General features: G+C 54.1%; 5 protein-coding genes across 5 annotated transcripts in view; 3 read left to right on the forward strand and 2 right to left on the reverse strand.

Moving 5' to 3' along the window:
* Positions 1–3,750: 3,750 nt before the first annotated feature.
* Ccdc194 (coiled-coil domain containing 194) lies at positions 3,751–6,773 on the forward strand. Its single transcript, XM_028784767.1, has 4 exons — positions 3,751–4,077; positions 5,463–5,559; positions 6,046–6,178; positions 6,626–6,773. The coding sequence occupies exons 1-4, from the start codon at positions 3,751–3,753 to the stop codon at positions 6,771–6,773; spliced, it is 705 nt and encodes a 234-aa protein (XP_028640600.1).
* A 9,657-nt stretch (positions 6,774–16,430) lies between these two features.
* On the forward strand, positions 16,431–29,822 carry Plvap (plasmalemma vesicle associated protein). The gene is made up of 6 exons (XM_028784769.1): positions 16,431–16,876; positions 20,131–20,227; positions 20,348–21,054; positions 21,595–21,652; positions 21,755–21,836; positions 29,174–29,822. The coding sequence occupies exons 1-6, from the start codon at positions 16,511–16,513 to the stop codon at positions 29,178–29,180; spliced, it is 1,317 nt and encodes a 438-aa protein (XP_028640602.1). The 5' UTR covers positions 16,431–16,510; the 3' UTR covers positions 29,181–29,822.
* Positions 29,823–33,634: 3,812 nt separating this feature from the next.
* On the reverse strand, positions 33,635–39,420 carry Gtpbp3 (GTP binding protein 3, mitochondrial). The gene is made up of 9 exons (XM_028784770.1): positions 38,448–39,420; positions 37,970–38,217; positions 37,750–37,836; positions 36,340–36,542; positions 35,944–36,016; positions 35,699–35,842; positions 35,356–35,521; positions 34,526–34,804; positions 33,635–34,355 (listed from the first exon to the last, which is right to left on the reverse strand). Exons 1-9 carry the CDS (start codon positions 38,498–38,500, stop codon positions 34,130–34,132), a joined length of 1,479 nt encoding a protein of 492 aa, XP_028640603.1. The 5' UTR covers positions 38,501–39,420; the 3' UTR covers positions 33,635–34,129.
* A 1,894-nt stretch (positions 39,421–41,314) lies between these two features.
* Positions 41,315–50,555, forward strand: Ano8 (anoctamin 8). Its single transcript, XM_028784799.1, has 17 exons — positions 41,315–41,420; positions 42,065–42,175; positions 42,297–42,429; positions 42,606–42,744; positions 42,815–42,911; positions 43,619–43,735; positions 43,816–43,943; positions 44,042–44,203; positions 44,503–44,655; positions 44,753–44,879; positions 44,975–45,030; positions 45,136–45,210; positions 45,899–46,696; positions 47,787–47,978; positions 48,071–48,202; positions 48,298–48,408; positions 50,019–50,555. The coding sequence occupies exons 1-17, from the start codon at positions 41,315–41,317 to the stop codon at positions 50,553–50,555; spliced, it is 3,174 nt and encodes a 1,057-aa protein (XP_028640632.1).
* A 282-nt stretch (positions 50,556–50,837) lies between these two features.
* Positions 50,838–55,058, reverse strand: part of Dda1 (DET1 and DDB1 associated 1) — a 7,546-nt gene continuing 3,325 nt past the window's right edge. The window contains exons 2-5 of the mRNA XM_028784795.1: positions 54,828–54,908; positions 54,699–54,750; positions 53,032–53,093; positions 50,838–52,361 (exon numbers count right to left, since the gene is read on the reverse strand). Of these exons, the coding sequence (XP_028640628.1) occupies positions 52,251–52,361; positions 53,032–53,093; positions 54,699–54,750; positions 54,828–54,908 (306 nt within the window). The 3' untranslated portion in view covers positions 50,838–52,250. The remainder of the gene's footprint in view (positions 52,362–53,031; positions 53,094–54,698; positions 54,751–54,827; positions 54,909–55,058) is intronic.

A 55,058-nucleotide genomic window follows, 5' to 3' on the forward strand; every position in this document is an offset into this window, starting at 1 on the left:
AGAGAGAGAGAGAGAGAGAGAGAGAGAGAGAGAGAGAGAAACACACACACACACACATATTTATATGTTATTGTAGGATATTTGATCACTCTGTGAACACCAAGATAGTGTTATTTACTGCAATTTACTGACAATACCTGTGGTGTGACTCAGCCCTTCGTACACACCTTTTATCCCAAACAATGAAGGTAATGATTTAATTAAGAAAAATCCCACGCAGGTGTGAACAATCATTTGGATTTTAATCAGTTCCAAATGTAGCCAAGGCGGCTCCCAAGAACAGACATCGCATGATTTAACCAGTTTGCACCCAGTTAAGTCTTCCTGAGGCCTTTCTCCCACTCTCGGCTCCAGGCCTCCCCTCAATCCATGCCTGGCTTTGATCCTGACAGGACAACATAAACCCCATGTGTCTCCATTTGAGGACCAGGCCTGATTTCAAGAAAGGCTGCGAGGCACCAGCTTCAGGAATAGACCATAAGTCCCAGAAACCAAGTCATAGGACACCAGCCCTAAGAAAAGGCCATGAAATCCAGAATATGATCATAAAACCCTCTCCCAAAGAACAGCCTGGAGATGACCACAAAACTGGAGAAAAATATTATCTCAGAACGGGCCATCTGCACTGGGCAGCCCTATCATTTTATGGCTAAACATTCCTGACATAGGACAGCTGACCACTGACCACCTGTGACCCCCTAGCACCCACCAATGAAAGTTTAGATTTCCCAGTCCTTCTAGAGAGTTCCCCCAGTTCCCTATAAGAAGGCCTGAGTGCTTTATCTAGGGTCTCCATTTTAGAGAATGGTTGATTCCACATGCTGGTTGTTTCTGCAGAATAAACTCTCTTTGTTTTTACAGACTATCAGACTCTGGGGTCTTCCTTCAGCGGATTCGGAGCCTTCCAATGGATATCTCTCTCCACAGTCAGCCCTCCCACATTACATTCACCCCACGCCTGGGCCTCTCACAAGCCTGGGTGCACTCCTGTTAGCTTCCTTCCTCAACATCCTCCCGAGAGCCAGCTATTGTCCTTGCCACTTCCTGCCTGTGGTGCTGAAGTTCTCTGTCCTGTGTTCCCTCCACTCCACAGTGCCCACTGGAGACAGTGCTTTATGAGGGACTTCAAATGCCCCTTCACAGGTACCCTTAGATCTTTTTGTGCCCTGATTCTTGTACACGACTGCTGACCAGGCTCTTTCCAGCCTCACACACGTTGTGCAGGCTCTTTTAGATTCCTGGTGCTTGAGCTCTCTCAGGGTCTGAGGCTCAGTCCTGTTTTGTGTGTGTGTTCTGGGGACTGTCCGCAAGCACTAACCAGTAGGGGAGGCCATAGCCCTCTCCTCCTTCCGACCATTCACCCATTGCTCTGTAAGTTAGCCTAATAAACGTGTAGATCTCTTGTAGTGAACTTTGGTACAGTAGGGAGCAGGCCTTGTAGAGTGACAATTCAGGTGGGGGCCGGGCCGTCCTCCCTTGCAGATGTTTGGCAGATTTCCCGTTTTCTAAGTAACACAACTTCACAGCCTGCTCCTCCCTCCCTAGGTGTTATCTGGGGAAATTTCCTTCCAAGGGGCTTCTTGACTTAAGATAGGGGAGGGCAGGACTTTTTTGCTTTATTTGGGTCACTCTGTCTCCTTCATACTGGGGACCCTGACTAGGAACTGGACTAGGGAACCAACTGCACAGCGGATCTCTCTCTGTCTCTCTCCGTCTCTCTGTCTCTGTCACACACAACCACACACACACACACTGATCTGAGGAAGCTGACCATGACCAGGCTGAGAGGCTGAGAGGCCTCCCCTGGTTCTTGGGTGTTGAACAAACTGTGACTTTTGCTATCTTGGGTTCCTGGGAAATCCTCATGTGTCGCTTCCGCTCCCCCTCCCCCCAATCTCAACACTGAAGTGGCTGATGATGGCTCTATTCTGGAGGGAAAACTCCCTTTTTCCCCCCACTTTTACCCTGGGCCTGAACCTCAAAGTTGTGCTCCACTTGGTGGTTGAAGGCTGGAGGTGGGGACTCTAACTTGTGGCACAAGCTCTCTGGTCCTGATGTCTCATTTTATTTCTTGCCTTCCTTTTCCATCCTTCAGGGTTTTTTTGTCACCCCTCCCCCATTGTTTATCTTCTCCTCCTCTCTTTGAATCTCACTGTTTTTGTTGTTGTTGTGAGGGCAAGGCTGTGACTCTCTTACTGATGACTCACCAAAAGAGGCCACCAAGAAGCAGCCAGGGCTGTGTGCATTTTTGAGCTGTAGAGGGACGTCCCTGGCGGTCCTGTAGAGGTGAGAGCATGGTCACAGTCGCAGATCTACAGGTTCCACCCCTGGGGACTCAGTCAAGTCAAGACCCTCCCCCGCTCTAAACCAGCCTAGTGTGTGTCAGAGACGCCAGTGACCAGGACCATTCTCCCAGTGTTTTTTCAAACAATGGCTCCTTCTGACATGAGGGAGGCCCGAAGGAGCAGGTGGCCCAGGAAGTGATGCCCCCTTCAGCTGCGGGGTCTAAGGTGTAACCCAAGTTCATGAAGGCTGCCTGTCCTATCGTGATTTGAGTTAGATCTGGAGCAATCTTCCAGCCTAATTCCATATTTCTATGTAACTTAATATTTTTTATTTTGTTTTTGTTTTTGCTATTTTTCAGACTAAGCGAGCCTTACACTCACAAAGATGCTCCTGCCTCTGCCTCGAGTGCTGGGATGAGTGCTGGGATCAGGGGCATCCACCTGGCCTAAGGCCTTTGAGGGTATTGACTGTAAACACATTCTATTTATATTCTAAACACCTTCAGCAGCTGGTCTCCTGTAGCCCAGACTGGCCTCTAACTGCATCCTTCCCCACTTCCCACAGGTGTGTGCTACCACATACAACTTCCATTTCATTAACTGAATGAGGGCGCACAGCAAGTCGTCCTATACTGTGTGCTGGGCCTGTGTAGCCAGAGTACAGGAGGAAACAAAATGTGAGGCTTTGCTTTTTAGGGGCTCAGTTGGAATGTGGGGGCAGCCAGGGAAGAAGACTCCAGTAAAATGAAGGTGGGCTCCCAGTGCCCCAGGACTCTCAAGTTGAAAAGAGAGATAAGTTGCACTCTGACCTAGAGAGGACCCCCTTTCCCCTCATTCCTCCTGGGCACACACAAAATAAGTTCAATGCAATTTTAAAAACCCAACTTGGGCTGGAGAGATGGCTCAGCAGTTAAGAGCACCGACTGCTCTTCCAGAGGTCCTGAGTTCAATTCCCACCAACCACATGGTGGCTCACAACCATCTGTAATGAGATCTGATGCCCTCTTCTGGTGTGTCTGAAGAGAGCAATGGTGTACTCATATACATAAAATAAGTAAATATTCAAAAACCCAACTTTTTAAAAGAACCTTGTGATCCCACTTACATGGAATGAATGCCCACTAAGACCAAGAACAGTCAGTGTAGAGACCTCAGCTTCCTCATCAACAGAATGGGCTCACCTGCCACCCCTATCTTCCTAACTCGATTTGGTTTTTGGAGTTCTTTCCTATGGGATCCTGACTCTCTCACTAGTCAGGGGAACCTGAGGCTCGGAGGGGTCTGGTGAAAGGCACCCCAGTCCATTCCTAGAGTGCTCACATCTGACTGAAGATCGAGATTCCTGCGCACCCCTCCCCATGCCTCGAGAAGCCGCCGACGGACGGGGCGGAACCTTGGGTGTCCCTGGAACCCCAAGGTGCCAATTAAGTGCTAGTGGCCCTTCTGGGGTCAGAGGTACGGCGGGATGGCAGAGCCAGGCCCGGAGCCGGGGCGCGCATGGCGACTGTTGGCCCTGTGCGGGGCTGCGGTGTTCCTGGCGGCGGCCGCGGCTGGAGGGGCGCTGGTGGCCTGGAATCTGGCAGCCTCGACGGCCCGGGGGCCCCGTTGTCCTGAACCTGAGCAGATGAACGCCACAGTGCGGCCCCCAGACTCGGGACCCGAGGTCGAAGAACTGCGGCGGCGGCTGGCGGAGGCTGCGCAAGCTCAAGAGAACCTGATCTGGCGGCTGCAGCACGCAGAGGGGGACAGGAGGGAGTTGGAAGCTGCGCTCAAGGCCTGCAAAGATAGCCAGGTAGGGGCAGGGGAAAGCCAGAAGTTCCACAGAGAGAGCCTGCTTGTCCATCTCTAGGGCTTCAGCGCCCCCAGCTCTCCAACGGCTGGAGAGGAAGTACAGGACCATCTCGGTTTCTCCTATCTTCTATAATGTCAGTTCTTCTTGGAGTCTAACTTCTGATCCACAATGCTACTTGTCCCTGCTATTGAACACAAGGAAAAGCCCTTGAGCTTGGTGAAATCCTATGCCGGGTTTCTCTGTGCTGCCTCACTCGACGCCAGGTTCCGTCAGTCCTATTTTGAGAGAGAGACACTATGTCACCTGTAATTAGGAAACTAAAGTTGGCCTCTTGGGGTGGTACCAGCGGGACCTCCCTTTTCCTGGATCACCCACTCAGACTCTTAACCCTCTTGATCCCACGGCCTCACAACACGGAGTGCTCAAAACCTAGTCATTTGCAGCGTGATGTCCCACTGCTGTCCTCGTAGCACGAAGGAAGCAGAGGCAGCAGGATCAAGAGTTCAAACTCTTCCTCTGCAGCAGAGGTGGAGGCCAGCCTGGGCTGCAGAAGGTCCTGTCACAAAATGAAACAAGTCAAAACATAGCGATTTTACAGTTATTAAATGATGGCTGTGTCCCTTTCTGTGTCTGACTCAGCACAGTTGGTACATCTAATTTCTTTCATGGGCACTGTTCTGTGAGGGAAACACTTACAGAACATTGTATCCTAGAGCCACCACCCCCCCCCCCAGCCCCTCACTGGGGGATTCCAGGGAGAGGCTCCACCCCCGAGCCACGAGCCCAGCCCTCTTTTTTACTTTTTGCTTTAATTTTGAGATGAGATCTGACTAAGGTGCCCAGTATGACATAGAACTCAGGCTGTGGCCATGCCTGGCTAGAAATCCTGATCCTTCTGCCTCCACCTCCCAAGTGCTGGGATGACTGGAGTATCCTGTCATGTCCAGATGGCATCTGTATTTTAAATCTCAAAATGTCCGGGCAAGCTGAGGCAGAAGAACCACAGCTCTGAGTACAGCTTGGGGTACAAAAAAACATCAGGGCTCTAAACCCAATACAGGAACATCAGAATGCCCTCCATCTGCTCTCAGCCTGCCCAGGAGAAAGGCCTGAGGCAGCGGAGGTCACACCTGCCTACCCCAGGGTGTGTGTTCTGACTGCCCTCCTTGCTGGAAGTTGCTTCAAGGAAGCCAGGTCTCTTTTAAAGGAGAAACCAGTGTGAGCCTCGGGACACCAGACATTGTCACCAATCAAATCTGTCTGAGCTGGTGGCAAGTCTTAGATAAAGTCCACAGAACTAAGCCTTCTCTGTTCTGCAGAGTCTAGGCAGAACTCGGTGAGCTTCCTCTCTGTCCCTTCCTTTCTCCCCTCTCTCTTGTCTGCAGAGTCGGCTTCAAACCCAACTGAAGGCCCTGAAGATTGAGATGGACCAAGCCAAAGTCCAAGGCACGCAGATGGGGCTGGAGAACGGAATGCTGACAGGTGGGCTAGGGTGGCAGGGGATGGGTCTGAGGGAGGGAGAGGTCGCAAATGATTCTCGCAGTAAATGGGCCTGCAAGCACCATGCAAACAATCTAAAAAAGACATTTATAAGAACCCAAGTACAACCTGCAAGGGCAAGAAAATAGAAATAGGCCTGCAAAAGACTTGAAAATAACACACCAGGCTGTGGCTGTGGTTCAGCAGGTAGAGAGTTTGCCTAGCATGCTTGGAGCCCTAGGTTCAGAGCAGCATGCATAAACCAGGCCTGGTGGTGTGCACCTGTCACACCAGGATCCTGGAGGCTGAAACAGGAAGATATCTGTGAGTTGAGGTCAGCCTGGGCTACATGAGACTTTGTCTCCAAAAAGCAATAATAATTCTAAAAACGATGATGATACCAGCGACGATGATGAAGATATAAAGTCATGTATATTTTAAGTTAAGCATGCACATGGTACACAGACTCAGTCACTCTCTCCCCTGCAGAAGCCTTGGTGCGCTGGGAGGCGACAGCCACTGAGACCAAGCAACAGCTGGAAGAGGCACTGAAGCGCGCAGGAGCGGCAGAGGCAGACAGCGAGGCTTGTGTCAGCCGCGAGGTGGCGCTGAGGGAACACATGTGAGTTAAAGGGAGAGATGTACAGGGCCGCTGGCCAATGACTATGTAGAATGTAGTTCTTTCGGCCAATCCATATTTAGGGGCGTGGTTTAAGTATGGGCTTTTGTAGGTGGGGAGGGGAAGAACGCAACGTGGGCGGGGCTTGGGATGGTGAGGGCGTAGGTTGTCTGGAGGTGAGGGTCCCTAGGTTGAAGGTGTCACTTGGGGACTAGATGTGGGGCTCCAGGGAGGGAGGAGCGGGGAGAAAATACAAGTTTGCAAGGAAAAGGAGTGTGGAAGAGAATGTCAGTGGTTTGGCGAGGATCTTCCATGGGAGAGACCCGGGTCCCTGGGGAGGCGTCTCTAGGATGGCAGAGTTTGGAAGGGAATGGGGAGCCCTGAAGGTGGAATTCCCCAGACGGACACAGTGGCGAGGTATCAGGAGCTCATAGTACCTCCTTTCTGCAGTTACGCCCTGGAAGCTGAGCTCAGCACCCTGCGGAAAGGGTCGCGCCCCCGACCCCGCTCCGGATCTAGGACCAAGCCCAGCATACGCTACCGCCCGAGGTCTGGGTCCACTAAGGGCTGCAGGAGGCCACCCCGAGATCTCCAGTAGGATGGGAGCCTTGGGCCAGGACAGTCAGAGTGCGTGAGAGGCGTGGCTCACAGAGTCAGTAAGCAACTTAACACCCGAAACTTACCTAGGCGGCAGCACACAGATTCAATCGACCTCCCCAGGAGCAACCAGTGCTAGATCGCCACATAGGGAAACTGAGGCTCATTTGCTTAGTCCCCGATGTCCCTGGTAATCGCGACACAACATTTATCTCATAGTCAAAGCTGGGCTCACCCAGTAGGAGCACACAGAACTCCAGGTGGGATTTTAACAGAGACCCAAGATACGCAAAAATGAAGATTACAAATTCTAAGAAGCCTTGAGAATCAGGGGCTAGATGAAGACGCCTATGGCCTAGAAAGCCACCTATTCTGGAGGAGATGGCCACAGGACAAGAAAAGACAACACAGGAAAGGGACCTGACTGAGTCACACGGGGGGAAAGGGCTCTCTCTGGGGACTCGAAAGAATCATTGAAAGGTAAACAACTCCATCCCCCTCGGCTCTACTCCCTTCCTTTCTCTCCTGTTCCCTTTCAACTGGTCTCTCTCTGACCTCACACTAGCTCTCCAGCCTCGGCTGCCCTTGAAGTCCTGCAGCCCCGTGTCCCACTCAACAATCTCATGTTTGCTTAATTTCACAGTTTGTGAGTCTTACATGTTTAACATGGTTTTTCTGAGACATCTTCCTATGGAGCTCCAGTTGGCCTGACAAACACTTTCTGCCTCTGCAGACTTTAGGGGCACTTTACCAAGCTTGGCTCAGTTTCCCCTTTGAAACCATTTATGCACATTTAATGTGGCTAATACAGAGTTTCTGGATATTTTCCATCAAGAGTTTAAATGTACTCTTCATTTGTTTCCTTTTGTTCCATGGCACTGGAGATCACCGAGTGCAGCACATACCAGGCAGGCACAGTACCACAAACACCTCCAGTCTCTGAACCATGAGTACTGAGGCTTGGGGGGAGGGGGGCTGGAGAAGAGGCTCAGCAACTAAGAAAACCTATGGTTCTTGCAGACACCCTGGGTCACTTTCTCAGCACCCACATCACAAACATGGGGAACTCTGGTCTCAGGGGATCCAGCACCCTCCTCTGAGCTACTTTCATACGAAATGCAGAGGTGTGCATATACATGCAAGAAACGAGTATATACAAATAAATAAAACTTTGAAACAGTTATTTATGTATTTATTTATTTGAGACAAGATCTCTCTATATAAAGCCCTCACTGTCCTGGAACTCACTCTGTAGACCAGGCTGGCCTTAAACTCACATAGATCCACCTGCCTCTGCCTCCAGAGTGCTGAGGTTAAGGGCATGTGCCACCAGCGATGTATTTATAAAAAGAGAAAGAAAAAGAGAATATGTTCTGTGGGTGTGGGGTGAGGTATGGGGTAAGGGGATGTCTTAGTGGGCCCAAGCCAAGGCATCCCTTCCCCCTGAGGAGCCACACAATGGTATAGTACAGAATAGAGTTTATTCAGGGCATGGGGAGGGAGGGGAGTTAAGAGGGTAGTAATGGCAGAGGGGGGGGAGTAGAGGTAGAGAAGTAGAGGCCGGCCATGAGCACATGGAGAGAGGGGAAAGGGAAGGGGGGAGGGGCAAGGGGACAAAGAGATTAATAGAGAACAAGAGAGCAAGAGAGTAAGAGGGCAAGAGAAGAGAGGAGGCAAGCAGCCCCTTTTATGGTGGGCAGGCCTACCTGGCTGTTGCCAGGCAACTGTGGGGAGAAGCATACCTGACTGTTGCCAGGTAATGGTGGGGGTGGAGTTTAGACAGAATGCTAACAACCAGGCCTGGCCAAAATACAACACAAAACAAAACCTTTCTTTTATACACCCACAAACACAAAATGGAGAGGCTCTTGTCATCTCAGGGCTGGGAAACAAGGAGACTGAGATCCGAACCCACTTGAGCCGTCAGGTGAAACTGGTTATCAACAAAAGTAAAACAAAGTCCAGACTGTTTGTAAACACATTATGTTGGCTCCACTGTACAGATGCACACCCTTCGGAGATTTGAAGAGATGGCACAGAGGTAAAGAGCTCTGGCTGTTTTTGCAGAGGACCCAAGGTCCCCTAGAACCCCCTCGCAAGCGCCTGTAACTCCAGCTTCAAGGAAGACTTCTCCTTGTGGCCTCTGTTGCTACTGCACCCAGTTGCTCATAATCACACACAGATACATAAAGTAAAATAAATATATATTCTTTTAGAAATATGATCCCGGAAGACTGGAGTTGTAGCTCATTGGAGAAGTGTTGGGTATGGAGCTCTAGATACAGTATTTTTTAAAAGAATTTTAAAAAGAAAAATGATTGACACTTTTGTCTTTTGTAAATGAGACATCAGAGCGTAGGAGTTTCTAGCTGCCATTCCGCTTTCCGCCATCAGGGGTCGCCGCAGCCTGCAGAGTGGCAAGGGTGAGCCAAATTCCGGAGCCCAGCTCTAAGATCTTTTAAAATTGGGGCGAGAATCCTTCAGGATGAAGTTCAAGGCCAGCCTTGCCTTCATAAGAAGTTTGAGACTAGCTTGAGCTACACGAGACTGCCACAAACAAATAAATAACATGCGAAACAGTTGCTCCCACCTGTAATCTCAGTACTCTGGAGATTGCGGCAGGAGAGTTATTGGCCTGGTTTACAGTGAGACTCTGCTGCTAGACAATCTATCAAAAAAGTTAGTGTCTGGTTGGTGGAAGCAATAGAGAGCCGTGGGAGGCTGAGAGGGATGATCCAAGGAACCACAGGCAGTCAGGGTGGTTTGGAGTGAGGATGCACTGAGACTCCCGGAGCCACAGAACGAGGTCATGTGACCGGCCTGCCCTTCTTCAGGCAGCACCAGGCCTGCTCTTTTCTGCCTGTTTTGAGACAGGGCCTCATGTAGCCCAGGCTGCCCTCCAATCTGCTATGTGGCTGAAGATGACCCACACTCCGATCCCCCTGCTTCAGGCCGGTACAGGGGGCAGAGGCCAGGGCACACATGCTGGACAAGCTGCACCAGCTAGCTACAGCACTTGAGGCATTTTTGTTTGTTTACAGTGCTGAGGATGGAACGCCTGGCAGAGCCGAGGACACACGTGTGGTCACTCCACTCACTGAAAACAAAATTGCCACCTTTATTATTGCATGTGTGCAGATTCGAAGGCGCTCATTCAGAGACCGGAAGAGAACTTGCAGGAGTGGGTTCTCTTCTTCCACCACGTGGGTTCTGGGGATCGAAAGAGGGTCCTCAGACTTGGTAGCAATTGCCTTTAGCCTCTGAGCCATCTCCCCTACCCTCTCTCTCTTACCTGTGTGTCTACCACTGTCCCCAACACATACCTAAGAACAACGGTTCTTCCTGTATGCTCTTTGCTCACCTGAGGCCCCTCCTGTGTACTGAAGCTGGGGTGGGGGTGGGGGGCAACAGAAGCCCCAGGATGGTGACAACAGACATCCCTGGAGAGCCTCACCTCAGAGTCCTCCCCAAGGAACCCAGAGTCCTCAGGAGTATCAGCTGCCACCAGCCCCCAGTCTCAACCTGTTCTGCTTCACTGTCCCCTGAAAGCAGGAAACATTTACGGAAAACTTAGGAGGGTGTGTCCAACAGGCAGGAAAGCTATTCCCTCCACCAGACTTGGTGGCACACACATATACACCTTCAATCCCAGAATTTAGTGTGCAGGCAGGAGGAACTCTGTAAAACAGAGTCCAGTCAGGTCTACATTAAGAGTTGCAAGTTAGCCAGGGCTGTTTTGAAAAATTAAAAAAAAAAAGCCATTTCTTCCTCTATAATCTTCCTAGTGGTACACTTTTGTCAGCCAGCATTCCAGAAGCTGAGACAGGAGGATTCCTGTGAGTTCAAGTGTTATGCCCTAGTCACAGGGACCACAGTGACCACCAAGGAGCCAATTCCAATGTAAACACATAAGGGTCTTTATTATGAGCGCTTGAGCAGGGACTGTCACTGTCACCATGGCGGCAGTGGCAGGTCAGCGTGAGTGTCCTTCGTCTAGGGGTGTAGGGTATTTATTGCAGTTAGAGCAAGCTTGGGGAGTTTCCATACCAGTCCTCGAGTTAATATTTTTAAAACTGCATTTCTGGTGTAATCTGCAGGAACCAAACATAGGACAAAACCACCTGGCACACAGGATGGCTAGGTTATCTGATTCTCTGCAGGATGTCTTAAGTTATCTGTATGTACCATGACTCTGTTGACGTAGCCTAACTGGCTATTGCTGGGAGAGGGCGAGTTGCCATAGGATGTTTACTCAAGTGGACTTTGTGTACTCTCAAAAAACGGAGTTGGTTGGCCTTTACACAAGGCCAGCCTTCAAGTGGCCTCCCTGTATTTGGGCTACATAATGACACCCTGCCTCAAAACAATAAAACAAAAAAACAAACTTGAATTTTTGTTTCTCTAACCACTGACATGACATTTTTTTTTTAACCTCCAGTCTCCGTGAACATTGCTGTTCAGCTGTTGCGGAGTGCCGACTTCCTTCAAAAGGTTTCCACCTAAACAAACAAGTCAGGCCGAATTGATTGTTTTCCATTTAGAGAGAAAGAAGGGCGGGGGAGCATCGTGAGGATCCTGGGCTGAGCGTCCGAGGCGACGAGGATGCAGCCATGGGCAAAGTTTCCTGTGACCATGACAAATTGTTTTCAGGAAAATCACATAGGAGTCCCATCAGGGAATGAGCCTGACCTGCAAACATTTTCCCTCCTTCCCTCCTTCCCTCATTCCCTCCCTCCTTTTCTCCCTCCCTCCCTCCCTCCCTCCCTCCCTCCCTCCCTCCCTCCCTCCCTCCCTCCCTAAGGGATGACCTGGCAAGGGGTGCAGGCAGAGGGCTTCAGAACATCTATGTTTAGAGACTTTGTTTTTTGTTTTTTGTTTTTGTTTTTTTCGAGACAGGGTTTCTCTGTGTAGCCCTGGCTGTCCTGGAACTCACTCTGTAGACCAGGCTAGCCTCGAACTCTCGAACTCAGAAATCCGCCTGCCTCTGCCTCCCAAGGTTTAGAGACTTTATACTCTGAGACAGGCTTGGCCAGGGCAATAACCTTTCTGAAGGACTCTGGTGACCACTGTTTCCAAGGTGCTGCTGAGACAGGAGCTTTGATTTGCACAAACTGATTGATATGCAGATTGATTGCTGATCTTTTCCCTCATTGAAAACAAACAGTGAAGGTGCTGTCAGTGAGGCACGCATGGCTGATACAGGGCTGGGAAGCCACAGAGAAAGGCAAAATGCACCATGGACCTCAGAGGCTCCAGGCAGAGCACCTGAGGTTTCCATCCCAGTGCCCAGGAGATGGTTCTTCAGGAGGCTCTGGCCTCTGAGCCGCCCAGGACCTGAGTCCAGTCCTAGGGACGCACATGGTGGAAGCAGAGAATTGACTCCTAGAAGTTGTTCTCTGACCTCCACACTCACAGACAAAATAAGTAAATGTAATTTTTAAAGTTTTAAAACAGACAAGAAAGGAAAAAAATCTTGAAGACAATGCTAAGCAAAAAACAAAATTTGTTTATTTTTTCTACTTAAAAAATAAATCTGGCCGGGTGGTGGTGGCGCACGCCTTTAATCCCAGCACTTGGGAGGCAGAGGCAGGCGGATTTCTGAGTTCGAGGCCAGCCTGGTCTACAGAGTGAGTTCCAGGACAGCCAGAGCTACACAGAGAAACCCTGTCTCGAAAAACCAATAAATAAATAAATAGATAAATAAATAAATAAATAAATAAATAAATAAATAAATAAATATAAAAAAATAAATCTGGGGGAAGGGGTGGAGATACAGCTCAGCAGTTAGGAGAACTGCCTCCTCCTACAGACGACCTGGGGTTCAATCCTCAGCACCCACATGGTGCTCACAACTTACTGAAACTCCAGAACCATAGGATTAGATGCCATCTTTTGGCCTTCGAGGGTACTGTACACATGAACATACACACACACACACATACACACACACACACACACATAGAGACACACACACACACTCAGAGCTGGCTGTACTATCTCCTGTTATTCTAGTACTCCCTAGGACAGCCGGGCTACATGAAACCTTGTTTCAAAAAATGAATCAAAATTGCCAACATGCCAACACATGACCACCACTGGATTTATGGTAGTCTTTTGATTTTCTGAGAGTTTACAATTGCCTTCCTTTTTCCTTACTTGACTATATTTATTCATTTATTATTTTATATGGATGGATGTTTTGACTATGTCTAAGTCTCTGTATCACAGTGTGCAGTGTCTGTGTAAGCCAGAAGAGAGCATTGGATCCCCTGGAACTGGAGTTACAGAAGCTTTTTGAGGCAACATATGGGTGTTGGGAATGGACCCAACGTCTTCCACAAGAGCAGTCAGTGCTCTTAACTGCTGAGCCATCTCCCCAGCCCACAGCTCTGTTTTTAGTACATTTTGTGTATTTATTTGTATATGGTGGGCACTCATATCACAGGACACATATGAAAGTTAGCAGACAATCTGTGGAGTTCTAGTCTTTCCTTCCATCATGAGGTCCTGGCTTACTGTCAGGCTTGGCAGAATGAACACACACCCCTTACCCACTGAATCATCTCACCCGGCCCTCAACTGGTTCATGTTTGTAAGCACACACACACACAGACGCATGTACACATTCACATACACTCACACAAATACACACACACATACTCACACACACTCACACACACTCACATACTTACACACTCACATTCACATGCTCACATGCTCACACCCACACACCCACACACTCTCCCACACACCCACACACATTTACACACTCACACACTTACACACTCACACACATTCACATGGTCACACACTCACACCCACACACTCTCCCACACACTCACACACCCACACACTCTCACACACATTCACACACTCACACACTCACACACACTCACACACACATTCACACACTCACACACACATTCACACACAGACTCACACACACATTCACACACTCACACACACTCACACACACAGCACCTGCCACTCATTATAAAACACTGATCCTGACTGTCCCCTGCCTGAGGTCCTCTACAGAGCCCTTGTCATCCACATCACACATGTCATTGTCCTGTCCACCAGCAGCTAAGGGTAGTGCCCCTTCTCAGCCTGCCAGCATATGGCAGCCATAGGGCTTCTGAGTGAGACCTTCACTTTCCTGTGCCTACAGAAGATCCACAACTTATTTATTTTAATTTTGTTGTTCTTTGAGACAGTGTCTCTCTTTGTAACCCTGGCAATCCTGGAACTCACTCTGTAGACCAGGCTGGGCCTTGAACTCACAGAGATTCAGTGCCTCTGTCTCCCGAGTGCTAAGACTGAAGGTGTGGCCACTATGCCTGGCCCTTACATTTTACATTGTATTATATTTTCCACATGTCTGGATGTTTGCCTACACGTATAACTGTGTACCATGTGTATGTATACATGGTGCTTCAGAGGCCGGAAGTAGGCATCAGATCTCTGGGGACTGAAGTTTCAGACGGTTGTAAGTCACTGTGTACGTGCTGGGACCAAATGCAAGTGTTCTGGAGAGCCAGCTCACACTGCTGAGCGAGCCCCAGCCCATCTCACCGTGTCTGGCTGAGTGTGCATCAGGCACTGTGGAACTGCCTTCAAAACTATATGAAGCTCAGTCCCAGAGTCAGTGCCCAGAACCCAGAACCCACATGAAGGCCAGAGAAGAGAACTGACACCCTAAAGCTGTCCTGACCGCAGACACACAACAACAATGCAAGTTACAGATACTAGTTGTGTGAGAAGGACTCTGTAGTGTGTTTACCCGGCATGAGAGATGCCCTGGGTTCCACCCCAGGACCCTGTAAGTCAGGGTGCAGTCATCCCGGTGCTTGTGGGGACAGAAGGGTCAGGAGTCTAAGGCTATACATGACCACTTAGAGGGCAGCCTGGGCTGCATGAGACACATGCCCTTTAAAGGGGGCAAAAAGCTGCCCACTGTAAACAGGATAAAACCAGATTGCAAGGCTGATGAAATGGCTCAGCAGTTAAGAGCACCGGCTGCCCTTCTAGAGGTCCTGAGTTCAATTCCCAGCACCCACATGTTGGCTCAGGACCATCTGTAACTGCTCTGATGCCCTCTTCTGGCATTCAGGTGTGCATGCAGATAGAGCGCTCCTACATTACAAAAATAAATAAATAAATAAATAAATAAATAAATAAATAAATAAATAAATAAGACAGACTGCAGGGCAGGCAGAAAGTTACTTTCCTAGGGTCACAGGCCAAAACCAACTCGAGGCCAAACTGTTGCCCCCACCTGCCTGGTCAACGTGGAGTCACGGCCCGTTGGTCCCCAGGGGCAGCTGCCCCTACCCCACCGCTGGCCAGGAAGGGTTTAGAGTCAAGAATCACTGGGCGACTGTAAAAGCCAAAGGTCACACAGGGTTTCCTGCCCGCCCTTGGGAACTTCCTCCCTTCCAACCCCACACCCGCCTGCTCAGCGCCACCTCTGTCTCATCCCTTCCGAGCTCTCAGCTCTCCGGCCCAGGCAGCCTTCCCCCCTGCTGGACTCCTCTAGTGGGAGGGGGGACAGCTGTCACCTAACCAGCTCCTTGTCCCCTCCCCCAAACATGTTAGGGCTGCCTATGAGGCAGGGATAGCAAGTAGTGGAGTAAGCAGGTAAAGGGTAAAGACTTCCAGAAGATTCTCCTAGTGCTTTGGGGCCTGGGGCACCCCCCAATATCCTTTTATCTGTTACTCTGAAATCGGTACACCTCTGTCTGGGAATTGTCCCACAGAGACCCTAGAACCTCCACATTGGACCCCACCTACCAACAAAGCTCACTGCCACTTCCTGGAACCCTGAAATCACCGTAGGCCAGGAACATGAGCACACTTTTGTTATAGAGGGGGAAACTGAGGCAGATTGTGGCAGCTCTTGCCAGAGTTTGGAGGCCTCTCTGCTGTATCCCAACTCCAAGACCCTGCTTTCCTACTGCATACAGTACGGATTTTTTTGTAGTTTGGGGGGCGTCTAGGCAGGGGCTCTATTGCTAAGCCACAGCGTAATCTCAGAGTGCAGGGGGTGGTGGTGGGGATAACTTTGTGTGCTGGTAGAATAATTGAGGGAGGTTTGCAGTCTCGATAGTCCTTACGTGCACTGTTTGTCCATCCTGGAAAACTCCCTGGAGCTCCTGGGTCGTGAACTCACACCCACAATCCTTTGCCTTGGACCCCCAACTCCACAGCTGGTGGGAGCTGTCCCACGGTGACTGGTGTGTTCTGTGGGACATTATCAGTGGTTCCCCACTGACCTGGGGACGTTGGAACTCAGCCTGCCACAGAGTAACAGCCTGGGCCACAAGGCCAGTCTTGTCACACTTGTCACACAACGTGCCTAGCCACCGGACTATGTGATCACACGTCCCAGGTGCAGAGGGGACTCTCCTGACCAACCTAAAGCGGAGTGTGTGGGGTTGGATTGGGATGGTGGCGGTGGTGGAAACTGAGGCCGGACCAGACTGGGTAAACCAGTTCAGTCACTCCGCAAGTGCCCCACCCTCCACCTATCACGGCTGCCCAGACCGCTAGTCAGTTCCTCAACAGCCCGGGTGGGAGTGTTGTGATAACCCACAGCCCCCATTTCCTACTGGCCAGGAAGGAGCCGGGCAGAGGAAGCATTAAGAGAAGTAATATAAACACTCCCCCCTGCCTGGCGCGGCCCAGATCTGGCCAGGCAGACAAGGCCGGACAGCGCGCCCTGCGGACACTGCGCAAATGGGGCTCTCCATGGACCGCAGCCCATACTCCCGCACCGGGAACAGGGAGCGCGGCTGCTGGTACTACCTGCGTTATTTCTTCCTTTTCGTGTCGCTCATCCAGTTCCTCATCATCCTGGGCCTGGTCCTCTTCATGATCTATGGCAATGTTCACGCTACCACCGAGTCCAGCCTGCGGGCCACGGAGATCCGCGCCGACAACCTATACAGTCAGGTGATGGGACTCTCGGCCACAAAGGCTAACCTAAGCAAACAGCTGAACATCAGCACGCTCGCCAAGGAAACGGTCATGCAGCAGCTGCTAACCACGCGGCGCGAGGTGGAGCGCATCAACGCCAGCTTCCGCCAGTGCCAAGGTGACCTGGTAAGAGTCGGCCTGTGTGCCCTGGGCTGCAGCCCTGGGAGCCCCCAAATTCTGAACTCCATGGGAAGAAATCTGGATCCCCCCCCCAGCACACACACCTTCTTCATGTAGTTCAGGCTGGTCTAGAACGCGCTGTGTACCCAAGGATGGCCTTGGGCTCCTGACCGTCCTGCCTCCACCTTCTGGACTCTGGGATGACTGGCCAGTGGTCAGGCCTGGTGTGTGTAGTACATGCTACACCACTGAGCTACAGCCTTTCTGTCTCCCTAACCCCCGACCCCTGGCAGCATATGACCATATAACCCAGGGTGGTTTTAAACTCATGACAATTCTCTGCCTCAGCTGCTTGAGTGCTGGAATGATAGGTGTGTGTCACCCCACGTAGCTGATGAGGACTTTGTGGCTGTGTGATTTCTCGATGGCAGACATCACCTGTCAAGAAAGCTTGCGGCAGGTGGCTTGGTTTTTAAAGTTAAATGTCTTCATTGCACATGCATGTGTTCGCCCGCATTCTGTGTCCTATGTGCAGAGGTCACCGTGTGCAAGGCTTGACTCAAGCTGTCAGCCTTAGCAGCAAGCGCCTTTACCCACTGAGCTGCCTTGCAGGCCTGATCGCTGAATTAAATAGTAACTAATCTATCTATTTTTCGAGGCAGATTCTCAGTATAGCTCTGATTGTCCTGGAACTCACAGAAATCTGCCTGCCTCTGCCATCCAAGTGCTGTGATTAAAGGTGTCCGCCACTGTGCCAGGCTCTCTGATCCTTCAATTTAATAACAAAATCTCTCTTGGGATGAACCAGAAATTCATAATTTCATGGCTAGGCCTCCGGAGTGGAATGATCGGGTGAATGTGGGAGTAGGAACATGCGAGGATCCCAGCACTGTCTGCCTGCAGCTGCTGTTTAGCTGGCCATCCTGGGTATTCACGGGTCCTGCCGCTGTCAGTGCCTGCCCTGTGCCTGCTCAAGGCAACCTCCACAGAGATGGTAAACAGACTCAGAAGGCTAGGATCTCCCTCCATGTGACAAGGATGAAGAGAGCTTGGGGGCAGCTCAGAGCTCAGCCCTTGCCCAGCGTGGGTGAAACCTTGTGCTCCATTCCCGTTAGCGAGCACGAGCACGAGCACGAGCACGGTGAAACATTCAGATCACTCTAACGCTGAGGAGCTGAAGCAGCAGGGGCCGGACTTCAGGGTTAGTCTGGAGTACATAAGACGTTGTCAGAGGGAGGGGGAGGGGGAGAGAGAGACAGAGAAAGGGGGAGAGGGAGGGAGAGAAGTAGAGGGAGGGAGAGAGACAGAGAGAAAGGGAGGGAGAGAGGGAGAGGGAGGGAGAGAGGGACAGAGAGAGAGGGAGAGGGAGGGAGAGAGGGACAGAGAGAGAGAGGGAGAGGGAGGGAGAGAGAGACAGAGAAGGAGGGAGAAAGGGACAGGGAGAGAGGGAGGGAGAGAGACAGGGAGAGGGAGGGAGAGACACAGAGAGGGAGAAGGGAGAGAGAGACAGAGAGGGAGGGAGAGAGGGACAGAGAGAGGGAGTGGGAGGGAGAGAGACAGAGAGGGAGAGGGAGGGAGAGAGAGACAGAGGGAGATGGAGGGAGAGAGAGGGGACAGGGGGAGAGAGAGAGAGACTGACTCTGAGTACTGTGTGGTAGGAAGGACCCACTTTGGTCCAGGTGGGCACCAGAGACCCTAGTTTTTCTCGAGGCAGAGCCCACTGTGAGCTGGGATAGTCACAGAGCTAAGACCCTGGAGACATCTGTCCCCATGCAGCTCCAGCACGCCATCACACACACCCAACTGTGTTCGCCCAAAGACACCTCCACACTGTCCCAGGGAGAGCAAGAGGCTGCAGGCTGAGGAGGCTTCTGACCCAACAGCAAGGGTGTTGGCAGGCACCAAGTTAGGGGTGGAGCAAGGACTCCCCTGGAGAGGACAGGGTCCTAAGCTGCCCGAGGATAGAGGTGGTCTCTTCCCTCAGAACACCACCACAGACCTAGCCTTCTCCCTCAGACACTAGGATAGGACTGTGCTCCTCCCTCAGACTAGCTTGACAGGGAAGGTACCCTGAAGCCCAGGTTCCTCCTTAGGCAGAGCTGCCCAGGGCCTCTTGGATTTAGGGCTGCAGGTCAGGATCATTGCCGACACACTCACACTCATCGAATGTCCCAGACTTCCTCACTGGAGAACACAGGGCCAAGACTTCTGGGCTTTAATTTCCAGTTAACTGATTTGCACACAGCACCTGGAGCTAACCCTGGCCCAGAGCCTTCTCCACTAAGTGTGAACGTTGCTCCATGTGACCTCCCAGCCCTCATTCTACATCTTAAATTTTTCCAGCCTGGGCTACATGGCCCTTTGTACAGGGCACTGGGGTTCCTTGGCAAGCTGGCTTTCCCACGGTGGACAGGTGCTCAGCTGCCTGCCCTCTGTGGTTTCTGTTCTGTTTCTCAGTTCCCTGTGGCATAAAGAAAGGGCTCTTTCCCTTTCATCATTTCCCTCGACCTTGTGCCTCTTTGCTTTTAGGTTTTGAGATAAATTTTTGCTATCTAGCTCAGAATGACCTTTGGTTTATGGTGTCCTGTCTGAAACAATGGACACACACCACAGCTTTCTTCTGTGGTGGTAAGCACAAATCCTGGCTTTGTGTTTGCAAGGCAGGCACTCTAGCAAACTGACTTAAGAACACTCTAGCAACTGAGAACTACAAGCACCGTATTAACTAAGCTACAAGCACTATCTATATTTACTGAGCTACAAGTACTGGGGCTGCAACTGAGCCCCAGTTCCAGCTTCTGCATTTGTTTAAGAGGGGATCTTGCTCAGTGTGGTATTGCACACCTTTAGCCCCAGCACTTGAGAGGTAGAGGCAGGCAGATTCTGTAAATTAGAGGCCAGCCTGGTCTATATAGGGCATTCCAGAACAGCTGGGACTACAGAAATCCATCCCAAACAAAGGAAGACAGTCTTCCTCTGTAGCCCAGGCTAGTCTCTAACTCATGGTAATGCTACTCCGAAGTGCTGAAGTTACAGGTAAGAGCCACCGCACCTTGTTTATTATGGGCTGGGACTGAACTGAACCCAGGGCTTTGTACATCTCAGGCTCCAATCTCAGGTAATAGACTGAGCTACAAGCACTCTGTCAAGGGAGCTTCAGCCCCAGCTCTGGTAAAACTCTTGGAGGTCCCTTTTGGAGGCCGTTGTGTGTGCAGCCGTGGAGACGGGTGCTGAGCTGTGTCACATATCCAAACCTGCAGATCACCTACATAAACTACAATCGGTTCATCGCCGCTATCATCCTGAGCGAGAAGCAGTGCCAGGAACAGCTGAAGGAGCTCAACAAGAGCTGCGAAGGTGAGTGCGGGTCCTGGCCGGGGCGGGGGGGGGGGGGGGGGGGGGGGGGGCCGACGGGAGGGAGATAGCATGCAGCTCAAGGGCCAGCCTGGGCTCACCCCCGTCTGTCCCCGCCCCCAGCCTTGCTCTTCAAGCTGGGAGAGAAGGCTAAGACACTGGAGATGGAGTTGGCCAAGGAGAAGGCAGTGTGCGCCAAGGACAAGGAGAGCCTCCTGGTAGGAAAGCGGCAGGCGGAAGAGCAGCTGGAGGTCTGTGGCAAAGCGCGCGGACGACAACAGCAGGAGCAGCAGGTGACCGAGGAGCACCTGCACAAGGTGCAGTCCCTGTGCCTCCCACTGGACAAGGAGAAGTTCCAGGCGGACGTGATGAAGGTGTGGCGGGACTCGGTGGTCTACCGTAGCCTGGAAAACATAGGCTACATACACCCGCTGGTGTCGGAGTACGGGTCCCTCCGCCGGACGTGCGAGAACCTGCCCGGGATCATGAGCACCAAGATAGAGGAGCTGGCGCGCGACCTGCGCGCAGGCATTGAGCGCGTGGCCCGTGAGAACGCCGAGCTGCGGCGCCAGAAGCTGGAGCTGGAGCGCGCGGCCCAGGGCGCGCAGGAGGCGCAGGCGCGCGCCGGGAGCGAGGCGCAGGCACGAGAGACCCAGCTGCGGGCCGAGTGCGCGCGCCAGACGCAGCTGGCCCTGGAGGAGAAGGCGGCGCTGCGCGCGCAGCGGGACGGCCTGGCCCGCGAGCTGGAGGCGCGGAGACGCGAGGTGGAGCAGCTGCGCACCGAGGTGGACGTGCGCATTAGCGCGCTGGACACCTGCGTCAAGGCCAAGGTGGGCCTTGCCCGCCGGTGGGGACCGGTGTCCCGGGTTCAGCCTTAGGTCCTGGGAAGGTTAGCCTGGTGGTAGGTGGGAGTTGAGGCCGGAGGATGCCACGGAGGAAGGGAAGCCGGGCCGGGTAGGCTTCGCTCTTAGCAGGGATGGTAGGAACCAGCTATGGAAGGGAGTTGAGTCCAATGAAGAACTAGGGGGACATGTGATAGTTGGAGGTGACGTCGGGGCTGTGGTGGCCTTGATCTCCCATCTAAGTCAGGCTCCACTGATGGTGTCTCAGGCTGGTTTGGGATAGGATCTAGATTCCCTAGGCCAGGCATGGTGGCACCCACCGCTAATCCCTGCATTCCATTTGGCATGCAGGGGCAGAAGGACCCCTGTGAGTTTGAGGCCAGCCAGAGCTATACAGAAAGACACTCTCAAAAAAACCCAAACCATCACCAACAAACCCCCACCCAACTAGGTAGCTTAAGCTTTTGTAGGGAACAGAGGAGACCAGCTTCGCAAATTTCGCAAATTTCTTTCCTGTTCTTCCCGTAGTCGCTGCCAGCCATCCCGCCAAGAGTCCCAGGCCCACCCCCCAACCCTCCACCCATTGGTGAGTGACAGCCAGAGGGGTCTGGAGTCGGGACTCCTAGTTCCACACCCCAGCTCTCTTCTCCTGTATTGCTCAACATGAACCCTCATTTTTTTCCTATAGATCCTGTTAGCCTGGAGGAATTCAAGAAAAGGATCCTGGATTCCCAGCGGCCTCCTGTAGTCAACCCTGCTCTCCCATCCAGGTGAGATTGTCAATCCCAGAACTGTAGATAAAGGAAGCTAGATCAAGGTTCAGGGTGGAGGGAGGTAGAGCTCACACTTGATGCCTCCATAATGGAGCACCTGCTGTATACTGGGGTGTGGCAGGGGACCCTACTCCAGGCAGGCAAGGCAGGGCTTTGGAGGAAGGTGAGTCCTTGTGAGCTGGCAGCCACAGGGAAGGGTGTTCTAGGCAGCTGGAACAGCAGCATAAAGACGCAGAGACTGACCAACAGCACTCTGAGTCTCATAGCCTGTGTCCCGATGTGTGTGTGAAGGGGCAGGCCAGGGGCCAGCTCCGGCTACAGTTGCCCGGTAACCATCTACTGTGATCTTAAATTATCCTACTAATTTATTGTGTGTGGACAAACACGTACTGTGGCACTTGTGTGGAGGTCAGAGAACAACTTTCCGCCATGTCTGTCCTGGAGACTGAACTCAGATCACCAGGCCTGGTGGCAAGCACTTTGCTTGTTGAACCTTTTTTTTTTTTTTCTGGGCCATCTACCATGGTTTTGGTGGTTTGAGACAGGTCTCTATATGTTGGTCAGACTGACCTAGAACTCAGAGATCTGGCCCTGAGTGCTGAGATTAGTCATGAGCCACCACAGCCAGCTGCCATTTGTGATCCAGGGTTGCTCTCCGGCCTGGAGCTCACCAAGTAGGTCAGGCTGGCCAGCTAGCAAGAGCTCCAGAGAGCTGTCATCTCCCAGGATTCTGGGATGGAACCCAGGACCTGCTGCCCCACAGCTGGCTTTTCACCGATTTACCTGCCCTACCTCAGAAGCCTCACCGTTTACTTGTACAGAATGGAAATTGGTCTGGTGAGAAGGCTCAGCAGGTAAAGGAGCTTGATGCCAGCCCAAGCCCCACTCCCCGGCTCCCACATACTGGGAGAGAACGGATTCCACCTCCACATCCCAGCCGTGGCATAGGTGCACTGCACACGTGATGAGGGAATAATAAGACAGCCATGATGGTGGCGTGCTCTGAAAGCTGAGGCCGGAAACCCGAGCCACGGCGTGACTGAGGCCGGAAACCCGAGCCACAGCGTGAGACCCCGTCTCAAATAGAAGGTTGTCTACCCAGTTGTGGTGGTACACATCTTTAATCCTAGCACTCAGGACAAAGAGGCAGGAGGATGTCTGTGAGTTTGAAGAAAGCCTAGTCTACAGAGTGAGTTCCAGGACAGCCAGGGCTACACAGAGAAACCTTGTCTCAAAAAGATGAAGGGCAGAAAAGGGGGCTAGTCTAGGATAAAGGCCATCAGAATGGTGAGTAAATAAGGCAAAGTCCACAGCCAAAGAGAGGGGCCAGGGCTGTCCTCTGAGCTGGACCAGGGCGTCTGGCACTTGGTCAGGTCCTGGCCCAGTGCCCACTCACACCCCACACAGCCATCGGCTGGAGACACTAGAGTGTGCGTCCTAGGGAAGGTGACTCAGCCACTTCTCCCTGCAGAGCCCTCGCCACTCTGATTCAGGTAACATCACCTGGGTGACTGGGTCACAACTCAGGTCCTGGGTCCACCTGTAATCTCAGTACTCAGGAAGCTGAGGCAGGAGGGTTATCAGTTCAAGGCCATCCAGGGCTACCTAGGAATCTGATTTTTGTTAGCAGTTTGGGTTCTAAGGGTTAGTGTAGCCCCTGGGACTTTATGGATGTGGATGCTTTGTCTGCAAGTCTGTCTGCACACAAGAAGAGGGCATCGGATGCCATTGCAGATGGTGAGCCACCATGTGGCTGCTGGGAATTGAACTCAGGACTTCTGAAAGAATAGCAAATACCCTTAACTGCTGAGCTGTCTCTGCAGCCACAGTCTTTGTGATTTTAAACCAAATTTCTTTGGGTCTCAGGACCTAGACTTCACCTCCTCCACCGTCTCCTGGTCAGCAGATCTGTGTCTGTCACCCACAGCCTCTTTTAAAAATATTTATTGTTTGTGACAGGGTCTCACTCAAGCCTTGGCTCACTTGAAACTTATTATGTAGCTCAGGCTAGCCTAGAACTCATAGAGATTGGTCTACCTTTGTCTCCCAAGTGCTAGGATTAACTTAAGGGTGTGTGACATCTCACCCTGCCCCATATAACAGCCCAGGCTGGCCTCAAAGTCAGTTCTCTGCCTCCTCCTCGTCAGTATGTCCTGCTGTACTCCACCACATCTATTCTGTTTTATGTGTGTGCACACACGCATGCACGCACACACACACACTCTGGCACATGGGTACAAGGTGGCTAGAGCCCAGAGGGACCAGAGGAGGCTTGATTGTTTACTTGCTCCCTGACTTGCAGTCGGGTCCTGGGCAAGGGCAGCAGGCTCACTGCTGAGATGTCTCTCTAGCCCTACTGAGAGACTTGTTTTTTAGACTAGGTCTGATTTATGTAGCTTGGGCTAGCCTCTAGCTCTAAATCATCCTGCAAAAAGGTAGGGCAGTGAGGAGTCAGTCTCGGAGTCGTAGACTAGTGAGCCTAGCACTTGGAAGACCCAGGCAGGGGTTCGAAACTACATAGTGAATACTTTTTTTTTTTTGAACGAAAGAAAACATTGAAAAAAGATGAGTGGGGACAAGGGTAGGCCTTGGCTCCCCGGCCTCCTCACATGCTTCCCCTCAGTCCCACCCCTCATCCCCAACCCCTGACCCTTTTGGCTGGGAAGTTTCTATTCTGATCCCCACTTTTCAGAGGAGGAAACTGAGGACCCAGCCAGCGTCACAGCATGTACTCACAGGCCCACACTCCTCCAAGGACTGCCCACTCTCCCTTGAGAACCGGGGAAGCTCTTGACATTGTTTACTTGAATGGCGCCCATGCTGAGGGACAATGCTCACTTAGGTCTGGCTCCCTCCTGTCAGCCTGCAGGGTGCCCGGAAGGGCCCTCCCCTGTGGCTGGGGCCATGGCCACCGGGGGCCTCTTCCTCACCATCCAGACTCAAGGGCAGTGCTGGGCCCTCTTGCTCTTCCTCCCTCCCTCCTTTGCACACTGACTGACTGGGCAGGTGCACATCTCCAGCCTGGTTCTGTGTTGTTTCAAGACAATGTGTGGCCACTCAGCCAACCTTTCAAACTCAACCTTTCTTCTTCATCAACCTTGAAAATCTGGAGTGGTGGGGCGGTGGTGGTGCTGCCTTTAAGGCACTCGGGAGGCAGAGGTAGGAGGATCTGAGTTTGAGGCCAGCCTGGTCTACTGAGTCAGTTCCAGGACAGCCAGGGCTACACAGAGAAACCCCGGCTGGAAAAACCGAAAGAAGAAAGTGAGTCTGGGTTGACCCCCATCTCTACATCCAATTTTAATGTCATTTAATTAATGAGTTTCTTTTATTTTGAGACATGATCTTACTTTGTAAACCAGGATGGCCTTAAATTCAGAGATCCACTTGACTCTTGCCTCCCCAGTGCTGGGATTAAAGGTGTCGCCTTTAATTTTTATTGTTATTATTATCAAATGTATTTATTTATTCCCTTTACAGTCCGATACCAACCTTCCTGTCCTCCCAGTACCTCACACAAGTCCTGCCCCACTACCCCCCTTCTCCTTTGAGAAGGGGAAGCCCCCTCTTGGTGTCAACTCACCCCCCAATGTGGGGCTAGGCACATTCTCTCTCACTGAGGCCAGACAAAGCTGTCCATTTAGGGGTGGGGGATCCACAGGTAGGCAACAGGCTCAGGGTCAGCCCCTGCCCCAGTTGTTTTTGGGACCCACATGAAGACCAAGCTGCACATTTACTACATATGTACAGGGAGGCCTAAGTCCAGTCTGTGCTTCCTCTTTAGTTTGGTGTTTCAGTCTTTGGGAGCCCCCAAGGGTCCAGGTTAGTAGACTCTCTCGCTGTGGAGTCCCTGTCCTCTTTGTGTCCCTCAATCCTTCCCACAACTCTTCCGTAAGACTTCCGAGCTCTAGCCAATGTTTGACTCTGGGTCTTTGCATCTCTTCCACTGGCTGCTGGTGGAGCCTCTCAGAGGACAGCTATGCTAGGCTGCTGATTGCAAGTGTAACAGAGTATCATGAATAGTGCCAGGGATTGGCTCTTGCCCATGGGAAGGGTCTCAAGTTGCAGCAGTTATTGGTCGACCATTTCTTCTGTATCTGTTCTTTGTCCCTGAACATCTTATAGGCAGGACACATTTTGGGTCGAAGGCTTGGGTTGCTGTCCTTATTTCTCCCCTGGGAGTCTCACCTGGCTACAGGACATGGCCTCTTCAGGATCTATATCCCTTACTCACAACCAACTTTTAAAAAGAAAGAATTTCAACATACAAAATGTCTTTGTGTGTGCCACTGCCTGTGGAAGCCAAGACACTTGTGACCTCTGTCATTGTCCAGCTAATTCCCTTGAAACCAGCTCTCTCCCTAACCTGCAGCTCCTTGGGCCCTGGCCACACCCTCCTCCAGACACTGCGGTCACAGCTGTTGGTGTAAGCACAGCCAGGTTTTTGTTGTTATTTTTATTTTTGTTTCTTTGAGGTAAGCCCAGGCTGGCCTCCCAACTCACAAAAGATCCTCTTGCCTCTGTCTCCCAAGTGCTGGAATTAAGGCTGTGCATCCCGTGCCTGGGCAGAACTGTCTTTTTAATTGGGCCCTGAGGACTGCAAATCTGGTCACCATGCTTGAATGCTGACCGCTTTTCCTCACTGCACCATCTTGTCTGTCTGCACTGCTGACAAGAGTCAACGGTGCTGAGGAAAACCCAAAAGCGGTTGCAGTAATCAAAACAGTTGTTCTTCCTTTTACTCAAAAAGCCTATCAGATTTATTTGTATGTTCCTGTGAGGGCCGAGGCACAACAGGACACCTTGTCAGAGTCTGTGGTCTCCTTCCACCCCGCGTGTGTCTTGGGATTGAACTCGGGTCATCGGGCTCTGGGGAGGACCGTTCACCCACTGGGTTATCTCCCCAGCCCACAGTGCTTCCTTTCTTGCTATTTGTATTTTAATTATGTGCATGGGGGTATATGTACATGAGTGCAGGTGCCACAGAGGTGCCCACAGAGGTGCCAGATCCCTTGAAGCTGGAAATGGAACCCGGGGCCTCAGGACAAGGAGGATGAGCTCATAACCAGGGAGCCATCTCTCCAGCCCACAATGCTTCCTTTAAATGAGAACGACCTGCTGGGCTGATTATTCCAGCCCATTTTCTGTGCCAGAAGGCTTCACAGTTTGAGTTGGTGGGTTCTAAGACAGACTCCCACTGAGTAGCCCTGGATGTCCTGGAACTCCTTCTGTAGACCAGGCTGGCCTCAGAGATCTGTCAGCCTTTGCCTCCCAAGTCTTAGGATTAAAGGTGTGCCCACTACCTTTAGGTGTTTGGGTTGGATTTTTGTTTGTTTGTTTTATTTTTTCTTTTTGTGTTGGCTTTCTGAGAAAAGATGTTATATAGCCCAGGCTGATCTCAGATTCCCCATGTAGCTGAGGCTGGCCTTGAGCTCCTAACCCTTCTGCCTCCTCTGCTGTTGTCCTGATATGCACCTTAGGTCTCACATTGCTGAGGAACCAGAGGCAGAGTGGTACAGGCCAAGGGACAGTCTGGGGCGTGGGGGTGCAAGTGATGAAACCAGCTGAGCTGAACTGCAGCAGCAGGCTGAGGTCCAGCACCTTGGAAACCTCATGACCTAGGGCCCCAAGTGGCCCCTCAGCCTCCACATCCCAGCTGCCCTTCCCTGAGATACTCACTCTGGAGTGGCCTGATACTCAGACTTATTTGGACCAGTGTGGTGACCCATGGCTGTCATCTCAGTACCCAGGAAGCAGAGACAGGCAGGTATCTGTGAGTTTGAGATCACACTGGTCTACAGAGTTAGTTCAAGGCTAGCCTTGGTTACACAGAGAATCCTTGTCTCAAAACATAAACAAAGGAAGATAGGCATAAGAACCCATGAGCATACCTGCCAAGTATCTGGCAACATAGAAGCGGATGTGTTTGTGACTTTTTTTTTTTTGGTTTTTTCGAGACAGGGTTTCTCTGTGTAGCCCTGGCTGTCCTGGAACTCATTCTGTAGACCAGGCTAGTCTCGAACTCTCAAACTCTCAAAATCCGCCTGCCTCTGCCTCCCAAGTGCTGGGATTAAAGGAGTGCGCCACCACCACCCGGCTTGTGACTTCTTTCATAGTTTTGTTTTACGATGATTGATGGTGCATGTGCACACGTCACAGCACGTGTGTGCCAGCTGGAGGACAGTTTGTCATGGTTGCTCCTCTCCTTCCACCGTGTGGGTCTGGAGGAAATTCAGATCGTCAAACTTGCAAGCGCCTTCACCCAGTGAGCCCTCTTCATGGCCCGTGATTTTCTTAACTTCGTTTCTGACATTGTGGGAAGACTACTGGAATCTTCCACAGGGGCCAGAACAAGCTCACTAAGGAAAGGACCTAGGGAGGAGCATGGGAACTCTGGGAAGTGTGCCTTGGAACAAGTGACCGGTGGGAGACTGGTGGGGAGATGGGAACCCAGCCTTACCTCATGGCTGTGAAGGACTTTGGGGGTTCCAGAAGGCTATGGGCAGCACGGGGCTTGGCCTACATGGAGATTTACAACGGGTTCACTCTGGTTGATTCAGGGGAAGTGACCTGGGCAAGAATAGAGGTCACCAGGCAGTCAGGGAGGGGACCAGAGCCAGCCAGGAGAGCCTAGGGGCCCCAGGGAAGAGCTGGGGAAGGAAGGGAGGGGGAGAGGAAGCCAGACTTGGCTGCAGACCCCCCACCCCTACCAGGAAATGCCTCAGCACCACTTCTGACCCCACAGGAGCTCCTCTGCCGGGGGGGGGGGGGGGCCATTCCAGTCTGAGGGCTGCTGGGGGTGTGGGGGCGGAAGCCTCCTAGAATTGTTGGCACTTAGGTGGGGCTGATGTCCCTGTTGGGAGACAGCAGGAGGGACGAGGCCTTGGTGTCAGCGTTTGAAGCTGTGGACTTGGTTGGTCCTTAGAGTACTGGGCAGCCATGGAGAGTGTGCATAGGGTAGGCTCATTCGAACAGTCTTTGTAGTGAGGGATTAAAAGAGAAATCAGAATCCCAGTCAGAGGGAGCTGAAGCAGGAGGGCTGAGTTTGAAGCCTGCCTGCACTGGGTATGGAGACCCGGGTCTCAGATCCCTGGAACCTTGTGGGGCTCCCTGAACCTCAGTATAACCTCAGTCCGTATAACAGAGACAAACTTTAGGGCGCTTCTGGAGCTTGGGTCTCACTTGGAGGCCCAGCCCCACTTTGCCACGGGTTGTGGGAGTCAGGTTAGCCCTAAGAAGGGGACAGCAGAGCCATGCCATGCCCCTGCGGCAGAGCAGCAGCCCCTGGACTCCTCAGCCTTTGGTGACTGCTAAGCTTTCTGCTCTTCCTTCCCCAGTGGCTGAGGACACAGCTGCTGCAGGACGCTGGGCGCCAGAACCGCCCACCTGTGGATGGGGGCAGCCAGATGCCCACAGTGCTGGACACCCGCTGTGCCCCGCCAGCAGCCTCCACCCCCACACCTCCTCTGGCACCCCTTCACTGTCCCCTGCACTCCACCATCCCCCAGACACTGGATTTAAGGCACATACAGCTGTGAGGTGACCCCTTCTGCAGCGACCTGGATGGCACCCCACCCAAACATAAAGCACCCACAGCCCAGCTGCCACCCTAGGCACCTCCTCTGGTTTCCTATCACTCTGCTCCTGACCCAGGAGGTGAGAACAGGAAGCCCAGCCTTCAACTCCCTTGGGAGTTTCCAGCCTCCCTCTTAAAGGCCCCTAGGGTTTCCAGGTCTTCCTTGAGAGTTTCCAGGCCTCCCCTGAAGCGATTGAGCTTGAGCTCCCACTCCCCCAGGATTTTCACTAGGTTTTAAAGCCTTTTCCAGTGTCTGCAGGCCCCCTCCTCCTCACAGGAAGGGCCTTAGCTATAGCAGAGTGTCCCCTGTGGATCTCAGAGCCCTGAAGGAATGCCTCCCACTCTCAGTCTTGCTTGTAGCCCTTAAAGATAGTATTGGCACATAATAAACATCATGAAAGTCCTTTGAAGACTGGTTTGTATTTGTGTTTGTTCATTTGGTTTTGTTGTTTTGTTTTGTTTTTTTGTTTGTTTGTTTTGAGCTAGGGTTTCCCTCTGTACCCCTGGCCATCCTGGAACTCACAGAGATCTGCCTGGCTCAGCCTCCCAAGTGCTGGGATTAAAGGCATGTACCATCACCACTTGGCTAGTTTCTATTTTTTTTTTTGGTTTTTGTTTGTTTGTTTGTTTTTGTTTTTTGTTTTTGTTTTTTTGAGACAGGGTTTCTCTGTGTAGCCCTGGCTGTCCTGGAACTCACTCTGTAGACCAGGCTGGCCTCGAACTCAGAAATCCGCCTGCCTCTGCCTCCCAAGTGCTGGGATTACAGGCGTGTGCCACCACTGCCAGACTTATGTTTTTATTTATCTGTAAACAAGATCACACTATGTATGCCAGGTTGGCTTTGAACTCTGGATCCTGCTACCTCAGCCTCCTGAGGGCTGTGATGACTCTTGTACCCAGTGGGGACTGGTGAGACAGTTCAGAAGGTTAGGTTCTGACTGCTTTTAGAGGACCTGGGTTTGGTTCCCAGCACTAACATGGCAGCTTACAACTACATGCAGAGAATCTGATGTCCTCTCTCCAACTCCACAGGCAGCGGGCATGCAGGTGGTGCATTCATCCACGTAACAGAATAAATCTTTAACTGAATAGATGCCAGCTGTGGCAGCATGTACCTTTCAGCCCAACCCTGCGGTTCAGTGGGTAGAGTGCTTGTGGCTCAGTGGGTAGAGTGCTGGTATGGCGTGAATAAATCACACCCTAGACTCCATCTCCAGCACCACATAAACTGGAGACCTGAAGAGGCTAAGGCAGGAGGATTGGGACTTCAAGGACAGCCTGGGCTACAGTAGACCCTGTTTCAACCATCAGGAAATACCTGATGCAAACATACTGGAAGGAGCATCTCCTCGGGTTGGTACAGATGGAAAAAAAAAACTGTAGCCCTTACAGGAACAATATGCAACAGAATGAAGTCCAGCATGGTGGAACAGGCCTGTCCCTGCTGGGGAGGCTGAGGCAGGAGATTGAAAGGCAAGGACAGCCCTCTAACCTCCACCCCAGCTGTCCTTGAATCCCAGCAGTAAGCTGGGGCCATCGAGGGAAAACCGGACAAACACGAAGGCAGAAGGTGGCTGCTCCCTATGGAGTTGGCCCCTGGCGGGAGCAGGAGTGAATCACACAGCTGGCTGTGCCACGCTCTGCCTGGGGACAAAGCGGAGATATTTCCTGGATCCGGAAATACGGGCCAGAGCCTGTCACTGCAGGAAACACTCGGCTGGAGCCTAGCCAACCAGGCCATCAGGGGTCAGCCTGGGAGGCTGCCCGGACGCCTGGGATGAAGGCCCCAAGGAACTGGGGACGTCCCTGGCCCTGAGCCTGAGCTCTGGGATGAAGCTGACTTGGTAACCAGAGAGCCTGACTGAAGGTCTGATAGCCACAGTCCTGGATGCAGACCGTGCTCAAACTCAGCCTTTGTCTTCTCTTCCCAGACACCATGTTCCAAATCTCTACTCTCAGCTAACATGATTGAGAGGCAAGAGGATTACTTAAACCCAAGAGTTCCAGGCCAGCCTGAGCTATACTTTGGCAGCTCACAGACCCCGTTCAGCCCTGGCTGCTCTCAGAATTTCTGATCAGGACTTAAAAGTGAACAAGGTTTATTTGCTTCATTTGTGTTCATTTGTTTCGAGACAAGAGTCTCACTATGTAGCCCATATTGGCCTCCGACTCAGAGATCCTCCTGCCTCTGCCTCCACAATGCTGGGATCGTGGGCACACTAACATGCCTGACTCCATGGGTAAGAGTACTTGCTGCTCCAACAGGAGGAACTGAGTCTCAATCGCCCATATAAAAACGAGGTATGGCTGTGCACCTATAACCCCAGCACTGTGGGTAGACAGGAGGATGCTGAACGCTGGACACAGAATCGAGATGACTTGTGTCCTCCTCCGGCCCTTATGTCCACTAGGACCCCCACATCCACATGTGTGACAGCAACACACACACACACACACACACACACACACACACCCATGGGGCTTGACTCAGATTTGACTACTCAGACCCCTGCTTCAGGCAGCTTTTCTGGATTCCCTAGGTGTAGCCCTTGGTCCCTTGGGCCCCTAGTCTCATCCTGGCTCCCAGGCCCCAGGCAGGGCTCCTGGGCGGAAGGGGGCCCAGTGCCTGGTCCGACCGCCTCCGCTGGGTGAGGCCCTGACTCTTTGGGGATTTCCTGCATTCTCTATAAATAGCCCCCCCGTCGCTTCCCACAAACTTCTCACCCTTCTTGGAAAAAAGGGACTGCGGCCAAGGCCTCCATGCAGCTGTGTGCCAGCCCCGAGGCAGGCAGCCTGCAGTGGGCGAGCTGCCCAGAGGTGCGGCCCCGCCCAGCCAGAGGCGCCACAGCTCCTCCTGGGAGCTGGGGACCCTTCCCCTTTTCTTCAAGACAGGATCTTGCTTTTTAACCCAGCCAGACTTGGAACAGGCGCTGGGGTGACAGGCATGCAGACACCTCATCAATTAGGACGCACACCGGCCTGGGGACAGAAGAGTTACACTAGGAACGCTCGCCCTCTGCTGGTGGGTCACGGCTGCAGCAGGCGCAGCAACATCTCTCGATGTCCCTTAACAGTCAAGTCCCAGGCAACACAAGGCCTCCTCGTAGCCATTCCTTACTCTTAGGAGGACAAGACCCACGTGACCACAGTACCCTACAATATTGCCTGCGACAGAAGGCTCTCCACAAAGTCCAGTGTGGGGTACAACTGATTGCTAAAACCCAAAGCCAGAGGGCATTAGGAGAGGCCACTCTGAGCCTCGTTTCCTTAGCACTGGTGAAGCAGAGAGGGTTGCAGATCCCTGTGGTGAAGCAGAGAGGGCTGCAGATCCCTGTAAGTTTGAGGCCAGTACCATCCATCTACAGAATAAGAACCTATCACAGAAACCAAAAACAGATACAAATAAAATATCTGATAAGGGGCCAGCAAGATGGCTCTGCAGATAAAAGCATTGGCTGCAAGAGGACTTGAGTTGGGTTCCCAGCATTCGTGGGCAGGGACTGCAGCTCCAGGGGATCCCGACTGGCCTCTGCTCTCATACACACCTATGTAACTAAAAATAACCAAGTCTCTTGCTGTCGGTCCTGATGGCCCGAGTTTGATCCCTGAGACCCACACTGCCATTGCAGAAGACCCCCTCCGCCAAGTTGTCCTCTGACCTCCCCATGTGTGCTGTGGACCCCCCAAGGCTGGCACAGGCCTGACACCAGCACTGGGCCCATATTAGTCACGTTTTCATTGAGTGGTGGTGACTGCAGGGATTCATAACTGTTTAAAGCATGGGGTGTGTGTGGAATAAAAAAACCCTCTTGGGTGCTTAGCAGTAAACGGGCCAGTCCTGTCCCCAATCACTAGGAGCACAGTAGAATTGCTGTGTGGGGTAAAAGAGCCTGAGGATTGGGTGACATCAGGGCATGACAGGATCCTGGTGCTGCTGAGCCCAGCTGTGGTCCCTCACACCCTGTCCAGGTGGAGGGTGTGGCCCTGTGGGTCTGAAAACTGACCGGCAGTGAAAGCCCTGGGGGATGGAGGAGGGCACAGAAGGACATTTTAACTGTGTAGCTGCCAGTCAGAAAAATCTCAGACAAGATGATTTAGGAAAGGGAAAGGAATCAGTGAGAGTGGGGACTGAGCGAGTGAGACACGGGGGAGGGCACAATCAGAGCACAGGAGATACATGGATGAAACTGACACAGCAAAACTTATTCCAGGTACCACATGCTACTACAAAAGAAAAAATAAATAAATATATTTAATCGGCAAACAATGCCATAAATAGAAACACGTCAGTAAAGTTCCAGAAGATAAGGCTGACTGCTCCTTGTGAATGCACATTTCTGGGTCATTTCTGGATTATCCTTACTCTTCCTTCTCCTTTGGTAATTGAACCAGCCAGTAAGGGGCAGGGAGCGTGGCTCGGGGGTTGGAGCCTCTGCCCAGAATCCCCCAGTGATAGGCAGAGGGTGTGGCTCAGCACATAACACTCACAGGTTTTACCTCCTGCACCACATCATACAGACACTTGGCAAGGTGATGTGGGCCTTAATCCCAACATCGGGGTGAGGAAGTATTCATCCTTGGATCCCTGACACATCTCTCTCTCTCTCCCCACTGTGGAGGGCTGCAGACCCCCAGTGCTCTCTTGGCGTCTGCTAGGTCTGCTGTCTTGGCTCTTGACCTTGTGGGAACTCTGAGGCTGAGTCCCAGGCTCTGGACCTCACTTGCCCACACAGAAGTCCTGGAAGATGAGATCCAGGATTTCCTCAGTTCCCCCTCCACCTGTAAGGTGGCTTAGTTGTCTCCGAGCCTGGCGCAGGGCCTCAGCTGCCAGAGCCAGGTCTGTGGCCAGCTGGTAGTGGCCCAGGGCATCCAGGCAGCCCTGGAGGTGGTATTGGTGCCTAGCCCGGGTCAAGAGCGGTGGTCCTGTGGATGGGTCCCCACACCTGCCAAAAACAAGACCTGGTTGTCTCACTCAGCCTGTGCAGCCACTTTTTGAAAAGGCCCTCCCACAGAAGCCTTTTTGCAGAGAGAGAACTGAGGCTGAGGGACAGACCCACAGCTAGCAGCTCTGTTTACACCTGAACTTGGCTGAAGGTGGCTGAGGGGGACTCACACTGCAGACAGCTCGGTCTTCAGGGCCAGCAGGAGGCCGTCCATCCCAGCTCCAGTGTGGCAGGACAGGAGCAGGTGAGGAGGCAGGGCTGTGTCGAAGGCTGGGGCATTAGCAGACAGCAGATCAGATTTGTTGAGCAGCAGCAGGAGGCGCTGTCTGCCACTTTCGTGGCTTTGAGCTACCAGTGGGGCCACCACAGTGTCCAGGAAGCTGCGACTGGAGGAGGAGGCCAGGTCGGAGGCGTCCAGCACCCCCAGGATGAGGTCAGCCTGCTCCAGCCTGGGGAGGAAGGAACCACGAAGCATACATAACCACGGAGGATCCTGGGAAGGCACTGTGGATACTGCTCAGAGAAGCGACTCCGCTGAGAGAGGAACAGCCACGGTAAGGCACGGTCCAGAGCAAAAGTCAGGGCAGAAACAGACGCCATTGTCTGGCTAGGTCTGTTAGGGCGCATGGGCGGGACTGTGGCAGGATGAGGTGGGGGGGGTAGAACCTGCCACAGGTGAGGCTTTGCTAAAGGGGTAGGGCATGGCTTCAGCGAAGACCTGGCAGAACCGTTGGGGGCATGGCCAAGGGAAGAGTGTGGCGAGCAGTGGGCAGGGCACAGAAGGGAACAGAAGGTCAGGTTGTGAGTGTGGTGAGGTGGCCTGAGGAATGACAAAACAAGACTTGGAGAGAGGAGAGGAGTAAGGGACACAGGCCAAACTTGCTTCTCAAACAAATTACGGAAGCCTCCCTGCCCTCAACTTTGAGGGGCCTCAAAACCTTCTGATTTGGGAATAATGAAATCAACTCACTGGTTGCCATATCCTCAGCCTTTTCCCTACCTCTGGCGCGCCCTGCGCACACCCTCCTGCTCAACAGTGCCCACGCCTTCCCGAAGCCCCGCGGTGTCACTCAGCAAGACAGGGAACCCAGCCAGGTCCACGGGAGTCTCCAGCACGTCACGGGTGGTCCCAGGCTCTGGGGACACGATGGACACTGGCTTCCGGCCTGAATGGTAGGGACGGTGTGATGAAGGACCACAGAGTGGAGGTAAAAGCCCCCACTTTCAGGAGGCGCTGCCTGCCACTGTTGTGGCTTTGAGCTACCAGTGGGGCCCCCACAGTGTCCAGGAAGCCGCACCCCTTGCCCGGAAGCCCACCCCGTCCCTGACTGAACCCCACATACTGAGCAGATTGACCAGACTGCTCTTGCCGGCATTGGGCGGTCCAGTGACCACAACGTTTGCCCCCGAGCGGAGCCTCTGTCCACGCCTAGCATCTCGCAGGTGGGAGCCCAGCGCCGCCTCCAAGGCTCGTACATCTCTGTTTGCTGTGAGAGGGAGAAGGCAGGCAAGGGGGGAGGAGGGGGCAGTCAGCAAGGTCTCAGGGGGGTTGAAATGCCAGCCCCGCCTTCCCCAAAGACAGACATACCCTGCTCCAACACACCCTCTTCCAAATTATCATCCTCTCCGAAGTCAATGTAGGCCTCCACATGGGCCAGAGCCTGGGGAGGAGGTGGGGGGATGTCAGAGGTGCTCTCTCAGGTCTAGCTCCAGCTTGACCTCCATGACCAGACTGGCTTACAGGCCTGGAGCTTTCTCTAAAGAATGCATGGATGGAGCTGCAGAGCAGTTAAGAGCACTGGCTGCTCTTCCAGAAGTCTGAATTCAGTTCCCAGAAACCACATAGCTGTTCGCAACATGTATAACAGGATCTGATGCCCTCTTCTGGCATGCAGACATACATGCAGATAGAGCAGTTATAAACACAAAATAAATAATTAATATAAATCTTAAAAAAAAAGAACACGTGGATGGGTGAGCTTGCCTTGGTGAGGGTCTTCGCCCAACCCTGGCACAACTGGCTCAGTTCCCCATCCAGCTGCCTCAGGGCCTGTCGACGCTGGGCCTCAGTTTCAGCATGGATCAGATCTGCCAGTCCTTCCACTTCGGTCAGGCTCAACTTGCCATGGGCAAATGCCCTCCGGGTGAACTCTCCAGCCTCGGCTGGCCGCAGTCCTGGAACACTACCTGCAGGAAAGCACCACAATGTGGTGCACCTGGATTCCCCATCCAATAGCAGGTGACAGCCAGGAGAGCAACAAACCAAACACAAGCAGGCTTCCAGGTAACACAACTGCTTTAGGGTCCCCTGATCCTGTAAGGAATACCAGGAAGCTTACTGGTTCTCCGGGCTGAACCCTAATGGGTCAGTTTCTGGGTGTGACCTGGGCACCCCATCTGGGGGATATAGATATCTCTTAGAACACAGGCCAGCAAGTTAAGGTGTCTCAGCGGTTAAGAACACTGACTGAAGCTGGGCAGTGGTGGCGCATGCCTTTAATCCCAGCACTTGGGAGGCAAAGGCAGGCAGATTTCTGAGTTCAAGGCCAGCCTGGTCTACAGAGGGAGTTCCAGGACAAAGAAACCCTGACTCCAAAAACCAAAAACCAAAAACCAAAAAAAAAAAAAAAAAAGCACTGACTGCTTCCAGAGGTCCTGAGTTCAATTCAATTCCCAGCAACCACATGGTGGCTCACAACCATGTGATAGTTGTAATGGGATCTGATGTCCTTTTCTGGTGTGTCTGAAGAGAGCAATGGTGTACTCATATACATAAAATAAGTAAATAAATATAAAAAAACAAAAAAACAAAAAGCCAGGCCAGCAAGCTGTTGATGTTTGAAGTCACCTGCAGCTGGCCCTCCCCAGCAATGCTGGTTACACACGAAGCCCCCAGACTGACAGAGTGCTGGCCATCAGGGGCTTCCTGTGGCAAACTTGTTGGATGAACACACATTAAGTAAAGGCCACACATTTCTTCCTGGAAAGGCAAGACACCCCGCCCCCCATCCCTACCACCCAGGAATCACAGACAGCCTGGTTGTATGCTGGTAGATTGTACCAGCTACTCATCAGCTCCCTGAATAGCTCTTCCTCCAAACCACCACCAAACATGCACTTGAGCCTGAGCTGTCCTCAAAGTCCTTCCAGTGCTGCAGTCTGTGTGTATGTGCGCCAGAGCGCACGTGCCTATGTGTGGCACACCAGGAAGTCAGAAGACAGCCTGAAGGAATCAATTCTCACCTTGCACCACTCAGGTTCACATTTGGGAACAATCGCCTTTACTGAGACCTGGGTTAATATGATACATCTCTTTTCCCAAACGACAATGTGTTTTGCAGTCTATATCCAAGACCTTGTCTCCCCCAGGAAGTGTCACTCAACAGAGACTCACCTAATGCCTGCAGGACGCCGCTGACCACCGCAGGACCTCCGTGTACGTGCAGCTCCATGCAGTCCTCTCCCGTGAAACTCTGGGGGCCTTGTATAGCAAAAAACAAAACAAAAACAAAAAAACAAAAAACCAGAGTCAGGCGATGGGCACGACCCAGGTTGACTCCTGAAGACTGAGACCTGGACACGAGCGTCGCGGGCTCCTGGATCCCGGCCCTCACCTGGGAACCAGAGGACGAGTGAACGGTCCAGTGGCTCCCCGGAGCACGGGTGGCGGAGAAGGCGTAGGCAGGCGCTGCGGGCAGGAGGCGGCTCCCGGAGTGCCGTGAGGCTGCGGAGCGCGAGCCTGCTGGCTGGGCCGCTGGTGCGGATCACTGCGATGGCGCAGCGTCCCTGGCCGGAGCTGAGCGCGAAGATGGTGCTCCCGGGGACCAAGGACTCTGCACGGGTGCTGCAGCGTGCGCACAGCCTGGAGATCGGAGAGGAAACGAGTAAGCGCATCCAGAACCCGACCCTCGGGGTGAACAAGGACGGTGGGATGGTCGCCCGTGGATGCCCAAGCTGTGCGAGCTGTGGTCAGGCGATGGGCATGGAAGGACATGGCAGCTCTGGGCGCAGGAACGGGGTCTGGAACTTCAGGGGCGAACCTGGGGCCTAAAGCAGCTCCTCGCGCCGTGACAGAGTGTCGGCGCCACCCACCTGAAGGGCGCCCACGCCGCCCGGGTAGCCAGGGCGCTCATCCCACGCCACATAGATTTGCAATTTGCAAGCACCTTGGCCGACACTCCAGCACCGCTTCAATTTCTGAAGTACTGTACTTTGCGGCTTGACTGGCGGTACGACTCTCAAATACCATTGGATCACCTATAGGAGGTCCCGCCCTCTAGCCATAGACTTTGGTTCCTATTGGCTGATCCAAGGGAAACGAAGTGTGTGCAGCGCAAGAGTGTCCCGCAGAAACACAGAGCAAAGTTTTCGGTTCCTAGAGCAACAGGTATCTGACACAATAGTGGGAGGAAGAAAATGAAGGATACATTGCAACAGAGGTTCGAGCCTCGCCTTTTCCTTGTGCGCATTCCGTATTCTTAGAGACGCTAAGAAGCTACGTGTGCGCTCTGATTTCGCATCCATGAAAGGCAGCGCAGAAGGCGCTTGCTGCCAAACTTGACGATCTGAGTTCTGTCCCCGGGATCCGCTTAGTAAAGGAGTCCAGAGTTGTACAAGTTGCCCTCTGACCTCCTGGGAGGGTCGCGGGGGGGAGACATTCTGCAACCCAGTTAGAGACTGGAAACTCAAAGCATCTTAGTGACTGCAGGGGATGAGTTCCGGGGGAAGCCACGCCCTAGGCCAGGGAAAATCTGGTCCAAATTTCTGGGAAGTTTCTTCCTGGCCCTTCCTGGAGCTCTCCAGTGACCCCCGCTCCCCGATCTTTGCCAGCTGCAGCTCCTGGGCAAGCATCTTTAGCCAGGAGCCATCCCCAGGCCAGGAAGCCCTCCAGGCAGCTCCAGCCCAGCTCCGGCTCCAACCCTGGCTTCCCCGCCCTCTCCGGGGTTCCGGTTGGCCGCGGGTCCGAAGTGTGCTCCCGGATAGGCACCCTGGAGCCTCGAGTTACCTTCGGGTTAACCCGGGACAGCGCTGAATTGCAGGGTGAAGGAGCAGGCTCCAATACCAGGTTCGGGGCGGGCGGGGCTTCGCGGGCGCCCTCGCACTGCCAATTCTCTGGTTCTGGACTTGTGCGGGCGGGCGCTCTTTAGTTCAAGCTGCCGGATACAGTATAGTCTCAAAGCCCTCAGGTCCCCATCTGCCCTACTTTCAGTCTGTGAAACAGGGACAGTGACCTTGCCCATCTCCCATGGTTCTATCTTAGCACGTTTACAGCAAGTGCTCATTACCTACTGAGCAACGAGAAGCAAACTGGGCTCCTGCCTGGCCCGGGCTCACAGGACTTCGGGGTGGCCCACTCTGAGGTGGGAGAACTTGGGACATCAGGGCTGTGAGTTGTGGTGCTTGCCTCTAAGCCTGACGACCTGAGTTCAATCCCCTGAACCCACGTGGTGGAAGGAATCAGTTTCCACAGGTGTCCATCCTCTGACCTCCACACATTCCCCAAAGTCGTGTGTTAGACAAAAGAGAGGCGGCCTGGAGCCTAAGGCTTAGCTTCGTGGTAGACCATTACCCAGACAGCCTCCCCAGGATCACCCAGAACATACAAGTTTCAGATAAGCAACATTTCTTAATGACTATGTTCCATGTAGTAGTTAGAACATATGAAACAGTCTATCTGAAGTGCATGTAATTCAGTGGGCTTATTTTTTGACGTCCATTTTTTATTTTTATTTAACGATGTGTAAGCTCTGGGGTCAGGTGTATTCAACATCCCCCTGGAGCTGGAGTTACAGGCAAGGGTAGATGAAGGAACCGAACCCTGGTCCTCGAGAAGAGCTGCAAGAGCTCCTAACCGCGGGGCCATCTCTCCAGTCTGTCTGCCCTTTCTTGACACGGTGTCTTGGAAGTCCGGTGTCATGAACTTGCTATGTCACCTCTGAGGATGGCTTTGAAATCCGGATCTTTCTGCCTCCTGAGTGCAGGTCTGGGAGCTCCGTGCTGGGCTAGAGATCTACCGACTGGGTCACACCAGCCGGTGCCCTGTAGCCAGACCATTTTATTCCATTTATCTGCGTGTGCGGGATGACGCTTGCCCGCATCGGTGAATAACTTGCAGCAGCACCTTTATTTTATTTTATTATTTTTATTTTTTGAGACAGGGTTTCTCTGTGTAGTCCTGGCTGTCCTGGAACTCACTCTGTAGACCAGGCTAGCCTCAAACTCTCGAACTCAGAAATCCGCCTGCCTCTGCGTCCCAAGTGCTGGGATTAAGCGGCAGCACCTTTATATACAGTGAGCGGCTCAAGATTGTGTTTATTTGATAAGTTTGGCACCTGCAGCCTTATCCCTTTATGGAGGCTGTATTGTAGTAATAAGGGTTGTGTGGGAGCGGAGGGCAGGAAGATGTTTTCGGATCCTGAACTGTATGTGCAAAGGCCCTGGGGGCAGGCAGGTCCTGCTATAATTACTTGCACTCCAGTTGGGGAACTTGAGGTATTGTTCTCGGGAATGTCACCCAGTCAGGTCCTCCCTCTCGCACCCAGCTCAGATTCCACCCCCTGTGACCTCAGTACTTTGTAGTGGGTAAACAGAGGCTGTAGGACTGAGGGTGGAGGAAGCTCCTTCTCAGTGCCGACCTGAACAAGCACGGGAGATCCAAGTGGGCGGGCGATAAGGAAGCGCAGAAAAAAACACGGGCGGGGACGGGAAGCAGAGACGAGGCGGGCGGGTGGGACTGAGTGACTGAGAGTGACGCGCTGAGGCTGGGAAGAAGAATCGAGGTTTGGCTCGGGCGGGGACGACAAGCAAGTGGAGCGCAGGGACGGCGGACTGCGCGGGCGGGCGAGAGAGGCCTTTGTCTCTTCCTCGGGCGCGCTCGGCGGTGCCACTCCGGTCCCCATGAGCCCGCGGCCCCCCGGCGCCCGGGCGTCTCGAAGCCCCTAACCTGCCCTGTCCTCGCCATGGCCGAGGCGGCTTCGGGCGCCGGGGACGTGACCCTGGAGGGGGAGCGGGGCAAGAGGCCCCCGCCCGAGGGCGAGCCTGCGGCGCCTGCGTCGGGAGTACTGGGTATGTTTGTTGCGGGTGGCACCGGGACAGGTGTACAGGGTGCAGCCAGGGGCTGCAGGGGACGCCGCTCGGGATCACACATCCTAGAGTGTGGCCCAGAGGCTGCTCCTCGTGGTGCTGCGGCTGCGGCGCAGCGTGCAGGGTTGGGTCAGTGCGTCTGCACTGGGGGTCCCCGGTGCAGGAACGTGGACACGCCCCTCTGACGGCCCCAGGCTGGCCCGGGTGAGCCTCACCACCTGGAGACTCCCAGCACAGGGAAACAGGGAGATAGGGTCCTGGGTTCAAATCCCATGTTGTTTGGGTGACCTTGAGCTCATGGATACATCTCTGGGCCTCAGTTTGGTGGCCTGTGAAATGGGAGGAAGGACTGTACTCTGCGGCTGCTTTAAGGACCGCTCTGTCATACCAAGAAGCACTCAAAGCAGCTTGTGGGCGCCCCATGGATTGTGGTTTGGGAGGCGGTGTTGGGCCTCGACCACGAGTAAGATTCTTAAGGCTGGACCTAGGGGGAAGGGCCTGGCTGGTGCAGGAGAGAGGAGAGCAAGCCGAGGCTGTGGGTGCCCAACCCTTGAGAGCTCTAATGAGGGCCGAGTCAGTCCCTGAAGGGGCCTGATCTCAGCCCAGCCTGCCACGCTGCCCCATAGATAAACTATTTGGGAAGAGGCTCCTGCAGGCTGGCCGCTACCTGGTGTCCCACAAGGCATGGATGAAGACAGTGCCCACCGAGGACTGCGACGTGCTCATGACCTTCCCAGGTATCCACACCTGCCTGCTGTAGGCCCGCCCGGATGCAGCCTTTACCGCCTCGGCGGAAATGTGGAGGCCCGTGTGGGCGTCTCTGAGGCAAGACCCATTGGCCCCTATGCCCCTCGGCAGACACCACTGATGATCACACGCTGCTCTGGCTGCTGAATCACATCCGGGTGGGCATTCCTGAGCTGATCGTGCAAGTTCGTCACCACCGCCACACGCGTGCCTATGCCTTCTTTGTCACCGCCACATACGAGAGGCGAGTCTCCTGCCTCTACCTCCCTCTGGCCCTGTCACCTGGCTCCTTGCCCCTCTGAAGGCCAACTCTGCTAACTATTCGTTTGTCCTAAGATGTGGCTCTCGCATAGTCCTTAGATTGGGAATGGTGAGCTGGGGGTCCCACGGTGAGCCCACTATGCCTTGTCCTGCCCGCAGCCTGCTCCGTGGGGCCGATGAGCTGGGTCTGCGCAAGGCCGTGAAGGCCGAGTTTGGAGGGGGCACCCGCAGCTTCTCCTGTGAAGAGGACTTCATCTACGAGAATGTGGAGAGCGAACTACGCTTCTTCACATCGCAGGTGACCGCCCTACGCCCATGTCTCTGTGCCTACAGCCCTCGTACCTACCTCACACCCGTCTCCCCCACAGGAGCGGCAGAGCATCATTCGCTTCTGGTTGCAGAACCTTCGAGCCAAGCAGGGGGAGGCTCTGCACAACGTGCGCTTCTTGGAGGACCAGCCAATCAGTGAGCAGAGCAAGCCCGCCATCCAATCACTTGCAGAGAGCTGGGCGTGTCTGTTAGAAGATGGGTGCAAAGGGCGGGCTTACGGGTAACCAACCAGAGGCTAGGAAAAATTTGAGTCCCCCCCCAATGAACCCAGAGAGTATAGCCTCTTTCTGGCACCTAGTATAAGCATGGGTGAGGTGGTCCAGGCCAGGCTTTTACATAAGTCTCCAAGAAGGTGTGGGCAGAACCGTGGACAGCACCCATGGGCTAGGTGGTGAGTCCTACTGGGAAACCAGGTCTCTGAAGTTCACTTTCTGCACCAGCCTGTGTCATTCCTTAGACATTTAGACCCAGAAAGGGAGGGGGATGTTAAACTCTAGAATACACTTGGTAGGTATGGTGAGGACATGCTTGTGATCTCCCAGCCCCAATTTGTTAATTCAAGACCAGCCTGGGCTACATAGTAAGACTCCCAACCATCCCTGCCCTTCTCAAATTCATCTCCAGAGTGTGTGGGTTACCACATCCAGCTTATGTCATACTGGAAATGGAACTCAGAGCTTTGACCATGCTAAGCAAAGCACTCTACCAACCGAGCCACATTCCTAGCCTTTGATGGGCTTAAGAGAAGGCAGAAAAACTATGATTTTGGTTCCAGCCAAGGTTTGTTGCCACCTCTGGTCAGATAGTGCAGGGGCAGGGATCACTCACTCCTCCTCCTGCAGTTCCGGAGCTGGCTGCACGAGGCATCATACAGCAGGTGTTTCCAGTTCACGAGCAGCGTATTCTGAATCGTCTCATGAAGTCCTGGGTGCAGGCCGTGTGTGAAAACCAGCCTTTAGGTGTGGCTCTGTGGCTGAGGAGTGGGCTGGGGTTCCAGGAGACACTTAGTGGTGACCCAGACTCCCTTTTCTCCTGACAGATGATATCTGTGACTATTTTGGGGTGAAGATTGCCATGTATTTTGCCTGGCTGGGCTTCTACACATCGGCAATGGTTTATCCTGCTGTCTTTGGCTCTGTTCTGTATACATTCACTGAGGCTGATCAGGTACTGGGAAGCACTGGGCCAAGACTGTGGGTGGTCTAGAAGGCCTTCCTTCATAAGCTGGCTGTGTTGATGACTTGACTTTCTTCTGCTCCCTACAGACAAGCAGGGATGTTTCCTGTGTGGTCTTCGCTCTCTTCAATGTGATCTGGTCAACACTGTTCTTGGAGGAGTGGAAACGGAGGGGGGCAGAGCTAGCCTACAAATGGGGTACACTAGACTCACCTGGGGAGGCTGTGGAAGAGCCACGTCCCCAGTTCAGGGTCAGTCTGGGGCTGAGGCTTGCTTCTCAACAAGGCTGTAAAGAAGGAATGCTGTGTTGGGGAAGGTGTGGGGGGGGGTGGAGGAAAGGGGTCTCTAGGCCTAGTTAGGTAACATCAGAGAAGTTTGTGGGCCAGGGAGGGTTGTGACAGGATGGGAGGAAGTTGGATTTGAGGTTTGAGAAGGGTGCATCAAGAAGTATCTCTTGTCAAAGAAAAGGCGTGGCTGAGGGAAATTGGGCTCCTATGATCAGGAAGTGGGTGTGGCCCCTGGTCTCACTGCCTTTTCTGCTGGCTGCCAGGGCATACGGCGCATCAGCCCTATTACCCGGGCTGAGGAGTTCTACTATCCACCCTGGAAGCGACTGCTCTTTCAACTGCTTGTCAGCCTCCCTCTGTGCCTGGCCTGTCTTGTCTCCGTCTTTGTACTGATGCTTGGCTGCTTCCAGCTGCAGGTGATGGCTCACCCCTACTCTTCCCCTAGACCCTTCCCACTGAGCACCAGGTCCAGCTTTACCCTGCTGATCCCCCTACCTGTCCTGTCCCTTTTAGGAGCTAGTCTTGAGCGTGAAAGGTCTGCCCCGTCTGATTCGCTTCTTGCCCAAGGTCATGCTAGCCCTGCTGGTCAGCGTGAGTGCTGAGGGCTACAAGAAGTTAGCTGTGTGGCTAAATGACATGGGTATGTGCTGGCAAGGGAGGCCCTCACCGTCCCAATGATCCCCATAACCCTCTGTAGGGGCAGGGTGGCCCCTCACTCACCTCCTCGGCTCCTAGAGAATTACCGGCTAGAGAGCACCTACGAGAGGCACCTTATCATCAAAGTCGTCTTGGTGAGTGAACACGCATGTGCAAAGAGGCTAGGAGGATGGGAGGGAGAGGGGACTGGGGAATCAGCAGGGCAGGGCTGCAGGATGACCCAGCTGCCTGCCTCCCAGTTCCAGTTTGTCAACTCGTACTTGAGTCTGTTCTACATCGGCTTCTACCTCAAAGACATGGACCGCCTGAAAGAGGTGAGGGCCTGGGCACCGTCCCAGGGACAGCACTCTGGCCCCTTGGGGACGGACCCATGTAAGGGGTCCAGGGCTCTCCAGCCCCTCCCTCCTGTCCTCCATCCTTCTCTCCTTTTTGTCTGTCCGTGTGTCCTTTCTCTGCCTGTCGTTTCCCTCTCCCATCTGTCCGTCCACCTGTCCGGTCGGTCCCTCCACAGCTCCTGCTACTCCTGTCTCTGACCCAGAGCCTCGAGCGGCAGTTGCGGGCGGCGCTGGTCCCGCTCGCGGCCCTGCGGTTCCGCCTGCTCCTCCTGTCCCTCCGGGGTCTCCTGCTCGTGGCCCGGGCCAAAGTACGGGCAGGTGGCGAGCCTTCCCACGGTGCTGCGGGTGGGACATGGCGAGCATAGGGCGCATGCACAAAAGGGGTCCTGGTGCAGGCCGAGTAAGACCCACGGAGGCGCCTAGGGCGCTAGGCAATGCCTGGGCAGGGTGGGAGAGAGATGCTCTGAGAATCCTGGCACGTTCGCAGGTTGTCGTGTGGCAGTGGCATTGGGGCTGAGCTGCGGCCTTACATCTAGGGTTGTCGAAAGGCTGCAGGAGCACCGGGAAGGGCGTGTGTGTGTGTGTGTGTGTGCGCGCGCGCGCGCGCAGGTTATGACCCTTCCGCGCCCCGCCCTGCCCGCCCAACGCGGCCTCTTTTCGCCCGCAGATGCTGGCCACCCTGCTCATCACCCGGCAGTTGCTGCAGAACGTGCGCGAGGTGCTGCAGCCGCACCTGTACCGCAGGCTGGGCAGCGGGGAGCTAGGCTTGCGCACCATCCTGGAGTTGGCCCGGGCCCTGCTAGGCCTACTGAACCCCTTGCGCCCAGACCCCCGACGGCACTTGGATGCCCAGGCTGATGAGGGCGGAGCCGGAAGCCGCAGGTGCCTGGGCGGTGGCTGCGGGGCGCCCGAGGAGGAGGAGGAGGAGGCGGCTGTGGAGCGGAGGCCAGCAGGGGAAGGAGGGGAGGTTGCAGAAGGGCCTCGGGGTGGCAAGGAGGACGACGAGGAGGAGGACGAGGAGGAGGACGAAGACGACGAATATGAGGGCGAGGAAGGAAGCCTCCTGGACTGCGGGCTGCGCCTCAAGAAGGTCAGCTTCGCTGAACGGGGCGCAGGGCGGCGCAGGCCAGGCCCGAGCCCCGACGGCCTCCTAGAGGAGGGGAGCCCCACCATGGTGGAGAAGGGGCTGGAGCCTGGTGTGTTTACACTGGCTGAAGATGATGATGAGCCCGAGGGGCCTCCAGGCAGCCCCGAGCCAGAGCCCCAGACGGTCTTGCTTCGTCGGGCGGGCGGTGAGGGCCGTGACCAAGGGCTTGATGGAGACCGAGACCCGGAGACTGGCTCTGGCGACGCGGCTGGGAAACAGAAGAGACATAACAGGTCCTCGTGGATCGACCCGCCAGAGGAGGAGCATTCACCGCAGCTCACGCAAGCAGAGCTGGAGAGCTGCATGAAGAAGTATGAGGTGAGAGGGGCCTACCCCACCTTGGCATCTGGAGGTCGAGGCTGGAAGCCAGCTTGGTCAACAGGAAACTCCAAAGAGAATCAAAGGGTCGTGTCGCTTTATAGCTCAGTTTGTAGAGTGTTTGTCTAGTATGCAGGAAGTCCTGGCTTCCATTCTCAGCACCGCACAAACCAGGCATGGTGGAGCACGGCTGTCTTCCCAGCAGTAGGAAGTGGAGGCAGAAAGCCCAGAAGGCCAAGGTCATCCTCTCTTATATAGTACATTCTGGGCAAGCCTGGGCTACAGAGAATCCTGCCTTAAAAATAAATAGGAGGCTGGATGGTAGTGGTGCTCACCTTTAATCCAGCACTCAGGAGGCAGAGAATCTCTTTATCAGTTCGAAGCCAGCCTGGTCTACATAGCGAATTCCAGGACAGCCAGGGCTACACAGAAAGACCCTGTCTCGAAAAACAAAAATAAATCAATAGTACTGGAGGGCTGGCTCAGCAGGTTAGAGAGCTGCTAATTGGGAAAAGTGGATGTCTGGTCCCTGCATCCACATCAGCTACTCACAAAAGCCGGTAACTCAAGCTCCACGGGATCTAACACCCCTTCTAGCCTCCGGACACTCGTGCGCACACACAAACACACAGGAATTCACACATACATAACTAAAATACGATTTAAATAAGTAAAAAGGAAAAAACCCTTGGGATCCCACAGTAGTAGAGAACAGACTATCAGAAGCTGTATTCTGACGTTTGCACATGTGCTGCGAACGCCTTTAAAAGGACAAGGTGGAGCCTGCCTGAGGAAATGCGTCCACAGTCAACCTCTGGCCTCGACACAAACTCATGCACACCCTGCTCACACAGCGCGCCTGCGCAAACCATGTAACCCCCCCTCGCCCCAAAAACACACGACCAGGAGTGCAGGCGAAGGTGGATGCAGGTTCTCAGCCTGTAGCCGGAGTGGTTGTGTTGAGAGCAAGACCCTACCTGGAGGCTAGTGGCCCTTGGACTTGTTCAGAGTGGGGGAGAGAGTCTGGGTCTAGTGGGATGAATGGGGGGGGGCAGTGCCAAGCGTAACGGGAGCCCCCAACCGTCCCCAGGACACGTTCCAGGACTACCAGGAGATGTTCGTGCAGTTCGGCTATGTAGTGCTCTTCTCCTCTGCCTTCCCACTGGCTGCCCTGTGTGCCCTAGTCAACAACCTGATTGAGATCCGAAGCGATGCCTTCAAGCTGTGCACTGGTCTCCAGCGGCCCTTCGGCCAGCGTGTGGAGAGCATTGGCCAGTGGCAGGTGGGCCAGTCAGGGAGGCCCCGAGGGGATGGCGCCTTGGAGATGGCTGTCTCTAGCTGGGCCTGTCTTTGACCCTCCTTCCTCTCCTGCAGAAGGTCATGGAGGCAATGGGTGTGCTGGCCATCGTGGTGAACTGCTACCTCATTGGCCAGTGTGGCCAGCTGCAGCGCCTGTTCCCCTGGCTGAGCCCAGAGGCGGCCATTGTGTCTGTGGTGGTGCTAGAGGTGGGGCTGGGGCCCTGAGGGTGGGGATTCTGAGGGTGGGGTGGGGAGGCTAGGTATCCCTGAGCCTGCAGCCCCTGCTGTCTGTCCCCCCACAGCACTTGGCTCTTCTAGTCAAGTACCTCATCCACGCAGCCATCCCTGACATCCCCGGCTGGGTGGCTGAGGAGATGGCCAAACTGGAGTACCAGCGACGGGAAGCCTTCAAGGTAGGATGAGGCTGGGGTCAGGTTGATGTGGTTTCAGGAGGAAATAAAGCCAAGGCTAAAGCCTTAGTGAAAGCCCCCGGGCTGCAAAGCAGGCAGCACCCCCACCCTCATCCCCAGGTCCAGCACTTAAGGGCTCTATCAACTTGGATGGAAAGTTTTCAGAAAGCTCTAGTGCACAGCTGTCATCTCAGCACCTAGAAGGTGGGGTCAGGAGGGTCAGTAGTTAAAGCCCACCCTCCTCAGTTACATGGGGATGGGGGCTGTTTCAAGGCCAGCCTAACTACATGTTGTGCTCTCCCCCACCACACACAAAAAGCCAAATTTGTATCTGTACTGACTACATACAGATCTACTGGGTTTTCCTGCCATGTGTGGGGGAGGTGCTATGGTTCTGCACAGCTCATCTCTGCCTCAGCCTTGAGGACAGGCATGGACCGCCACACCCATTTTTTGTTTTGTTTTCTTTTTAAAATTCTTTATGTATGGCGTTAGTGTGTCTTATTGTGCAGTCCAAGCGTGGGACAGCTCCCCGTGGGCAGTCCTGCATTCCCAGCCTCTCAGTTAGCTGAGAGCACAGATGTGGAGCACGGTCCCTCTTCAGAGCAGCTCTCACACAGCATTCCCAACGGCCCGTCCCAAGACTTTCTTGTTTATATTTATTTAACTTTATGTTATGAGTCTTTTGCTTGCATGTGTGCATGTGCGCATGTGCACCATGTTTATAAAGTGCCCTTGGAGACCAGTAGAGGGCATCAGATCCCCTGGAACTGAATACAGATGGCTGTGAGCTGCCATGTGGTTACTGGCAAGTAAAGTAGGCTCCTCTGCAAGAGCAGCCGGTGTTCTTAACCACGGAGCCATCTTTCCAGCCCCCAGGAGGGTGTGAGCGTATAGACCCCAGGATGCCACTGTAGAAGGGACTAGACCATCCATACTTGTGGGTCCTGGATCCAGCCCCTAAGGGACGCCAGTAGCTTGCACTCACAGAGGTGAGGGTTGTCTAGACTCTAGATGGCACAGGCTCTCAAGAATGTTGATTTAGTTTGCCAGTCTGCCTCTGACAAACACCTCTGCAAACCACGTGAAGGCCCAAGGAGCTGTACCTTCTAGGGAAGACTTTAGGAAAATCTTGTCTCCAACCAGGAGACAGGATTTTAGGCAGCCAATATACCCAAGTCACATCCCCACTCCTTCAGGGTGAGATTCTAGGCTGTGGCTCTGCTGGTCCTCATCAGTTCCAAACTGAAGTTTAGTTAATTTATATTGACGGGGCCTGAATGGTGGCTCATGTCTGTGATCCCAGCACTGGGGAGGGTGAGGCTGGAAGATTCTAAATTGGAGCTACAGAGTGAAACCCTGTCTTAACACACACACACACACACACACACACACACACACACACACACACGCAAGAGATAAGAGATTCTCCTGAGAAAGCCCCAGCAGGTCTACAGCCTCTCCCATTCCCTGCTCTCAGAGCAGCGAGCCCAGAGTTTCCTTCTCTTCTCTCAGTTCCTCAGGCACCGGGTGGGGGGCAGGTCAGGGGTTCGGGGCCCGGGGTAGGTCTGGTCGCAGTCGGCGCTCAGCCCGCATGTGTCCTCCCTACGCAGCGGCACGAGCGGCAAGCGCAGCAGCACTTTCAGCAGCAGCAGCGGCGACGGCGCGAGGAGGAGGAGCGGCAGCGGCACGCGGAGCAGCAGGCGCGGCGGGAGCGCGACACCGGAGGCCGCGAGGAGGCGCGCGCGGAGGCCCCGGGCCCCGATCCCGCGGCGGAGCGCGGCGCGGCCAAGGCCAAGGGCAGCGAGCGGCCCCGACGGCCCGGAGCGCTGCTGCCGCCCGGCCCTGTGCTGCGGCTGAAGCAGATCATCCCGTTGCAGACTCGGCCGCCCGCGCCCACCGGGTGCGCGCCCCCGCCGCGCTCGCCCGCGGATACGCGCCTGCCCGCCTTCCTCAGCCTGCGCTTCCTCAAGGCGCCCGAGCGCGGTCCGTCCCCGCCGCGGCCCGGGAAGCTGTTCGCCTTCGCGGCGCGCGAGCCCGCAGCCAACGGGGCCCCCGGGGGCGGCGCGCGCGCTCACAGGAGCGCCGGGGACGAGCCCGCGGCCGCCGAGCCGGAGCCGCGGCCGGAGGACGCAGGTCACAGGCCTTAACCGGGGCGCGCGTCGCGAGGGCAGTGGGCGCCGTGGGGCCCCGCGAACCGCGCTCTCCCTCCGCAGGGCCCGCCTCGCCTCCCGCCGGCTGCTGGCGCTGGGACGCGGCCTGGGGCTGCGGCGACAACCCGCCCCGCGTCCCCGTGGACGCCGCTGCACGCCCTGTGCAGCCCGCCTGCTGGCCCACAGCCCGCCACTAGCCCCGCCGCGCCCCTGCCGTTCCCGCGACCAGGATGGGGGCCACGAGCGGACCCCCCACAGTACAGAAAAGTACACAGGATGGGCGGTTATTTATTTGTTTTTAATTTATTTTGTCATATTTTTGTAAAACGGCAGAAATGCAATAAAAAGTCTATTTCAACAGTGCTCGAGGTCAGAGCAGTGAAGGGGCCTTGCCAGATCTGTGGCTGGAGGCTAAGCACCCCAGTTCTCCTAGAATGAGGCCTTTAGGAGGTCCAGATGCACATGGCACCCCACACCTCAGTCAGATGTGACATAAGCATGGTGCACTCATAGGGGTGCCCAGGACAGAAGTTCTGTACCTGCTGAGCCTCCAGTCAGGTCATATGGCCAGCCTGCAGGGACCTGGGCCGTCCAGGTGACACTCCCAAGAGTGCACAGTAAAGGCAATCACGGGAAGGCAGCTGGAATTCAGACCAAAACCTGAGAGTGGCAGAAACTTCAGCGTGTATCTGAAAGGGGAGGCCTCCAGAGGCAGGGCACAGGAAGCAGCTCCAGGAAGGGTACTGTGGGGTATTCTGGTCAGGACACCCAGGGTTAATAGGGCATGGGAGCAGTTGCCAAGTCACCACAAGAGGCTGAAATGCTACCAGGGCCATAGCCAAGCAATGGTCCTCTGGGGAACACAAACAACTCTAGCCTTCACAAGCGGGGTGCATTCTGTATGCGGGGTCCCCCAGAACCCCATACCTGCAGTGTGTACCATGCTACAGCTGAGGGTGCACAGCCACTCACTCTACCAGCCCAGGTAGTTGCCCCATATCCCCATGACGGAGTGGCCAGCTGGATACCAGTGCTGGCAGCCCTTGCTCATGATGCCCGGTGGCGAGTGGCTGTTGGTCAGCCCTGTAGTACTGTCCTGGGTTCAGTCTCCCAGGGGACCCGACCCCAAGGACCCTAGGCAGGGGTTGGTTCCTGCAGGTCCCAGCGGCTCCGGCCGAAGTGTGCGGAGCAAAGACGCCGTGTAGAGTAGGAAAGGTCCTTTTATTGGGGTGGACGTGGAGCACGAGCTAGTCCATGATAAATGACGTAAGAGAAAGATCCAGAGGGGCCAGCTCTTTCCCTGGTGTGGGCTCAGAGTGAGGCCTGGGGACGGGAGGGACCGGGAGACCTGCGACCCGGCCAGGCCTGTGGGTGGGAAGGAGCGAGAAGGCCGCTCGGTGTGTTGGGGGACCAGCCCGCCCTGGGCTCTGGACCCTGGCGAGGTCTCGATGTGGGTGGCCTGGTGGGGGCCACCACTGTGCTTTAAAAAGCATCTACCGACACCTCGCGGCTGGGCCTGATGTCCTTTTAACCAATGCTTGACACGAGTTACAGCATAAATAAGAACTCAAGGAAAATAAATACATGGGTCCTATGAGGTTGGAGGGTGCAGACTGGATGGAGGAGCTGGCTGCGCTTAAACACGCGGGTGGGAGCAGACGGGGCTGACAGACGAGGGGCGACGCACAGGACCTAGGTGTCCTCGGGCATGTCAGGGCTGTCGGTCCGGGCCACCTTTCGGGGCGGCGCTGAGCTCTCGCCCTCTGCCTCCACCTGCTCTTGGTCTCTCTTCTTGGCAGCGTTCTGGAGGTGGGGGAAGGGAAAGAGTCGCCAGGGTGAGGACGGCGCCAGGGCAGCCAGTGGCGTGGGTCTTCCCCCCTACCTTTTTGAGACAAGAGTCTTTATATATCGTTGGTGCCCCAAAACTATGTAGACCAGGCTAGCCTCAAAGTCAGAGAGCCTCCTGTTTGCTGATTAAAGCCGTGAGTCCCTGCCAATGGCCTTTTCTCAAAGGCCTAGAGGGAGCCATCAGCCAGCCCCCTGGGGGACCCTGCAAGGAACTCAGGCAGGCTGGGTGGATGGGTTTTTGGCTGTGGTGGCATAGGCCTGTAGACTACCACTTGGGAGTCAAGAGGCAGGAGGATTACTGTATAAGTATGAAGACATCCTGGGCTCAGTGAGACATGTGTCAAAAAAGCCAAAAAAACAAATCCATGGCCTCATGTATCTCAGGCTGACCCAAGACACTGTCTCTCGGCCTCCTGAATGCTGGGATGACAGGCCTGTACCATGTGGTTTTGGTTGACTGGGCACTGGCTGTATAGTACAGAATGCACCAGATTCATCGTAAGTACTAGGACCCCAAGAGCATACCCACTGAAGTATTTCTCCATTGTCCTGGCTACCTGAAGAACTCCTATTCAACCCTCAAGGCTCCCACTCGAAAATCCGCAGTCCCCAGTGAAAACCTTGCCTTTTTGTCCCATTGCTGGTGCAGGTACCGCAGGAGGATGTTCGTCTTTTCTGTCACAATGACTGAGAAGCAAAGAGAGAGAGAGTGAGAATCTGACCTCCACCTTGGCCTCCTGGCCTGCCTTGCCAGAAATGGAGCTCAAATTCAGCATCTCTATCTTAGAAATGTCTGAAGACTGGCACTTCCCTTCTAAGCACACAGCTCCGACTCTGCCTCAGCCTTCACTGCCCCGAGGACCCCACCCTTAGGCTCCTGGCTAGGACCTTCCTCAGACAGCCTGTGTGAAGCATAGTTTCAGTGCCAAGGATGGAGCCCAGGCTCCAGGACACAGGCCAGCACTCAGTTGAGGGGGCTTCCCATCTGCTTCTGTACTCCCCAGGGCCCGTCTGAGGCAGAGAGACACCAGGGAAGAAATGCATGGCAACAGCGAGGTTTGGGTGCTGGGGACAGAACCCAGGGTCTCACTCATGACAGGGAGCTACACTACGCATGAGCCTTACCCTCTTTCCTGTTTCTTAAAAACAGATTCATTTTGCTTTTAAGAACTTATTTTGATTATTTTAAATTTATGTGTGTGGGGGGAGGGGGTGCATGTGTCCCAGGAGACCACAAGAGGGCGTTGGATCCTCTGGAGCGGGAGCGAGATACAGGTGTTTGTGAGGCACAGCATCTTACTGATGCTGGCATCTGGACTCAGGTCCCCTGCAGCAGCAGCAGCAGCAGCAGCAGCAGCAGCAGCAGCAGCAGCAAGCACTAACCCTGAGACCATGGATGGCCCCTTGCTGGGCTAAGTGGATGTACACACTGGCCAGAAGATATCTGGGGGAGTTCTCTCCTCTACTAGGCAGGTTCTGGGGACTGAATTAGGTTTTTAAGCCTGGTGGTGGGCACCTATACCTGCTGAGCCATCTCGTCAGACTGGTTTATTTTTTGAGACCAGGCATCACTATATAACTCTTGCTGTCCTGGAACTCACTCTATAGACTAGGCTGGCCTCAAAGTCACAGAAATCCACCAGCCTCTGCCTCCCAAGTGCTGGGCTTAGAAGTGTGCACTACCAAGCCTGGCTTCCAGATTCTTTCTTGCCAGTTAAAACCACCAGGCCCTTTCTCCTCTGCCACAGCACAGGGCTGGACAGCACAGCCCACAGACCCAGGAGAGAATCACAGCCCTTACCACTTCTACACCTACAGTCCTTGGCTTGCGGTATTAGAGGATCCGTGTGGGTATACACGTGCCTCGGCCTGTGTGTGGGGCCCTCGCCTTTGTCTTGCTGATGAGCCCTTGTTCTCTGCTGCACCAGGCTGGCTGGTCCTAGACTGCCCGGTAGGGCAGATTCCCATTACAGGCTGCTGCAGACGCATCTGGCTCTTCCACGACTCCAGGCAGCTAAACTCACATTTAAACTTCTGATCCTGCCGGCTTGGCACCCAGAGCACGGGGATGGCAAGTGGGTTCACCTCGCCTGCTTCATGTCCTGCCCTGCTGGGGAGGAGCCCCAGCTTATGGTCTTAGGTATGAGACAGCAGGAGAGCAGGGCAGTCCAGGCTGAGAAGAGCCAGTATCTGCTACTCCTAGGCACAGTGGGCTGTTGTCCCCAGGATCACCCCATACCCCTCCATAGGCCCTTCCTAGCTGTGCGGAGGGCGAAGCCCTACAGTACTCACTCTGTTCTGACGGGTATTCTCGGGTCGGCAGGTATACTGAGGGACGGCGGTTCTGTGGACGGGGAGCGGTGGGTTAGCTGGCAACCCTCATCCTCAGGACAGTGATGCCACCCCCAGCCCCACACTCACCGAGGCCTTGCACACAGAGTCCGCGTGGAACCTGCTGAAGTTGCTCTTGTTGTAGACGGGCAAGCCTTTCAGAAAGTCTGCCTGGAGACAGGGGTGGGTGTGAGGTCTCCAATGCAGACCAGGGCACCCCCATCTGGTGCTATGTATTTTTGTGTGAGGGAAGGTATATGGGTGTCACCGTGTTTGTGTGTGTGTGTGTGTGTGTGTGTGTGTGTGTGTGTGTGTGTGTGT

This window comes from Grammomys surdaster, unplaced genomic scaffold (assembly GCF_004785775.1).
Source record: "Grammomys surdaster isolate TR1022 unplaced genomic scaffold, NIH_TR_1.0 124836, whole genome shotgun sequence".
NCBI classification, from domain to species: Eukaryota; Metazoa; Chordata; class Mammalia; order Rodentia; family Muridae; genus Grammomys; species Grammomys surdaster.

Bases quoted from the DNA above. Each gene is read 5' to 3' on its own strand.
- Ano8 (XM_028784799.1), top strand. From the start codon at position 41,315: ATGGCCGAGGCGGCTTCGGGCGCCGGGGACGTGACCCTGGAGGGGGAG. The intron at 43,944-44,041 runs GTACTGGGAAGC...TGCTCCCTACAG, and splicing joins CATTCACTGAGGCTGATCAG to ACAAGCAGGGATGTTTCCTG. The intron at 44,656-44,752 runs GTGATGGCTCAC...TGTCCCTTTTAG, and splicing joins TTGGCTGCTTCCAGCTGCAG to GAGCTAGTCTTGAGCGTGAA.
- Plvap (XM_028784769.1), top strand. From the start codon at position 16,511: ATGGGGCTCTCCATGGACCGCAGCCCATACTCCCGCACCGGGAACAGG. The intron at 16,877-20,130 runs GTAAGAGTCGGC...CCAAACCTGCAG, and splicing joins GCCAGTGCCAAGGTGACCTG to ATCACCTACATAAACTACAA. The intron at 20,228-20,347 runs GTGAGTGCGGGT...CCCCGCCCCCAG, and splicing joins GCTCAACAAGAGCTGCGAAG to CCTTGCTCTTCAAGCTGGGA.
- Gtpbp3 (XM_028784770.1), bottom strand. From the start codon at position 38,500: ATGTGGCGTGGGATGAGCGCCCTGGCTACCCGGGCGGCGTGGGCGCCC. The intron at 37,837-37,969 runs GTGAGGGCCGGG...TTGCTATACAAG, and splicing joins ACTCGTCCTCTGGTTCCCAG to GCCCCCAGAGTTTCACGGGA. The intron at 36,017-36,339 runs GCAAGCTCACCC...CCTCCTCCCCAG, and splicing joins GGGCGAAGACCCTCACCAAG to GCTCTGGCCCATGTGGAGGC.
- Ccdc194 (XM_028784767.1), top strand. From the start codon at position 3,751: ATGGCAGAGCCAGGCCCGGAGCCGGGGCGCGCATGGCGACTGTTGGCC. The intron at 5,560-6,045 runs GTGGGCTAGGGT...TCTCCCCTGCAG, and splicing joins GGAGAACGGAATGCTGACAG to AAGCCTTGGTGCGCTGGGAG. The intron at 6,179-6,625 runs GTGAGTTAAAGG...TCCTTTCTGCAG, and splicing joins GTGGCGCTGAGGGAACACAT to TTACGCCCTGGAAGCTGAGC.